The sequence below is a fragment of the Macaca nemestrina genome, chromosome 17 (assembly GCF_043159975.1).
Source record: "Macaca nemestrina isolate mMacNem1 chromosome 17, mMacNem.hap1, whole genome shotgun sequence".
NCBI lineage: Eukaryota > Metazoa > Chordata > Mammalia > Primates > Cercopithecidae > Macaca > Macaca nemestrina.
In genome coordinates, this window is record NC_092141.1 from 24,834,572 (window position 1) to 24,906,660 (window position 72,089).

The following is a 72,089-nucleotide window of genomic DNA, read 5'->3' on the forward strand; positions in this document are numbered from 1 at the left end:
TTGTGAATGCCTGAAAGATAAAGAAAATATGGAGAAAAGGGCTGAAATTATTTCTTTAATGTTGATTTTGTTGCCAAGAGTTTCAGTTATTACACAAATAAAATGCAATAGATGTAATGAATTTAGTAATTGCTAAATTTTTAGTACATTGCCTCAAGTCATCTTACTGAAGATTTAATTCAAATTGCCTTGAAAATGAACAGCATCACCTCATAGAATCTGTAAGCTTGGCTGACAGAAGATAAACTAAGAATGCTGATCAAATCAAGGTACGTGGAGTGACTAAAACTGTTAGAGATGCAAAAAGCAAAATGTGGCTTATTTTTCCTTGTAAATTTATTATCTTCTTACTATATGATATTCACTGGGGTGATAGTTCTACTTCTTTTAATAAGAATGACTTGGAAAAGGAAGTAATATGCACACTAGCTGTAAGTAGATCCAGTGGCAATCTCCTGTTGTGGCTGATAATGAAGTTCATAAAAAGTAAGCAAACAGCGCATGCATTTGCAGACAAGAGTAGAAAAGAAAAATCACCTTCAAAACGGCATGTAGATTTTATCAGGATAAATATTAATCCTCATGTGAGATGTGCCAAGAAATGTTAGGAGTGGAATTGACATAGGCTGTCCTATGGGCATATGCAGGAAAATCAAATGTATTTTTCAATTCAAAATTAGCTGCATGCAAGTGTATTTGAATTGGCTTAGGAAGTTAAAAATCAGGGCCGCACCAAGATATTTTTTTTTTAATTTAAGTTCCAGGGTACATGTGCATAACGTGCAGGTTTGTTACATATGTATACTTGTGCCATGTTGCTGTGCTGCACCCATCAACTCGTCAGCACCCATCAACTCATCATTTACATCAGGTATAACTCCCAGTGCAATCCCTCCCCCCTCCCCCCTCCCCATGATAGGCCCCGGTGTGTGATGTTCCCCTTCCCAAGTCCAAGTGATCTCATTGTTCAGTTCCCACCTATGAGTGAGAACATGTGGTGTTTGGTTTTCTGTTCTTGTGATAGTTTGCTGAGAATGATGGTTTCCAGCTGCATCTATGTCCCTACAAAGGACACAAACTCATCCTTTTTTGTGGCTGCATAGTATTCCATGGTGTATATGTGCCACATTTTCTTAATTCTGTCTGTCACTGATGGATATTTGGGTTGATTCCAAGTCTTTGCTATTGTGAATAGTGCCGCAATAAACATACGTGTGCATGTGTCTTTATAGCAGCATGATTTATAATCCTTTCGGTATATACCCAGTAATAGGATGGCTGGGTCATATGATACTTCTAGTTCTAGATCCTTGAGGAATTGCCATACTGTTTTCCATAATGGTTGAACTAGTTCACAATCCCACCAACAGTGTAAAAGTGTTCCTATTTCTCTACATCCTCTCCAGCACCTGTTGTTTCCTGACTTTTTAATGATTGCCATTCTAACTGGTGTGAAATGGTATCTCATTATGGTTTTGATTTGCATTTCTCCTATGACAAGTGATGATGAGCATTTTTTCATGTGTCTGTTGGCTGTATGAATGTCTTCTTTTGAGAAGTGTCTGTTCATATCCTTTGCCCACTTTTTGATGGGGTTGTTTGCTTTTTTCTTGTAAATTTGTTTGAGTTCTTTGTAGGTTGTGGATATTAGCCCTTTGTCAGATGAATACATTGCAAAAATTTTCTCCCATTCTGTAGGTTGCCTGTTCACTCTCATGGTAGTTTCTTTTGCTGTGCAGAAGCTCTTTCATTTAATTCGATCCCATTTGTCAATTTTGGCTTTTGTTGCCATTGCTTTTGGTGTTTTAGACATGAAGTCCTTGCCCATGCCTATGTCCTGAATGGTATTACCTAGGTTTTCTTCTAGGATTTTTATGGTATTAGGTCTAACATTTAAGTCTGTAATCCATCTTGAATTAATTTTCATATAAGGAGTAAGGAGAGGATCCAGTTTCAGCTTTCTACTTATGGCTAGCCAATTTTCCCAGCACCATTTATTAAATAGGGAATCCTTTCCCCATTTCTTGTTTCTCTCAAGTTTGTCAAAGATCAGATGGCTGTAGAAGTGTGGTATTATTTCTGAGGGCTCTGTTCTGTTCCATTGGTCTATATCTCTGTTTTGGTACCAGTACCATGCTGTTTGGTTACCGTAGCCTTGCAGTATAGTTTGAAGTCAGGTAGAGTGATGCGCCCAGCTTTGTTCTTTTGACTTAGGATTGTCTTGGCAATGCGGGCTCTTTTTTGGTTCCATATGAACTTTAAGCAGTTTTTTCCAATTCTGTGAAGAAACTCATTGGTAGCTTGATGGGGATGGCATTGAATCTATAAATTACCTTGGGCAGTATGGCCATTTTCACGATATTGATTCTTCCTATCCATGAGCATGGTGTGTTCTTCCATTTGTTTGTGTCCTCTTTTATTTCACTGAGCAGTAGTTTGTAGTTCTCCTTGAAGAGGTCCTTTACATCCCTTGTAAGTTGGATTCCTAGGTATTTTATTCTCTTTGAAGCTATTGTGAATGGAAGTTCATTCCTGGTTTGGCTCTCTGTTTGTCTTTTACTGGTGTGTAAGAACGCTTGTGATTTTTGCACATTAATTTTGTATCCTGAGACTTTGCTGAAGTTTCTTATCAGCTTAAGGAGATTTTGGGCTGAGACAATGGGGTTTTCTAAATATACAATCATGTCATCTGCAAACAGGGACAATTTGACTTCTTCTTTTCCTAACTGAATACCCTTTATTTCTTTCTCTGGCCTGATTGCCCTAGCCAGAACTTCCAACAATATGTTGAATAGGAGTGGTGAGAGATTTAAATGCAAGGAGAAGTCTGTTAATATTGAATGCACAGAGGAAAGAAGAAATTTGTCAAGGAGGAGGGGGGAAGGAGTGACATCAGTGCTGTTGATTGCAAAGCCTTTCCTGATTGAAGTAGCATCATGTTGCATGAACATTCATGCTCTCAATCTCTAAACCCTTTTGCCTTCTTGTAACCAAGTTGCCTACAGAAAGGAAAGCTTATTTCTGTTCAAGGCAGGCTGCTGGGAGGGTATTAAAAAGAATATTGCAAAGGAGCCAAATAAGAAATAAATTCCTGATGACAATTTGGGAAGGCTTAATAAGGGCAAAAAATAAATTATGGTCCACAGTTAAATCTCCCTAAAAAGGGCTTTCAACACCACTTTATGTATCTTTTCAATACTATAAAAGTAAATGAGAGAATACAAAAGGCTCTACATATAGTAATTCTCACTCTGTTAGGTCATCAATAATAATTTCTTAATCTAACTCCTATTTTTTCCATCTGGACTTAAGGTAGGCCAGGTCATGCCTGTTGCCTGGGGCAACCTTTGCTATTACCTGGGTCACCTGGTGCCTGTGTACCTGTGCAATTTACTCTGCTTTATTGCCCCAGAATTGTGGAAAGGTAGAATTTCTCTTAACACTGATTCCTGTTACTCACCCACCTAGGAGCTTTCATACAGTGACTGTTCAATTATTTACCACCTTGTCAACAACTGCAAACTCTGTAAAATCATAACAATAACATCATTTATTTTCACAGCATTGGGGCAAAATTCCTCTACAATGTTGTTTTATGTGCTCTATGTGCACCATGAACGTTTCCATGAAATACACATTAAAATATAAAAGTGGGCCTCCAAATATCAAAAGTGGGAGGGAAACAAACAGCAGCAAACCCCACATTACGGTCAGACATAGACCAACAGCTGCAGCGGGGACTTCCCAGGTGGGTGGCACCCTCTCCCCTCTGCTCATTGCTGATGAGGGCAATGAAAGCTACTGGGGGTCTCAGGACCCCTGCCTGCCTCGCCTTGGCTCTGCCAAGAGTTTGTGTCCATCAGGGAGGTTGTGCTCCCAGCCCCATGTCCACCCTCATGGGGAGCCATGCTCAGTGTCTGAGGATGAGGACCCAGAGTCCACATGCTTGGGGTCCTGTCCAGCCTCTGCACATGACTGCCACCCAGGCCCCCAACCACTGGCACCCCCAGCCCAGTCACTCCCAGCCAAGGGCCCACATCATGGTGTGACCATGTCACACAGCTCAGAGGCCCCCCAGGACACATTCACCCACAGGCTCCTTCCTCAAAGCCTCAAGTCCTCATGTAAGGCAGAACTGTGAGAGGACAACAATGGCTTTGAACTGTTGTCCTGCCTCTGAACTGGGCAAGTTCCCTGTACTCCACATATATCACCTCATCAAATGGCAGCCCCACTGTGGAGGTAGGCACAGAAAGGTTAAGCAACTTGCCCAATGTTATATAGTCAGGAAGTGAGGCAGTTGGGATTTGAAACTGAGCCTTCGTGTTCTGGAAACCTAAGGTCCCTGAGAACTCTGTTACGGCATAGGTGTGGCACCTCCTGGGACCCAGCTCTCACTCCATCAGGCTCTGCTGGCCTCTCAACCACCCCTAAGGTTGGATGCTCGCACTGACTCCAAGGACTGAACCCACCCTTTGTCAATGCCCCCTCCAGTCTGGGTCCAGTTTTCTCAGCCCAGGGCTCAGGACTTTGGAAACTCCATCTGGCTATTCAGGAGGCTCCAGAAACTGAAACCGTCCAGGTCCAGAGTACCCATGATAGCCCGAAACCTGCTTGTTCTTGTGATCTTGCTCAGTTTGATTCAGGGGAATCTGTCTAACCCAAGGGAAGCCCCCATGCCCACCAGCCCTGAGAGGTCCTCCCCTGGTTCCCACCTCCACTTTGAGCCACTCTTCCCCATTTCCACTATCCTCTTGTCCTCAAGGTTGCAGAATTTCCTGTCTCTTCCTAGTCCTGGTTTGTGGCTGGAGGGTCCCAACCCCTGACTGCAAGATCATCCCTCACTGTCTCTGCTTTGTGTTCTTGCCCTCTCCACAGGACCCTTCCCTGCAGGGTTTTACGGAAGCAGCACCTGCAAAGCAAGCTCACTGTAGACACAGGTCACACGTTTATTTTTGGGGAGGAGCTGCTGGAGGACAGCACTGAAGCCCCCACCCTGGCCTAACCCACTGCTGGGCTCATCTTGGGCCTCAAAGCGCTGAGATTGGTGTTCATGCTGGATCTCAAGGGGAGAGCAGGTGGAGTCTGGCATCAAATGCTGCTGGCCCAGTGCTGTGTCTTGGTCAGAGATGGGGAGACCCACAGGCATGGCCAGAGGCAGGGGATACCCACAAGACATGCTGGATGTCACCACAACTTTCCTGGAGTGAAACACTAAATATCCCTTAGAAGTAGAAATAGAATAGAATGAAAAGTGGAGGTCCCGCCACCACCCAGTTATCTAGGTGCCGGGTGTTAGTGGACAACTTTTGTCCCTTAACCTTCACAGCTGAGAGACCTATACCCTGGGCTTTGAGGGTGACCTCACCCAAATCTCATCTTGAATGGTAGTGCCCATAATCCCCATGTTTCATGGGAGGGAACTCATGGGAAGTGATTAGATTATGGGGGAAGTTGCTCCGTGCTGTTCTCATGATACTGAGTGAGTTCTCATGAAATCGGATGGTTTTATAAGGGGCTTCCCCCTTCACTTGGCACTCATTCTCTCCCATGCCACGCTGTGAAGAGGTGCCTTCTACCAGGATTATAAGTTGCCTGAGGCCTCCACAGCCATGCTGAACTGTGAGACAATTAAACCTCTTTCCTTTATAAGTTACCCAGTCTTGGGATTGTCTTTATTAGCTGTGTGAGAACAGACTAATACAATAAACTGGTACCATAGACAGTGGGGTGCTGCTATAAAGATACCCGAAAGTATGGAACTGGGTAATAGGAAGAGGTCGGAACAGTTTGTGGGGCACAGAAGAAGACAGAAAAATGTGGGAAAGTTTGGAACTTCCTAGAGACTTGGAGGGCTCAGAAGACAGGAAGATGTGGGAAAGTTTGGAACATGCTAGAAACTTGTTGAATGCCTTTGACCAACATGCTGATAGTGATATGGATGATGAAGTCCAGGCTGAGGCGGTCTCAGATGGAGATGAGGAACTTGTTGGGAAATGGATTAAAGGTCATTCTTGCTATCCAAGGAGACTGGCAGATTTTTCCCCTGCCCTAAAGATCTGTGGAAGTTTGAACTTGAGAGAGATGATTTAAGGTATTTAGCAAAAGAAATTTCTGAGTGGCAAAGCATTAAAGAAGAAGCAGAGCAGAAAAGTTGGAAAATATGCAGCCTGATAATCTGATAGAGAAAAAAAACCCATTTTCTGGGAGAGAAATTGAGGCCTGCTGCAGAACTTTGCATAAGGAACCAGAAGCCAAATGTCAATCACCAAGATATTGAGGGAAATATCTCTAGGTTATGTCAGAGACCTTCACAGCAGCCCCTCCCTTTGCAGGCCCAGAGATCTACGAAGGAAAAATGGTTTCCTGGGCTGTGTCCAGGGCTGCCGCCCAACCTGCTGTGTGCAGCCTTCGGACTTGGTGCCCTGAGTTCCAGCTGCTCTAGCCATGGCTAAAAGGGGCCAAGGTACAGCTCAGGCCATTGCTTCAGGGGGTGCAAACCCCAAGCCTTGGCAGCTTCCACGTGCTGTTAGTGTTGCAGGCACACAGAAGACGACAATTCAGATTTGGGAAACTCCATCTAGGTTTCTGAGGATGTATGAAAATGCCTGCATGTTCAGGCAGGAGTCTGCTGCAGGGGTGGAGCCCTCATGGAGAACCTCTGCTAGGGCAGTGTGGAAGGGAAATGTGGGGTTGGAGCCCCCACACAGAGTCCCCACTGGGACACTGCCTAGTGGAGCTGTGAGAAGAGGGCCGCCATCCTCCAGACCCCAGAATGGCCGATTCAATGACATCTTGCATCATGCACCTGAAAAAAACCACAGGCACTCAATGCCAGCCTGTGAAAACAGCCAGGAGTGGGGCTATACCCTGCAAAGCCACAGGGATGGAGCTGCCTAAGGCCATGGGAGCCCACTTCTTGCATCAGCATAACCTGAATGTGAGACATGGAGTCAAAGGAGATCATATTGGAACTTTAAGATTTAATGATTGCCCTATTGGGTTTTGGACTTGCATGGGACCTGTGGCTCCTTTGTTTGGGCCAATTTTTCCCATTTGAAGTGGGTGTATTTAACCAATGCCTGTACCCCCATTGGATTTAGGAAGTAACTAACATGCTTTTGATTTTACAGGCTCATAGGTGGAAGGGACTTGGCTTGTCTCAGATGAGACTTTGGACTTGGACTTTTGAGTTAATTCTGGAATGAGTTAAGGCTTTGGGGGACCTGTTGGGAAGGTATGATTGTATTTTGAAATGTGAGGATATGAGATTTGGGAGGGACCAGTGGCAGAATGACATGTTTTGGCTGTGTTCTCACCACATCTCATCTTGAATTGTAGTTCCCATAATCTCCATGTTTCGTGGGAGGGACCTCGTGGGGGGTAATTAGATTAGGAGGGTGGTTCCTCCATGCTATCTTCAAGATAGTGAGTCAATTCTCACAAGATCTGATGGTTTTATCAAGGGCATAACCCTTTGCTTGGCACACATTCTCTCTCCTGCCACTTTGTAAAGAGGTGTCATCCACCAGGATTGTAAGTTGCCTGAAGCTCCCTCAGCCATGCTGAACTGTGAGTCAATTAAACCTCTTTCCTTTACAAATTAACCAGTTTCAGGTATGTCTTTATTAGCAGCATGACACCGCCCCGCTGCATCTTTGCTGATTTGGAGCTCTCAGTTGCAGAGCCTTGGAAAAACATGTGGAAGAACAGCCAGCTCTACACCTGGAGGGTGCTGGCCTTCTGCCCTGTCCCAGGTCTCTGAGGGCCCAGCTGAGCCCCAGGAAGCTTCAGCACCCAAAGTCTCTTGGTGGTGTGTCCACTCCTGCAGCCACCACCTCTGTCTTGGGCATGGCCACCAGCCCAGTTCCTTCCCCCACCTCCCTCTGAAGTCCTGCAATCTCTGAGACTGGGGCCTTGGTAGTGTGCCACCTGGGGTCCAGGCAAGGAGGCCCTAATGAGCATCTAAAAATCCAGGGTGCCCAGTTAAATTTGAATTCAGATGAACAAAGAATGTTTGGGTCTTAGTATGTCTCATGCAATATTTAGGACATATACACCCTAACAATTTAATCACTGTTGGTGTGTGAAATTCAGAAATAAATGGGCATCCTGTATTTTATCTGGTAAGCTTAGCAGACAATGTGTGTGGAAAAAAATAAAAGAAGGCGCCTGGGAACCAGCACAGGAGACTGATGGGCAGGAGCTGAGGATGGGTTTCACTCTGTGGGGCTGCAGCAGCCAGGAGGCCTGGGCTGCCCACAGGGTCTTCCCTCAGAGCTCAGCATAAAAACAGCTTTAATGATCTATGATTCACATACAGTACAGCTAACCCACTTGAAAGTTAAAATTCAATTTTTTTTAAGCAAATTCATAGATACGTGCAGCCATAATCACAGTTTTAGAACACTTTCATCATCTCAAAAAATAAAATCCTATATCCTTTCATTATCACCCACATCCCTCCCATCCATCCACCCCTGGTCACCACTGAGTGTCCCATCCCTCAGCCCCTGGCTCCACACTCTCTATGGATCTGCCAGTTCAGGACATTTGACATCAATTGCATCACACTCTATGTGGCCTTTTGGGCCTGGCTTTGCTCCCACCACATCATGTTTTCAAGGTCCAGCCCCATCGAAGTGGGTGTCGGTGCTTCATTCTGTGAAAGGAAAATAAATCTTGGGACACTAAAGTCACAGCCAAGGGAAAAGTCAAGCTGGGAACTATGTCAAGCTAACCCGCCTCCCATTTAATTCTTAAATAAGATAGCTACAAAGATTTTTGAAATGCTGTGTACATCATTTAAAAAAAAAAACATCTTTAAATAATTAAGGTTATTACATCTGTGAAATTTTCTACGTGTTCTTTCAAAGTACTTGTGCCATTAAGTTACAGGGCTTTGACTCATGGGCCTAAAAATAACACAAGATTCTGCTAAATATTAAATACTGACAGTAGTTAAGTCCTCACCTTCAGACCTGGTAGAAGATGCCAACCAAAATAAAGTGCATTCGTGAGACACAGGGCCAGAAATTAAAACTTTTCAGCTCCTCAGTTCCCAGGCACCATTACAGAAGAGTGGGCGCGTGAGAGTGTAAGGGCTGATTTTGAGAAATAAATAAGTTTATAAATTAACCACTAGTGTTGAAGGCACACTGAACAGCATATGAGCTCCTGGGTCAAATTAAATTAACATGCTTTTCTTGGGACATTAATCCACTTGTTTTGTTTTGTTTAAACTTGTAAGTTCAGGGGGTACATGTTCAGGTTTGTTACATAGGTAAACCTGTGTCATGGTGGTTTGTGGTACAGATTGTTTTGTCACCCAGGAATTAAGCCTCGGACCCAGTAGTTATTTTCCCTCATCTTCTCCTTCCTCCCACCCTCCACCCCCTGATAGGCCCCAGTGTCTGACATTCCCCTCTATGTGTCCTTTGATACATTATAATATTCTGTGAAAAGAGGTGCTTATTTTATTTACTCTCCTGTCTTCTACAATATGTAACACAAGTTCTGTCTAGAATAAATGCTAAAATTATAAATGAAAATCTGACCTTGTGCCAAAAAATGTTATAACCTCACTATTTGTTTTCTCATATTATTCTACGTCTTGCCTTTTTCAAGTATTCTGTATTTCATTTATTATAGCTTTGCCATCACTTAAAACCACACATATCTAATACAGAGAGGGACAATGGCACTGTAAGTTACTTCAGAGTACAAGCAACAATTTCCTCATTTTTATGTCAGTAAATATTAAGACTAATTTGATAATAGAGTTAAATGTTATATCATCAATAATACAGTTTTTAATAGATCCACCCTGTAGCTTGTAGTGTAAAAAAGAAGAATCTATATATGATTTCATTCTTAGAAAGATATGCAGGTAGACTCTTATGGTATTAACTGATGCTTTCAACAATCATTACATTAATAATTATTGTAATTATTATTATTATTACTATAATAATAATCTTTGAAATGAATACTTCTCAGTTAAAAGAAGACAAATGACCTGACAATAAGGGCAGGTCCCTCAGCTGCTGATGATAAACACATCGTGGCATGCTCATAGGATGGAATATTTCTCAGCAATAACAAGCCAACAGAAGTATGACTGAGCATATATTGGGTGGCTAAAATCAGGGACTTCCCAGCATCCCAGATCTAGACCAAAAGTGATTCTTTCATTGTGTCTTTATGAGATTTTTAAAATTTGAGTATTTCCAAATCTAAGAAACCAGAGACTTTACCTACATGATCTTTAGGTGATCCAGTGTGGTGTGTGAAGAAACTGCCAATGGATTACTCATTGGTTCAGACATGGTTATTAGAAAAGTATGTAATTAATCCCCTTCCTGAACTGTCATTATTATGCCCCCTAGAAAGACAGGGAAAGATCTGTCTTGGAGTGTGAGGAAGAGGGAAGTTTTTCTAATTTCATTTTTGGGAAATACCACAGTGGAAACAGTTGTGTACAAAACTTTTCTACTGGTTATCCACATTTTCTTTGTCTACCTCAGGTTGAGGTACAGAGTGTTCCACATGTGATGAAGAACAGAAAGAAAAGACTCAACCACAAATGATAGTGTAGGTGAAACGTCATTTCTGCCTGCCTAAATGGTCCCTCTTGTTCAAGACATCCTTGGTTGTCTTATATGAGTTCACAGAGGGCTTTTTTCCCTTCTTCACATTTTATGACATTCTTGCTCCTTCTCTCCTTACTTGGGACACATGGTTCGATGTTTCTAAAGTGGCATGGTCTTCTACTTTCAAGCTGCTGGTTTTCATGGGAATGTCCCAAAACCCAGGGTGTCAGTTGACACCGGCATTTTTAGAACATCACCACCCTGGAAACTTGTCGCCTGTTCTGGAGTGGATCAAAGGACAATCTGAAGGACACATACACCAGCTTTGTTTCAATGATCCCTTTGTTCTTGATAGCATACATGTGCTTTCTGAGCATTGCTGTTTGGTGGGAGCCATTTTCTGGGGTAAGAGGTGACATGGCTCCCAGACAATGAAGAGTTTTAGTTGATGTTGCCAGCTTATGCCTTGATTGTGTCCATTCATTGCAACTGGAGAGACTGTTTAGCTAAGATCCCTTGGTTCATTCCATTGCCCTTGTGATCTGAGTCATGTATGAGACACAGGGTTGTCAGGTTCTTTTCTTTCATTGGTTCACCCATTCAACAGATCTTTTCAGGTTGTATTATGTTTCAGGCATTGTTCTAGCCTCCAGGAATAATAATTCTGTGGTATCATAGAAACACTTCTGCACTCATGGAGTCTATCTACATCTTTCATGGTGAATATGGTCCAGATACAAAGAAGACTGTATAACATTTACAGTTTTTATAAATAGTAATGGATAAAGTGTATCAGTAGGCAGGAGTGGTTGTAGATAGTGTGGACAGGCGATCCTCCACTGGGAGGGGAACATTTCAGTAAAAATAGATATACAGGAGCAAGTTGTGTGGCTATGTATATTTAGACCAAAAAAGCTTCCTAACTATATTATAATTTATTCATTCTACTTTTGACAAACATTTGGGTACATTCCCTGTTTTAGCCATTTAAATAAAGTTGCCATAATTATAAGGATACACTTATATGGTATATATATTTACAGGAACATTGCTTAGTCACAGGGAGAGCATCTGTTTGGCTTAAATAAATACTTAAATACAGTTTTTTCTAAATGAATGCAGACATTCACTATGTTTTGAGCATGCTCCAATTGCCCCACACATTCTTCCATAGCATAATTTGAAATAATTTTGTTGAGGTTCAATTTACATTATTTAAAATTCATCAAGTGTAAACGAATAATTTGTAAAATTTTACACATTATTATTTCAAAATATGTTACATGTGACTGTATAATCACTGCCACAGAAATGAAGTAGAGCATTTCCATTACCACGAAAAGTTCAGTCTGGTCCTTTTCATTTAAATCTCTCCTTGTACATGATGCTGTGACAAAATTATTCTATTTCAGTTACTATGTTTGCCTTTTGAAAAATTTTACATAATTGTGATGTTAACATTTATGTGGTCTTTTGTGTCTTATTCTACTAACTCATAATAATTCCTTTGGAATCATCCAAATTGTACATGTCGGTAATTTCTTACTTGTTATTTGCAGAGAAATAGTCCATCGTATGGGCACGCCACAATGTGTTTATGCATCAGCAGCTAATGGACCCTGCACATTAATGTTTGTCAGGTCATTTGTCTTCTTTTAACTGAGTTGTAGGAATTATGTATATACAAATCTGAATACCAACATTTATCAAATATATCTATTTCAATATTTCTCTCAGGCTATCGCTGTCAATTTATTTGTTAACAGTGTCTTATGAAGACTAGATTTATACATTTTATTTTATGTTTTCTGCATGTGTATCCTATCTAAGAAACTACTTCCTATCTCAGGATCACAATAAATTTCTCCTACGCTTTTTTCATACAAAATATGTAATTGTGTCTATTCCATTTAGATCTCAAATTCATTTGAAGTTAACTTTTTAGATGTACTTTGATGCATTAGTATTCATATATTTACATATGGGTATTCAATTTCTCCAAGAATATTTATGTAAGTATCCATTCTTTCCTTTGAATTGTCTTCATACATTCCTTGATAAAAAATTATATACGTATGTAAATATATTTATCTACATACACACATAACTTTGCATTTATATATGTGTGTGTGTGTATATATATATGCCTGAGCTTTCTATATTATTACAATTATTTATAATTATTTCCTTAGGTAATAACACACTGTTGTAAATACTGTAGCTTTATAGTATTTATTTCAGATAATATGTCTGTAAATGTGACGGTTTTTCATTATTGTTTTCACTAATTTAGATTCTTTATATTTTCGAAGTACTTTAAAATTTGGCTTATCAAGTTTTACAAAGCTCTTTGCTGAAATTTTACTGAATTGTGTTGATGCTGTATATTGGGGAAAATTTACATATTAATTATATTGAATACTCTGATATATGAACATGATGGCTCTATATTTGGGTATTCTGTAATTTTCCTCAGTACTTCCTTGAGGTTTTTCAGGGTAACATTCAATTTTCATTGCCGGTCTATAAAAATACACATTGACTTTTCATACATTTGGATTATATACTGTGGCTTCACTCAACTCATCTATTTAGTTTTGGTAATGATTTCTAGACATGTTTGGATTTTCCTGTTTTACAAATTATTGAGAGATTGAGAGATGGAAGGGGTTGGGGGTAGAGGGAGTCTGGTAAGATGGTGGAATAGTAGGTTCCTAGCCCTGATTCCCTCAAAGAAACATCTATTTGGCAACTACCCACAGGGAAGAATGCTTTTGTGAGAACTCCAAATACCAGTGTGAGATTGCAACACCCAAAAAGAGCTCAAAAGCAAACACAGACTCGTTAAAGAGGATAAGAGGAATGATTTTACTTTGTTTGCTTTACCATTTCCATATCCAGGACAATACTGTACTGAGAAGGATACCCTCAGTCCATTATTTTTCCACTGGGAGAAAAGTAGATCAAAGTGGATACTCAGCATCTACTTGGGGAGTACTTCCTGATGGGCACACTTCTGCTTTGCCTCAAAGTGAACATTGGAAGAATTTTAATACTTAGAGCTCTTGAAGATAACTGGGACCAAAGAAAGGGGGTGAAACACTCAGTGACTGATGCATGCAAATCTCAATGAGCCCCACAATGCTTCAAGTGACCTCACCCAGCAAAGCTACCAAATCAAGGGGAGTAAAACCAGCAGACGTTTCTGACCATGAAGCACAGCCAGTTGGCCAAATCCATCAACAGGCTCAACCACCTGACCGAACAAGAACACGAGGCCACACTTAATGGTGAAGGACTTTACCTGCTGAAGCCAACTGTAAAGACTAGAAAAAGTGACCACCTTCTCAAAAATATATATACCAGCCCAAGGATACAAGAATCATGAAGAATCAGGAAAACATGACACAATTTAAATAAACCAATAAAGCTTCAGTAATGGACCCTAAAGAAATAGGAATTGACAAAGTGCCTTTAAAAATTGGAAGTAATTATTTTAGACAATAAGCTCAGTGAACTATATGAGAACACACAGAGACAACTGAACAAAATTAGGAAAGCTATACATAAACAAAATCAGAAGTTATGCAAATAAATAGAAACCATAAAAATAAACACAGAAATGTTAATGCTGAAGAATATAATGACTAAACTGAAAAATTTAATAGAGTGTTTTAACAGCAGATTCAGTCATGAAGAGGAAATAGCAAAGTTGCAAATAGGTATCTTGAAAGTATCCAGTCAGAGGTGCAAAAAACAAAAAAAATAGCAAAAGATAGAGTAAAAAAAATCTGTGAGGCTTATGAAACATTATCAAATAAAGCAATATATGCATTATGTGGAAACAAGAGATAAAACAGAGGCAGGACTAGAACGCCTACTGAGAAATACTGATTGTGAACTTGCTGAATTTGAGGTGGGAGGTGGACATCCAGTTTCATGAAGTTCAAGAGTCCTTAAGTAGGTTGAACGTGAAAAACTTCACAGCAAGATATATTCTAATAACATGGCCAAAAGTCAAAGAAAAACAGTGAATTTTAAAAGCAGCAACAGCAAATCAACTCATCACATAACTATTAGCGCAACTCTCAGAAGAAAGCTTTCACGCCAGGGCAGAGTGGGATAATATATTCAAAGTATTGAAAGAAAAACTGCTATTTAAGAACACTTATATTTGCTAAAACTCCCCTTCAAAATAAAGGAAAGACAAAAATTTTCCTTTATCTTTCCTTTGACTTCAATTTATACTGCAAGGATACAGTAACCAAAACAGCATTTTGCTGGTATAAAAACAAACACATAGTCCAACAGAATAGAGAATCTAGAAATACAGCTGAACAATAACAACCTTTGACAAATCAGACAAAAACATACACACGTATAACAAATGGTGCTGGGAAAATTGGGTGGCCACATGTAGAAGAATGAAACTGTGTATCTCTCACCATATCTAAAGAGTAACTCCCAGTGGATTAGAGACTAAATCTAAGACCTGAAATTGTAAAATTCCGGAAGAAAAACCTAGTAAAAACAATAAACCACAAAGGAAACAGACATTATACAGAATGGGGAAAAGAATCCAAATTGTATTTATGATTAAGCAGTAATATGCAGACTCTGCATGGAACCCAAAAAAATCAGCAAGAAAAAGAAATCTTATTAAAAAATGGGGAAACTGCCCTTTAACTTTGGCTTTTATTAAGAGGAAAGACTGAAAAGACATATTTTTATCAGTATTTAGATAAGGAAGAGATACAATTTTAATAAAAATCAATGCAAAATAATATATTTGAAGAATGCTGTGTCTACATATGCTTGTATACATACATGTATGTAGATACATACATACATAAACACATACAGTGGAATAATATTTAGTCACACAACAGAATAAAATACTGTCATTACTGTCAACACGGATGATCCTGGAGGGTATTATATTAAGTGAGATAAGCCAGGCACAGAAAGAAAAATACTACATTATCTTATTCATATGAGGGATCTAAACAAATTGGTCTCATAGAAGTAGAGAGCAGAATGGCGGTTACCAGAGGTTGGTGTTGTTAGAGAGGGGAACAGGATGTGGAGATGTTGGTCAGAGGACACATAATTACCATTAGATAGATAAGATAAATTTCAAGAAATCTATTGTCTAGCAAGGTGGCTATAGTTACTGATGATACATTGCATTCTAGAAAATTGCAACGAGAGTGGATAAGTGTTCTCACAACAAAAATGATAACTACGTTAGATAATGCGTTTGTTATTAGCTAGATTTAGGCTTAACCATTCAACAATCTACATGTGGAATGTTCAAAACATCATGGTATATGTAATAAAATCATCCAATGTCATCTTAAATTTTAAAAATTCAAAAAGCATGCTTAGAAAAATTATTATTCAAGCTAGCATTGAATATATAGCTAAATATCTTTAGGTGGTAAATACAATAAAAATAATTTCAAAAGTAATAACAGAGATTTGATTACCAATAGTAGCTACGTAAGAGTACACTTCAAGAAGAAAAAGTATTTTCCTGTGTGAGGGTAAAATGAGAACAAAGGAGTGAGAGACATGCCTTGGGAATATCAAATCCTGGTGGACACTGAACTGAAGCAACCGCATAGTTTTTGCACCAGCGCAGAAGTGTGACATGATCTGACCTAGTATTGAGTTGCAATGAGACGTCAGGAGTCAAGGATGGAACCAGGTAGGGGGAGAGAGAGGATGGGGATTCAGATCAGGTGATGCGCAGCCATGGGGGGTGAGAAGCAGCTGAATTCTTGTTTCTTAAATGTGGGGTCCACAGGATGTGGGTGTGAGAGGGTGAGGGTGGTAGCTTGGATAGCTAACTGGAAGGATGGAGGTGCTGTGGGCAGAGCAAGTCCAGGGAGAAGGATGCAATGTGAACAGTCTGTGTGCAACACTTAGAGCTTCCCCTCCAGCCCTGTGTCAGGAGGAGCTTGCCTCTATGCCTTTGCACATGCCAGCCTTGGGGCCCAGAAGGCTTCTCCTGCCCCGGCAGAAAAACTCCAACTGCCTTCTCAAGGGTCCCAGCTGTGACTCTGTCCCTGTACTCCCACCCCTATCTATCCCTCTTTGCTTCGTGCACATGCTGGACCTTATACATGTTGCACAGCCTTTACCTTATTGTGTCCCAGGAGGCGCCCCAGAAGTCAGGATGGAGTGCCATGAGTTCCTCAACCCGGTGTTCATCAGAATGCCTGCACCTCAGTGATCCCCACATGACAGGGGCTCACCCAGTGACTGGCTGGGGACCTGCTGGACCCCTAGCTCTGCTATTCACAGGTCCTGCCACCTTAGGCCACTCACCCCGCCCCCACGGACCTCAGTCTCTGCACCTGTCAAATGGGTGTGCTGTTTCTCCTCCCCACCTCTGAGGGTCCTGTGGGGACGGCTCCACGCCTAGGATCCCGAAAACCGCGAGCAGTGCGCCCTCTGCTGGGAGGTGACAGGGTCTTTGCCCACACCCTTTCCGGGCGCCAGTTGGCTTGGGGGAGGCAAAGCCAGAGGGAGGCTGAGGGGCTGCCGGCGTTTGTCCACTTCCTGGGTAGTGGACTCATTTTCCTGTTAATGGTCACTTTAACTATGGAAGAGGCCAGGGTAGACCATTTCACTGAGCACCTGCTAGTTTCTTGTTACTGATGTGTTACCCGCTATCACCCGTATTTGTTCAAGAGAAATAAGCGACTCAGGGCGCGGGGTGTGGGTCCTGGAGAGGAAAGGAAATGTGGGCCGGGCATGTACCGGTGAGGTAAGTAAGCGGGGGGGGGTCTCAGGAATGGTTGAAGTCCTGACTGCCTACACTGCATACACTGTGGCTGGGGTTGAATTTGGCTCCGTCTCCGCTCAGTTGGGAAGGATCTTGACCAGACAGTGCCACCCGAGGGTTTTGATTCCTGGTCTATGAATGGGGGTGGCACCCCCAGCCCTCCCGTTGCTGGGCTGAAGGGCCCCCGCCTGTGGGGTGTGACAGCTTCTGCCCGCGGCCACCAGGGGGCGCGCCAGGCTGCCTCTGGCCGCAACACGGAGCCGCATTCCGGCAGCCCAGGCTCCAGCACCAGACAGGTTGAGATTTCTGTGGGTCTCCGTCGCCTTTTCGCGGGGCAGGGGTGAGCGGAACCTTGCCCGCCAGGCTCAGAAGCCACAGGAGCTGGAGCCTGAGGAGGTGCTGGGACCCTGTCCAGCGCTGACCGGCCTGGCAGCGGGTCCCAGTGCGACCCGTGAGGGGAGGGTGCTTGGGCTCCTGGTGGTCAGTGGCACCTGCTTCCTGGGCCACTGATTCTGGCGAGTGCTGGGGGCGCCGCGGGGAGGCGTCGCGGAGCTGCCAGGACCCGGGGTGGGGAGGGCCCTGCTGGTCGCTGAGGGATCTCAGGCGCCCAAGTGGATCTCCTGCAAGCTTCGACTCTGCCACCCGCCACTTGCACTCCCGGGTTTTCTTTCCAGAGCTGGAGGAATTGATCCCAGCTCTGTTAAACTCCGAGACGGTTCTTCTTCGTGATACGGAAAAACCAGGAAAAGGGGAATTGGGTGTGCAACAGACTCCGAGTGAATTCGAATCCTTTCACTCCGGATTCTGTTGGGGACATGGGGATGATTCTTCTGGTGAAGACATGGAAGCCAATGCTCAGGAGCTGGGAGACGAAACGTGGCCTGCTGAAAGTACTGCAGTGACTGAGAGCAACGCGAGGTTTCGGCGCACAGCGGTTTCAGGAGCTGCAGAAAATTGCTCTGGAGGCTTTGGTTCTGTGTTTACTGTGTGAAGAGGCAGGTTGGATACATTAGGTGATCAGAAAAGCCTTAGGCCCACTCTGCAGTGCGCAAAGCGCTCAGAGGAGCACAGGCTCTACTGCAGTACCTGGACGGCTTCCTCACGCAGTTCTGTATTTCTCTGCCTGGGCAGAAGACGATGCTATGCTTACACAGGATGAATATTGTCATGCTGGGAGTTTAGCTGATGCTGAAGTGAAAACTGCAGAATCATGAGTTAACTTTAAAGAAGCAAAGTTGAAGGGTCTTCTTCTGCAAGGCACCTTGGGCTTGAGCTACATTCATTCAATGTCTTTGGTTCCCAGGTATACAAAATCTAGTAGTGTTTTTATATCTGGAGTCTCAATCCCAGATGCTGCCTCTGAAGAAGATGAAGATGACCGGGGATCCAACAAAATGATGGTAAACACAGGCGATCTTGGACATGTAAGAAGGATCTCTAGTCCACAGGTTGAAGAGGGCGACAGTCGCTTTCTTGCAAATGAAGTTTTACAGGAGGATTACACCGAAAGAGATATTTTTTCGCTTGCCCTCACAGTGGTATGTGCTGCTGGTGCTGAACCTCCTCCCAGAAATGGAGATCAGTGCATGAATTCACACAGGCTAGGTTACCTTGATACCACAAGTGTGTAAAATACAGTGTGTAAAAGAAATCTTTGCAAATGGAATCGTTTGGAATACTGAGCCTGTGCTACCATGGAATTCTGAATGTATCTGTATGACGTCTTTCGAGGCCTAAAACCTGAATCTTTTTAGGGTAAATCCCTTCAAATGCATGCAGGCTGCAAATCAAAAGCAAGCAGTAGCTTCAAGCATGGGCGAGTTGGTAAGACTTTCCCCGGATGCATAAAGCGCAGAGGCCAGGAGGGGTTGGGACTGCGTTGGAAAGCATGTCAAGTTAAGGGCTGGAAAGAATTCTCTGGGCAGTGAGGAGTCTGCAGTCACATTGATCAGGCGGGGTCACCAGGGGTGGCAAGAAGAAGGGCTCAGAAGAGGCGGTTCCAGTGGGAGGCACACAAGGTGGCTGGCAGGCGGCGTGGTAGACACAGAAACATTGACGAGGTGGGCCCTGCAGAACTCAGGGTCTGGCATCACTCTCTGGGCTCAGGGTGAGAGGAGGGGAGGAAGCACCTCGATCCCAGGCCCGCATTCCAGCCCAGTTAAGATCTGCAGTCTTGTTTCCTGCCTCTGAGCATAATCTGACACTGTTTGCGGAGGGCGAGGCCAAACTGATTCTCTGGAATGAGGGCTCCCTTGATGCTTAACCAGAGAAGGTCTGATCCGGCTCGGGTAATCTCTGGGTCCCAGGTATCAAGCCCCCACCCTCTAGAAGGCTTCCTCCGCAGCACTCAGGTGCACAGGGCTGCAGATGAACACCGCTGCTGAGCTCAGGGTCTGAGCCTGGAGGAGTGAACAAATAGTGAGACAGCCCAAGCAGGGACACGCTGCCGCAGTGCACAACCTCCAGCTGGAAGCCCGGGCCCCCCTTTGTGCCCTTATCTTCCGTGTACATAGGTTCCTCCACACCTCAAGGCACTGACTCAGCAGACAGCACGGCCCTGGGTCTCTGGCCAGGACTGCAACCTGCCCTCTCGCCCCGACGCTGGTGCTGCTGCTCCTCCATCCCTGGGTGGCCCACGCACAGGAGGACCAGGGCAGCAACACCAGGGAGCTGTTTCTCTCTTTCACTTCCAAGGAGGATGGCCCGGCCGACATGGCCTAGCATGTGGCTACCTCCATCTTCCAGCGTTGCACCACGGTTCGGGGAGAACTGAGATGACCTTCCTTTGGGGGTCGCCCTGGGGCTTGCGGTTGCACTGTGCAGTGGGAAGATTAGTGGGGGTGGGAGACTGGGAGGCACAGGCTGGGTGAGCAGAGCGCGCTGGTATTGCCAGGTCCTGTTTCAGACGATTGGCACCACCTCGGCACAATGGATGAGAAAATCAATAGCTGGAGCGCACTCAGGCGCCAGAGAGGTTGGCTCTTACTGTGTCTTCTGACTTGTTGAGGAAATCTGGGCAGTGGATGGTGTGTGGTGGGGTCCTGGAGAGATGGCACCACCTGAGACGGGTGGGATGGGAGGGATGCAGACATCAGAGACGGGAGGCCATTCCTTCACACCACAGAATTCACACTCTAGTGCTTCATCTTTCTGAGTAGAAGAAAATAATGAACTAATGGGGAAGGGGCCGAGTTATTCTCCAGGCCCAGTGGTGTCCTCTGGGGCTCCATCGGGTTGGGGAGCTTGCTGCTCCAGAACAGAGGATGGCCTGCCTGTTAGCGAGAACCCCAGAAGCTGTGCCGGGCTCCACAACCCACTTGGCGCTGCTGAGGGTGCTGGTTAGGGTTTCCTAAGTAACTCACAAGCTCCTGGCCCTGGGGTGGCGGGAGTTCCTGCCTGGGGTTGGGGATAGGGAGGTGGGCACTGGTTTCCTCCAACTCTAACCTGCCCAGGGCTTGGCTGAGGTTTCCCTTGCCTGGGCTTGGAGTGGGACCTGGGGTGAATCCTGGCTTTACCTCACTAAGCTGTGTGGTGCCTGGCAAGTCACTTATCCTCAAGTCTCCATTTCTTTAGCTTTAAAACAGAGGGAAGAATCTTCCTGAAATGTTGTTGTGAAGACTCCATGGCAGTGCATGGGGGCACGAAGGGAAAGGGGTTTTGTTGACCACCTGAGTCATCTCACTATATAAGCCCAGGAAGAGATCACTGGCAGGAGGGAGTTATGTCACCGCCTACAGTGTGCCCTGCTGGTGGCACTCTCTTTGCTCCAAATGGCAGCTCCTGGGGCAGAGGGGAGAATCCTGCTGCTCACAGCTGCCCACCTGCCCTACTGCTGCTGTGCACTGGGGCTGCAGGGTGTCAGGCCCTTACTCAGCTCAGAGCACCCCTGTTCCTTGTTTCCTGAGCCCTTTGCCTTCTAGAGGGATGTTGTGGGGTTGTGGGGTTGTGGTCAGGATAAGACGGGGCATGTCGAATCACCACTGCCCTGAAACAACTGTCCTGGAAGTAGCATGTGTGCCATCCGGAGATGTGAGTAAGCAGAGACTGCACCATCACCTGAACCAAGGGCTTCGGACTACTTCTTCCCTGGTTTAAGTTTGGAACAGAAACCTCCTTAGTGCGTTTATTCATTAATTTAATGGATATATTGTGAGAATCAAACTCAGAATGAAATTACTTTTGGCAAGCAGAAAAGGATTTTAAACTAATCCTTCTATTTTAATTGTGAGGAACTGGGGGCCAGAGAGAGGAGTTGCACCTCTGGGACATTAGAAATAGGCTCCCAAAACTCTCATTGCACTGCAGAGAGTACCCTCCCAATTCGCCAGGTTTTCTTTGAGTAGAGGTATCTTAGATGGGTGTTTGAAGCATAGGTGGGAGTTCAGCAAATGAAGGTGCCACAGGAATTTTACTGTAGGAGTAGAGGGTAGCATGAACAAAGGTACAGAGCTGGGGAAGCCAGAGGTGGAGAGAAAGGAATACATGTCTGCAATTCCTCATCTATCTTCTGAAATGCAAAATGCTCTGAAAACCCAGAGGGTTTTGCAATTTTCATGATGGTTGCACCTGACCTGAACTGCCATGAGGTTATATCTGATCTTTGTTGATTCCATGCATGTGACTATGGATGTTCATATGTTATGCTGCATGGATTACAGTGAGCATCCCCGGACTCCTCTGAGAAGACCCCCTGATTGCCCATTCCTAGCTTTCTAGTCTCTAAACCAGTTTTCAGTTTCAAAACTGACTTTGCCCTAAGGTTTTGGGTAAAGGGTGTAGACCCTATTGTGCTCTGCTGGGAGTCCAAGGCATGCACATGCAGAGATGTGGGAAAGGAGGATGCAGAGGTGAGTGGAGGTGGGGCCACAGAGAAGCATGGAGTCTGGACTTGATCCGTTAGGATGTGGGGAGCCTCTGAAGTTTTTGAGCAGGTGTGTCTGCTTGAAAACAGTTGGAACAGATAAGAGCCAGGACTGAACCAGTCAGCTGTAGACAGTGGCTGCTGTAGTTAGGTTTGTTTACCCCTGCAAATCACATGTTGAAATGTGATCCCCGTTGTTGGTGGTGTGGCCTAATGGGAGGTTTGAGGGCCATAGGGGTGGATCCTTCATGAATGGCTTGGTGCCCTCCTAGCACTAAGGAATGAATTCTCACTCTGCTGCTTCCTGTGAGAACTGGAAACAAGAGTATGTCTCTGTTGTTAAAAAGAGCCTCGCACTTCCCTCCCCTCTCTCTTGCTTTCCCTCCTGCCCAGTGATCTCTGCACACACCACCTCTCCTTGGCCTTCTGCCAAGGTTGTTCAAGCTACTGAACAAGCTACTGCTTGTCAAGTCCTATGGGACCATGACAGGGATTGAGAGGATCCCAACCCTTGGGAGCCTTTGGTCTAGAAGGGGAGGCTGATTAGTCTATGCCTTCCATCAGTCTGCTCAACACCCACTGAACATGTGCCTACTGTGAGGTGAAGCTGTGGCAGCCCCGGAACTTTCCTCTGAGTCCACAGTGACGGTCAACATGGTTGAGTTAGTCGGAGGCAGCATGCTTGGCACACTGGGGGAGACACTGAGCAAGTGCCTGCATAGTGTCAGATACAGACAGGAGCCCCACAGGCCAGGGCAGCTTCTCAGCAGAAGCAGCCTGTGGCCCTTGCTAGAAGCAGGTATTGGCACCATGCTTCCTGTGTGGTCTGCAGAATCATGAGCTGAATAAAACCTCTTTTCTTCATAAATCTCCCAGCCTCAGATATTCTTTAATTGCAACACAAAAGGGCTAAGACATTTGTGTCACTTAGAAGGTCAAGTCAAAGTGGGCTTGACTCTTCTTCCTGCTTGATAAGTGTTGCCATTGCTCACTCAATCATACCCTCTGCCTGCATTTCAGAGCATCCAGGTGAGAGTTTTACACAACCACTTCTCTCAGCCTTCCCAGCATACCTGTTCCATGGGTATTATGGTCCCCACAATACAGAGGAGATATTCGAGGTTCAGAGGAGTTCAGTAACTTACTCATGACTACACAACCAGCAAATATTGAAGCTGGGATTCGGGTCCACATTTTTTTGGCTCCAAAGCCTGTGAATTTTCTGCTCTGCACTGCCTTTGGAGGGGGACCATGGAGGGCCTAGAATGGGAAGGAAGTGACTTAATCTGATTAGGGGAGGTGAAGGGGTGTTTTCTGGGCAAGGCCTCCAAGGGCGACCAGGCCTGGGATGGGCCAATTGAGAGCAAGTTACAGGTGCAGAGGAGAGCCTGTTGTTTAGTAAATCCCACAGCTCAAGTTTTGCCTGACTGCCAAATTTGGAAGTGCTGGATAAACTATGTAGATGCTAATAGTTCACCTACATGTAGTTTTTTGTTTGTTTGTTTGTTTGTTTGTTTTGGTCTGCATTTGGCAGCTTTTCTTCATAGTCTACTATATTGTGTCGTGTGTCTTTTGTTATAATTCTTATTTGTAAATAAAGGTGAGATAAAGTATGCATAGAGTTTGTTGGGTCTTATTTATGTCATCATGTTCCTCCTTGCTTGGAGCCTGTGTGGCGGTGTTGAAGGAGCAGACCCACCACCCGGGGATGGAGTGTATGCCCACCACCTGCAGGACCGAGCTGCATGCTGGGGCTGCTTCCCCAGTCCTGCATGTCTTTCGTGACTCCCTTCCAGGTTTCCTGGTGATGATGAGGAGTGACCTGCTGGGCCAGGTGAGCCACCCTCTCTGGACATGGCACTTCCCGACAGGACTGGGCACCCACATATATGCTGGGGACTGTCCTTAGTGTGCTTATTTCTAAAAATCAGGAGACATCAAACATGCGTTGAACACTTTTCAGGTACTATGTATAGTGACTACTGGCTTTCTGTAGAGAATTCCCTTTACCCCTGGCTATGCCCCAAAGGTACATCCACCTTCATATGAAAAATGAGAAGATTGAGGTTCAGAAGAGAACACACAGACAGCTAAGGGTGGATCTGAGGCCAGAACCAGGGTTCTGCCTGCCAGCCATTCTTGTGCTTAGGCATCTGCTGCCCATAGGAGCCTACAGGGACAAGGCCCTAGGTCATCCAGTGGAGCCTGAGTCATTTTACAAAAGCATGACTGAAGGTCTGAAATTCTTTTGAAGCTGCAGTTATCCAGAGTAAGATCTCTCCTGTAGGATGGTGTGGCGCTTCTCTCTCCTGGATGCCAGTCACATCTTTGGTGGAGGGGCAGAATGATGACTGCATAGTTTAGGACTTCTGGCCTCCCTTCTCCTCACCCTAGACCTAGTACTTCAAATGCAAACATTAAAAACCGTCCTTGTTTTTGCTTCTGCCCCCTCTTTCAGCCCCTTCCCTCTCCTCCAACTTGATGAGAACACACAGTTATCATTTTCACACTGATTCTCTACATGACAGGGGTTCTTTTCAGTCTCCTGCAGATAATGAGGCCCAGTGTGGTACAGGTTCTTGATCGAGGTCACACAGCATGTAACTGGCAGAGTCAGGGTTTCACCCAGGTCTCCTAGCCCCACTGTACTGCTGTCCCATAGGTGAATCAGCTCAGCATCTAGGGGCTGAACAGCTATTGCTTGCCAAGTCCTGTGGGGCCATCACAGGGATTGATAGGGGCCTTGCCCTTGGGAGCCCTTGGTCTAGTAGGGGTGATTGACAAGTCAATGCCTTTCATCAGTGTGCTCAACACACACTGGACAAGTGCCTACTGTGTGCTGCAGAGGTGAAGATGCAGCAACCTTAGACCCTTCCCCTGAGCTCACAGTGACTGCTGGCCCAGTTGCCTGTGGGGCAGTATGCTTGGAACAGTGCAGGAGACACTGAGAAGGTGCCAGCATTGTACCAGATACAGGTATGATTGGTGCGTTTTAACAGTGTGCTGATTGGTGCACTGTCACGTCATAATTTGGGCAAGGAGTCAAGAGCCCAAGTTTCACTCCTTGTCCAACCTGCCCAGAGCCTTGGCACTGCCTGGCTCCCCAGATGAGATTGTCAAGTTCAGCATCCTTCTTAAAACAATATTCTGTGAAGAGATCTGAAAGTTCTGGGCTCCCGTCCTGATCAAGGTGTCAGGAAACCCTGTGTCCTAGTCTGTCATCCAGGGCACCAAGAGGGAATCTGCCAGGCCAAGGTGGGAGGAAGCTGGGCTGGCATGTCAGGACAGGTCTGATCAGGTTGGGCTGAAGCTCTGGTGGTGTTTGCTGCTCTGCTGGAAAATGGCTTAATAAGAGTCTCCCAGGCTCTCTGGTTTCTGTAGGCCATGAGGTTGCCCCACGACATGTACAGAAAGTAGATTTAGCTCAGATGCTGAGGGGCAGGGGATGGCTGGGGTCGTACTAGGGTTGTTATGCATCTGCCCGGTACCATGCAGGGACCATCTGCTGCAGGGATCATCCACTGCAGGTTCCATGGGATTCTCTGAGCAACGACTCCTCTGTGCTCTGCCCCTCGCCATCTGAGCTAAATTCACTTGCTCTGTCCTGGCCTCTCCTCTCTGTCTTGGTCCATACCTCTCAGTTCTAAAGAACTCAGCATACTCTACTGACCACTTCTTTTCTGCCCCATCTCCACGCCCTATAGCCCTGCTCCCTGCCTTCTTGTGGCCTCATGAATGAGGAGTCCTTCCTTAAATTATCTACTCTTCCACTTTTTAAAAGTCCTTGTTTGCCTCTTCCCTCCATTTGGAAGGGTCCAGGGGCTGCACTTGCTCTTGGGAAAGCAGACATCTCTCTGGGGCAGAGGGACCCCAGGTATCCGTGATTACCAGTGCTCTGCAGACGGGAATGGATTCCTTAATGGACAAACATAGCCCCGCCTGGGCTCCCTCCCTACATGACTCCATCTTTGTCGCTCTTGCCTTATTCAGCCCAGTATCTGGTCACATCTTATGTCACTCAGGGGCCAAGGGGGCATGGCCTAAGACCTTATCCAATCACTGTCGCCGGGTTGGGAGCTGTCCAATCAGGCACGCAGGTGGAGAGGACCTAGCGGCTTCAGGCACATGCTGGGGCCTTCGCCTCTCGCTGTGCCGCAATCTCCAGGTTCCGTTCTTTACTGCTGTCTCTCTGCTCCTTCAGGCCCAGCCTAGGTGGCCCTGTGACCTGCAGGTATTGAGGGATCCATGCTTAAGATGCCAGGGCCTCCTGAAAGCCTAGAAATGGTGAGTGTGCGGGACCTGGTGTCCTGAGAAGCTGCGGGATGTCTGGAAGTGGCTGGAACCGCCTGTGGCGGGACGCGGGCTCCCTCAGGCCTCAAGATGGCGGCTGGGTCCACCTTGGGACCCGCATCCTGTCCCAACCTTGCACGGTGACCTCGCCCTGTCTACAGCCCTCCGTCGCCTGGATGGTGAGGGTGGGCAGGAGGGTCCTAGGGAGACCTCCGATTGGGGGTGTGGGGCTTGTGCGAGGAGCTATCGTCCGGGGTCGCCTGTCCCTTCTTTCTCCTGTTAAACCTTAAAGGGCATCACTGCAAAAATGTTAAAGAATTTATTGGAGCAAAGAGCAGTTCAAGAATTGTCCAGCACGGAGCCATGGTTTCTGGTCCACAGGAGGGGCTTGAAGGAGTAGCTTTTATAAGGTGCATGAGGATGGAAACACAGTTCAGTAAATGATTGGGGACAGTTATGTAGTTGTCTTATCTATACAATCGAGGTGGAAATTTTCTAGTTATGTGATCAGAGGTTAATTGGCAGTTTTTGGTGGGTTAAGCCTGAATTTTGTTTCCCTCTGAGGAAGTAATTTACAAGAAGAGTTAGATTATTTTTTTAGCATAGGAACACAGGGCACTAGAGCTATCTCAGTCTAATTGCCTGCTGTTTAATTATTATAACACTCTCCAGGGGAATGGTTTTCCCTTGCATTTTCCAAATGTGTCTCAAGCAGGGTATCAAGTCCAACCCCCTGTTCCCCCAGTCTAACTCTGGATTGCAGTAAAATACTAAATTTCCGGTCGGGTGCAGTGGCTCATACCTGTAATTCCAGCACTTTTGGGAAGCTGAGGCGGGTGGATCACGAGGTCAGGCATTGGATACCAGCGTGGCCAACATAGTGAAACCCCCGTCTCTACTACAAATACAAAAAAAAAATAGCCGGGTGTGGTGGCGGGCACATGTAATCCCAGCTACTCGGGAGGCTGAGGCAGGAAAATCGCTTGAACCTGGAAGGCGGAGGTTGCAGTGACCTGAGATCATGCCACTGCACCCAGCCAGGGCGACAGTGTGAGACTGTGTCTCAAAAAAAGAAAAAAAAAAAGGAAAAAAAAAACAAAAACACCTAAATTTCCAGTTCCTTCTGACATGCCCAAATGCTAATTTTCCCTCCATAATTCATAAGATTATCAACTATTTGTCCTTTATTGTACATCTCAGACACAATATTGTAATTATTTTTTCACAAAGCATTGGATGGCACTTTATAAGATATTTGTTCTCTGTAAACTTTTCATAGGAAAGCAGAGAACAATTCCCTGATACTGCTCTGAAAAAATCTCTGTGCCTCTCTTCCTTTTATTTTCCATAAGCACAGACTTCTTCTCAGAATGTCTTTGGCTTGAGGTTTCTCTTTAGAAACTTTACAAGTTGATGTGTCCTTAGCCACCTCCTGTCTTTTCCTGATTCTGGGCTTCAGTACTATCTGGAGATGGCCTAAGATACTCATCATGGCTGTGTCTGCCGGAGTGCGTAATGCGTATCAGCCCCGGGGTTATTTCCTCACAGAGAACAACCTGAGAGGTATGGAGTGCAGTCTCTCCAGGGAGCAAGTGGAGGACCTGGAACTGAGAGGAGTCTCCTGGCATATATATGGTGCCTCTAAAAAGCTAACCCCTTGGGACATTTAGTTTGTCTTCACTTTACCCAGCTTCCGTTTCTTGAGACATATTTTGTTGGTCAGCCAATCAGATGCTGATTTTGAGGAGAAAAGAGAAAAATGATTCCTGCCCTCTGGATTCTCTCAGATTTCTGAAAGGAAAAAAAAAAAAAAGTATCTCAAAGGACAAGGAAAACCCATCCGAAAGAGATGGTGCAAGAACCTGCAAAGTAAAATGCACCTGAGTCATTCACCCACTGGTGCACAGTGCCGCGTGTCCTGGGAGGGTGGTCACTGAACACTTTAGTGAGCAGGATGGGAGGATCTCTGTTACTGGATGGCTTGACCTCATATGAGACACACATGTCTGTGTTGCACTCAACACTGCCACTACCTGGTGTTGCCACCTTGAAAGAATTTGCTCACTTATTTAAACTTCAGTTTTTAAACTGTAAATTTGTTTTATCGGTAGAACTAGAAAGATAAGACAACATTTACAAAGGGCATGAAAGAGGTGGATTTGAGAAAAAATTAGATATCTAGTCAGGAATTCCAATTGTTAAAAATATTGGATTTACCTTTTTTGTTTTCCAGAGGGAGTGTAGGAAGTTTCTCAGTCTGTTCTTGTTTAGGGGGTGATTTCAAATAGAATCCCAGGGCTTAGCTGTGGGAACGATATCAAGGAAAAGAATAGTGAAAATGTCTTCCACTAAGACTGTATGACTTGAATACCTTTCCATAAGAAAATGTGGTAGATTAATTGGTGAATTGCATAGATTCATTAAAACATCAGTTCCTCTTTTTGCAGGGTGAATTTGTGACAGTAGATAGCTCTGTCCTGTGTCTGTTATCTTGATTTCTGAGTTTAATGCTGAATTTCATGAGATGGACTTGACACCCCCTAAAAGTGTTCTTGTGTAACAAATTGTTTACTAAATGAGTTGTTGTGGAAAAATTGTGTGTTTATTGTCTGAAAGGGATAAGTGCTTCTGCTTTTCTTGTTGAAGTATGAAATGTAAGCACATTAAAATGTCCTTCCCTTACATATAAACACTGTGTTTGAGAAATATTGCTGAATTTTTCAAAGACTGGTGTTTTGTCATTTAAAACTAAGTGAATAACCCTAACTGGGAAGTTGAAGCCTGAGCCCAGTGATCCCAAGCTAAGGCCAATATTGAGTCTGCAAAAGGAGTTCACTGGAGGTCCAGTTAATTCCTCCTGGGGAGTCGCCCCTGCAGGTGTCCCAGTCTGGTCACTCCAACCATGGAAGAAGGTTTTAAACTGAGAGAAGCTACAGAGCTCTGGAAAACTAGGTATCCACAGGCAGATGCAGTTGGGTTTAGAGTGGAAGGGGATTGAAAGGGTCGTTCTGAGGATGGAATTGTTGTTTTCCTAGGGCTGTTTCTAGAGTTTGCCCAACAAAACAAAGTCGGATTTAGGGAAGAAGTTAGTTTCAAAGGAGTATTGCAACACGGGGAAGTGCCAAGTATAAGATCTTTGAAGATCCCAAAAGTTAGGCAGACAAGGGCTTTCTTTCATAGGGAGGAACAGACAAGATTAGAATGAAGATTGGAGGAGAAGGTCAGGATGGAGGATGACAAAACAGATTCCAGATCAGAGAATGTTTCATCCTGAAGTCAGTGTGTTCTTAGGAGGTACATACAGTGAGGTTGTATGTTGACTCAGACTAAGGACAGGACAAAGTTCAGGGACCTGGGAGAGGGAGAGGAACTTAAGTAATGTTTATATAAGAAGTATTTTGTTTTGGGCCAGGTGCAATGGTCACGCCTGTAATCCCAACACTTTGGGAGTCTGAGGGACGGATCACCTGAGGTCAGGAGTTTGAGACCAGCATGGCCAACATGGTGAAACCCCGTCTCTACCAAAAGTACAAAAATTAGCCAGGTGGAGTGGCACATGCCTCTAATCGCAGCTATTCAGGAGGCTGAGGCAGGAGAATTGCTTGAAACCTGGAGATGGAGGTTGCAGTGAGCCGACATTGTGCCACTGCACTCAGGCTGGATGACAAAGTGAGACTCCGTTTCAAAAAAAAAAAAAAAAGAAGCATTTTGTTTTGACCACTGAAGACAAAATTGTTCAGCCTATTCTTCATGAGAGAAAGATGGAAATTTTCAGAGTGCATGTGTGTGGCTATGTGATAGGCAAAAAGGGAGCATCATCTAAGTCATAACGGGAAGAGTGTTTTGTTTCTTTTTATTAAGCTGTTCCTGGAGGACACAAAGGATGGCAATGTCATTAATCATAGCTATTGACCAGGATTACCTAGGAGTCGCGTCTTTCCCCACCACTTTTCTTTGTCCTGTACATCTTTTCCATTTATCTCTTCTGAATCGAATCTGTTAACATAAACTGGTAAACATTAAGGGCAGTGTTTTTCTGAGTTCTGTGAGAAGTTCTGTCAAATTAGTGGACTTGAAAGGGGATTATGGGAGTTGTCAGTTTAGAGGCAGTAGCTCAGATGTGTAGACAGGTCCCCGGGGATTGTGACTGGCGTCTACAGTAAGGGCAATGGTGTGGGACTGGGCCCTGAACTTGTGGGGCCTGTGCTGACTCTGGATATTGTCAGAATTGAAATTTAGGCAACAAGCTGGTGTTGGGGAATTGCTTAGTGTTCAGCAAACTCCATAGATTTGGTGTTAGAGGAGCATCACAGGGGCCTGGGTTTGAGACTCCAGGTGTCCGGGGAAGGTCAGCTCTGCTCTCCTGCACACAGCCTTTCACACTGCACATTATCCTGTATTTGTGGGTCTCTTATTAGGGAGAGAGGGGACTGAGAACTTAGAAGAAAGGAGTGCTGAGAACAAGCCCTCTCCTTTCACAGCTGCAGTCACATGATTCTCACCCACTAGGGAACATACCCACTAGGCATTCATGTGACCACACTTCTCCCAGGGCTAGGCCCCATCCTCAGGAATTGCACTATGGCACTTTTGCTCCTTAAGTTGCTTGTCAGAAACCCACAAAAGTACTTAGAGGACTCCTGGTGCATCTCCACCCTGACACCAAATTTGTAGCAGCAACTGATTAGCTCTGCCAAACTGGAGTTCTGGACAACCCAATTATAATCTCATCCACCACATGGACACAGGAGTAAATCAGAATATAGTCCCACCTGGGCCAGTGTGTATAGCACAAACCAGTCTTTCCACCTACCTTGCACTCTCCCCAACCTGTGGATTTCTGATAGCATCTTTCTCTCTTCTGCTTCCCCTCTCACAAACCATCTTTCATGTGTATATTGTGTACCCAGGACCACCCCTTATATGCCTGAATCCAGTGTCTACCAAATTTCAGATATCCAGGAGCCATGTCCCTGGACCTGGCCATTGACGGTGAAAATGTGAGTTAGAAATAAGAGGATTAATCTTTGAAAGTAAGGGAAGAGATTTTGTTCTTTTTCCTTTTCTTAACGCATTTATATGTATTTTTTCTGCTTTTTTAAATATGTGAAAATTATTTTAACAGCTAAATCAACCTTTTGTCATTCTTTCTGACTCAGGATTTTCTTTAGGACCTGAAAACCATGGCTTTATTCTATTTCTGATTTGGCAAAGCTCATTTTATTTTTATTTTTCTATTTTCTACCTTTTAAAGTAGACATGGATTTGTTTAGGATAAACTCATTTTAAAAGCACACAAAACTTGAGCACAAAGAATAGGATTAAATTCAGCAATACAGAGTGATGAAGAGTAAAAGCCACTGAGTATCTTTCCTTTGACAGAAAACTGATCATCTAAGGTGATGACTTAGTATTTGGAGACTGTAGTACTTACATTGCAAAAGCAAGAAGAGTTTAGTGTATGAATCGAACAGTGGAATGCATAGCTGTACCTTTGTTTCTGTTTATTACATAAGATCAGTTTGCACAGTTTTGTGTAGTCTTTAGTAGACAACTGCACCCATGTAAATTAAATAGTATTTCATACAATAGTGTGAATATAAGGTCACAATATTTATTTTGGACAAACCCCTGATATTAAAATTATAGTAATTTTAATATTATTATTGCTTATTGTTTTGAAACATAAAGCATTTTAACTTAAGGTTACAGATAATTTTAGAAAATACAGCATAGATTAAGACTAGTCTGTTAAATATTTATAGTTATTTATATCTATTGTCTAAAGAAAATTCACTACCTCATTGTTACAGTAGATATTAGTCTGACATACTGCTTAATTGATCCCATAGGTATAATTATATGTCAGCAAGATTTTGGAGTCTATTCTTCTATTTTACTAAAGTAAGAATGCAGCTATTACAGAACAAATAGACACAGGTGATGCAGCCACCCACGGATCATAACAGCTCCGTCAGCTGGCATTGTTGCAAGCTCAGATCTACTCATCTAGATGAACAAAGTCGGCTTCCAGTTCTTCATCAGAAAGTGCTGGTGGGGGTTGTCAGATGTGTTTCAATGTAGATTCCCAATCCAATGGCCAGCAGATGAGAGATCAGCATAGATGGAAGAAAAACTTTAAGACATTCTGCTGAGAATAATTTCCCTTTGTTCATAACACTAGTTTCTCATGCTGAGAGCAGCTGTGCACTTGGGGTGTTTAAAGGGGAACTGCTTCAGGGAATATTTTCTGGCCAACGTGACTAATCTCATATCTAACCTAAGTTTTTTTTTAAGATGCTTTCAACTTCTTTCTTTTCTCAATACAATCTTCCTCAGACTGAGAGCTGTTTTTCTCTCCAATCCTTTGGGTATCTTTTTCAGAAGACCTCTTAGTGTCTCTTGGTGCCTTTAAGAGGTGGACTGTCACAGTGACAACCCTTGGAGCTGCTCTATCCAGACTCATGCTGGGAATCCAGCAGTTTTTTCCTTTGTCAGCCGTATAAACAGAAACCGAGGCTGAAACTCTTCTGTTTCCATTATTGAGAAAATATAATTCTGCCCAGGAGCCCTTCAGCCTCTTCTCCTGCAGCTCAGGGACCCCACTCTATGATGTAGCACTGGGGTGCAGCTGTGACAGTTGGGGTTCACATGGGATATGGGCTGCCTGCTGTGGGCTGTGGGCTGTGCCTCAGCGGCAGATAATAGAGGTCAAGAGAGGACACAGGCTGCCAGGAGCGGGCAAGCAGGAGTACTGCAGGCCAGCGCTCACAGAGTAGGGACCCATTGCTTTGATGTGTAAATAGCCAAGAAGATAGCAAACTGTTCAATAGCACCTGTAGCAGAGTGGGAGGCTACCTTCTGCAGGCATCAGGCTCCAAGTTGCAAAACTACTTCCTGTCATAATGATGAAGTTTATTATTTTTTGAATATGGCCAACTAGCATACACAGATACCCACCCCCCATTACCAGGTAAATTTAGGGTGAACTATGTATGACAAATGGTGCTGTCAGGTCCTCCACTTGTGGACTAATGATGGTGACCTTGTTTCTATTTTTGCACTCTCCTAAGCAGATTGCCTGTCAATGAGCCGGTCACATTCCGTTTTAACTGTGTGATACAATAGCTTTTTTTCTGTTCTATTATTGTGGAGCTTTTCTGGGGTTTCCCCAATTTTGCTTTTAATTATATTCTCCAAACACTGTCCAGAATAGCCAGACATGATATAAACATATAAAGTTCCCACCATACTTCTCACTGGAGGGGCCTTTCCCTGTCAGGCTTCCAGCCAATCCACAACTGTGCTACAAAGTGCATGCTGCCGCCACAGTACGCAGGCAGAATGGTGTCTCTGCCTATTTGGGATCTATAGTCCTCTAAAGTCACTTCTAGATAGTTTTTAGACCATATTTCTACAAACTCCACAGGGCAGTGATCAACCATTTCACCTCTTTCAGTGACCCCAGTATCATCAGACCTGAAACGGATCCAGAGACCACAGGGCCCAGAAACAGTCAGGATAACCCATGTGCATTGAGTAGATATGAGAAAAATCTCAACTTTCTCCTTCCTCTTCTTGTCCAAATGTCCACACATGTGCAAATAACACCTGCTGCTTTTCTACCCAAGACCTAAAACTATGCTCTGAATTCTGATTCCAGACCTTGAGATTTGAGAAAAGAGAAAAACTTTTATTTGAGGAATTCAAATTTTAGGCCCAGAGAGATGCTAAGATGAGGCCACAATCATGTCGTACTGCCTTGAGCTATGCATTCATCTCTTGAAACTGGTTGCTATTGCCATACCTAGCTGTACATTAACCTAATAATCCCACACTGGACACTACACCCCACACCCTATAGCTTAACAATATGTAGCCAATCAGTAATGTTATTTCTGTAAATCAGTAAGAATTCCTCACAAACAACTCTGTATCAGCCCACTACTTGTCCTTTACTTTTGCCTTTACAAATCCACTTGTAACTGCTGCTAATTGAAGTGTGTATTGAGGGCAGCTTGAATCTATGCTCCCAGGTTGCAATCCTCAAGCTTGACCCAAAACTCTACTTCTATGAATGTTGCCTCAGTTTTTTCTTCTTTTCTTTCTTCCTTTCTTCCTTTCCTCCTTTTCTTCTTTCCTCCTTTCTTCCTTTCCTCCTTTCTTCCTTCCTTCCTTCCTCTCTCTCTCTCTCTCTCTCTCTCTCTCTCTCCTTTTTTTTCTTTTTGAGGTGGAGTTTTGCTCTGGTGCCCAGGCTGGAGTGCAGTGGCACGATCTTGGCTCACTGCAACCTCTGCCTCCCAGGTTCAAGTGATTCTCTTGCCTCAGCCTCCTGAGTAGCTGGGACTACAGGCGTGTGCCACCATGCCTGGTTAATTTTTTGTATTTTTAGTAGAGATGGGGTTTCACCGTGTTAGTCAGGATGGTCTCGATCTCCTGACCTCATGATCTGCCTGCCTCTGCCTCCCAAAGTGCTAGGATTATAGGTGTGAGCCACCGCGCCTGGCTGCTTTTTTCCTTTTCAGTCAACATACTATTTAGAGGGTGCAGTCTCTTTGAGTGGATCTCTCCTTTGGTTTTACTCTGCTTGCTGTAACACCCAAGAATGCAGAGACAGGTGGATCCCACCTAGAACCTGCATGTAAGAACTGGCCACCATCTGGGATTTACAAAACAGGGCTAGACTAAAGATTGAGAATGTACAGAAAACCCACAGGAGACATTTTCTTCATAGTGAGGTCAACATTGACATCTTAAAGTCCCCCTTTCAGAATGTGTCCCTTTGAGCTTTCCAGATCTTGTCCAGTGACTTGCTGCAGATAAGCGAGGGGCTTCTCATGTATATAGAATCTGATGGCAGAATCTGTCAGTATAAACAAGCATCGTTAAACCAAAATTAAAATTCTGAGGCCTTCCCAACCATCTGAATGGACCCTTCCTCTTGGCCAGGGCATTCCAAAGTGAACGTGAAAGATTAGCTCAGGCTATGACAGGAATTGGGGGTTAGACATGCTTCGTTATGACCCCTTCCCTTTGGAATTTGGGAAAAGCCAACCAAAGTTAACATCAACACAGACCTTTAGTCTGATAAGAAACATTTGTACTCTATTAGTTTTGAAGCCTGTGACCTGGAGGCTTCATCTGCATTATAAATCTGTGGTCTACACAACCCCTTATCACAACCCAGACATTCCTTTATATTGATAATAACTCTTTCAACCAATTGCCAATCAGAAAACTGTTAAATCTACCTGTAACATGAAAGCTCCAGTTTTGAGTTCTCCTGTGCTTATGGGCTGGCCCAATGTATATCTTATATGTATTTGATTAATGTCTCATGTCTCTCCAAAATATGCAAAACCAAGCTTCACCAAGACAACCTTGGGCACATGTTCTCCAGGTCTCCTGAGGGCTGTGTCGTGGGCCATGGTCACTCTAATTTTGCTCAGAGTAAATCTATTCAAATGTTTTCCAGAGTTTGACTCTTTTTTTCCATCACATCTTAGCAGTAAGAGGTCAATGCCATATAATAATTAGAGCTATGACCACAACTACATCTACCTGTAAAATGTGATACTAGAGTACAGTATTCTTGTCCTTCCTCTTTCCTAAGAACTAGCTAATTAGGATGGGTGATACCACATCTGGATCCAAGTTCTGGAGCTCCACCAGGACAATTCGATTTTCTATTTAGAGTCAGGTTAAGTCTCTCTTGTCTGAATCACCATGTGGCCGTAATCCCAGGGTCACTAGGAACCGTCTCACAATGACCTGTGTGTCTGTGAGACATTTGAGGATGTTCTGTGCAGACTCGGACCAGGCTGACAAGAGTGTCTAATTCTGGTTCCATCCCAGAGTAAGATAAATGAGGCACCCAGTGTTTGTTTCTCTCCTCATGGAAGGAAGCTCCTTGGTTGGTATCCGGAGGAGAGTTTCTCCAGTTTCTTGGTATTTGGGTGAAAAACAAGGAGGAGGTCTGGAGACTCAAACTGATAAACCAATTGCCTCCACCTCATATGCCATGAGAAAAATAGGTGAAGCAGTTATGGTCCCTACCATCTAGGAACTTTCAGTCTGGAGCAACCAGATAAATGGTAGAATTCAGCACCATGTGGTCAGTACAATGAAGGGAGGTGTGCAGGGGACTTGGGCTTCATTGGCACCACATCCCTTATGCTGTTGTGACTTCTGATGTCACCACCTGAAGGGCTATTCATACACGGAAGAGTTGTGATGGTTGTTGTTGCTATTTCTAGTGTTTTTACCTTGCTAAGAACACATATTTAGCTTTTAATAAAATTGTCCTAGAGAACCCTAAGGGCTTTGGTTAAATTTCTTGGTATTATATGTTATAAAATAGACAAAGAGGTAGCTAAAATAGATTAAAATTACACAAACTCTTAGGCTTAGGAAAGAGAACTGGAAATACCCCAGGAGCTTTGAGAACATAATTCTACATAGGACCCTCTCCTTGCCCCAGCCCTGTCCAGATTCACCCTCTTCTGGGCCTCATCTAGTTCTGGAATCTCTCCTTTTGGGTGGTGGCTCCTGCTGCCTCTCCAGAACTTGTGCTCAAAGTTTCCTGAAACTCAAAAGTAGATAAATGGAATCAATTTACTGTATATTTTGGAGCCTTAATTTCTTTCTTTTTCATTGAAGCCAGGGCTTGTAGAGACATCCTACCCAGCAACCTATGTTCTATTTCTGCAGATCCAGTAATTGCTCCACAAGTCACAAGAAAGTAAACACAAACATAACAATGAGAAATCTCTCTGAACTACACTTTACCCTTCCTTTCTATATTCCTATGGTCTATATTTATCTTTCATTCTATATATTTTCTTTCAAAATCAATGATGAAGAAACAGAAGAAGAAATTAAAATGCTGGTTCCTTCATCTAAATCCTGGGAATTATTGAACACTTAGTACCTAACTCCCAGGCTATTATGAGGATTAAGTCACATAATGTGAGATTCCCAGAACAGTGCTCCTTAACATACTTCTGAGCACATATCATCTGCTTAATAAACATTGCATTAGTGAATCTGTACGTGTTATTTTCCAAATGCAGACTGGCTCAGACATTGCTGTTTTTGCCTCCATCTGTGAACCTTAAAATGCCATCAAAGAATGTGATCTTTCACGATGGAGATTTGTTGTCTTCATTTGGATCATATGTACTTGTGACAACAGTGCTGGGTATAAAGGTCTCTGTGCTGTGCCTACTCTTTCTTCAGCTGAGTGTTGCTAATAGGTCCAGGGGGAACAACATCAGCATTGACAGGGGACCGTTCATAGACCCTTTCAAAACCTGCAGAATCACATCACGTATGGTAGGGCTAAGATTACCAAATGATTTATATGCACAGTGAAGCTGGAAAGACAATGCTTGGCAAAGTGGTTCTCAGCCCAAGCTTCTAATTAGGATCACACGGCCAGTTTGAAGAAACCTCTTGCCTTGTGCCCTCCCTCAGAGGCTGTCTTTTGGTCTGGGTGGAAGCATCCATGTTGTTTTAATTAAATGCCTCATGTAATTGTGAGGTGAGGCCAGGGTCAAGCACAAGGGTTTCAAGATACATCATGAGAGTTGATTTCAACTTTTGCTCCAGAAAGAGGTCACAGGGCCTGCTCTCCTTGGGTTTGGTAGGGTCAAGTCAGTGCAGCACATATTCCCATTGCTGCAGCAGAAATTTCTGGCATCTGTGCTAGGTGAAGACACCTGAGGGCAAGAAAAGAGAAACTGACATTTTGATATTTGAGGAGGACCTCATTGTTCTCAAATCTCATGTGTTATAAAAGACAGAAGGGGTGGGCTTTTTCTGAACATCTAGGTCCTTCTGCCTGTTGTGGTGACAGCAGGTGAGTGGATTGTGCTGATGCTTTTAAAGTCATAGTCTCAAGATTCAGGTGTGAGTTTTCCGAAGAAACCTGTGAGGGAATCCCAGAGGAAGAAGAAGAAGAAATGGCTTGTTCTCTGGTGAATGTGTCTTAGATTGAGCTGCGTCTACTCTGCTTCCTGGAATTCCATGTGTTTAGAACTAGCAAACCTTTACTCCTCTATTTGTGCTGTTCCTCCTTAATGAATTTGTTTCATCTATTTTTTTTCTCTTTTCTTCTAATAGTCAGGGGCTTCTGGAAATTTTCTTTGCTATATACCAGAGCCTTCTCCACATTCTCTTTATCTCGCCTTCTTACAAGCCATGTAGAATTCTCACCATGAATTTATGACCTGTAATATTTAAAATGTTCCCTTTATGGCTGTTGAACATGAGAAGGTGTGGATAATCAAGATTCCTATTGGGGAAGTGCTGGAGTCCTTGTATATTAGTGAAGAAGGAGAACATGTACTGTTTAGGTTCCATCTGTGTATCTCATCAGCTCTGTGCAGAAGAGGATTAAGAAAATACACATTTGAACAGAATGGCATTTATTGCCCAGATTAATTCAGAAAGTTCTCAGAAAAATAAGTTGGAGATACTTGCTCTCTAGGATGCTAAGTAAAGACTATTTAAATACACTATTAGAGATTACAGAACACGGGAGCTATCTGTTGCTTGGACTTTTCATATACTCGACGTCTTTTGATGATTAGATTGAGATTATAGCTTACCTTTTGGGGGGGTCAGTATCACAGCAGTGGTGATGTGTCCTCTGCCTCAGCACACAATAAAAACTTGTCCTGTTATAGTTGGTGTTAATTTCATTCACTTGGAGAAAGAGATCTCTGACAGATTTTTCTGCTATAGAATTAATTGCCTTTCCCTTTATTATTTAGTACCTTGGGGCACTTACCAGCTGATGTGCATAAACCATCACATTTAATTTGGAAGCTCCTGTGTCTTCTTTGATTCTCTTTACAAGTATCTTTCTTTGAAAAATGAAGGATCTCATTGTTTACCTGTCAGAAAAACTGGGATAAGCCCAGGCTCTGCCACTGACTGGGTGTTTAACACAACATTCTTTGTAGGCCAGAAACGTTAGCATCACTGGTGAGCTTGTTAGAAATTCAGAAACTCAGGCTTTATCCCAGATCTCCTGAAACAAAATCTGCATAATCAGATCTTCAGTTTATTGTTGTGCATATTAAAATTTGAGCAGTACCCTCTATTTAGCCATGACTTTTTCATCTGAAAAATACATACAACTTACTCTGTACGATGTAAATATAGTCCTCAAAAATGTATGTCTGTGTTCATGCTCTTAATGTTATATCTTATTATATGGAAAAGCATACGCTGATACACTGGTGTTAGAGATCTTATTCCATCCTCTTTCCTCCAGGAGATAATATTTCTGTGTTGAAAAGTATTTTATTAGGTGACTCTAGGCAATCATACAAGTCGCAATCAGTCCTCTTCACTCTTTTCATCCTGAGTCAAATTAAGAATTATGCCTATGGCCACTTGATCAACATGTGTTTGTGTACATTTTTTTGTGTTTGTTTTTTTCAGAGACTGTTGACATTCAGGGATGTGGCCATAGAATTCTCTGTGGAGGAGTGGCAATGTCTGGACACTGCTCAGCAGGATTTGTATAGGAATGTGATGTTAGAGAACTACAGAAACCTGGTCTCCCTGGGTGAGGATAATTTCAATAAATTTTTCCTAATATACCACAAGGGTTTCATTTCCGTCCTTTGTAGAATGTTTTTTGTAGTTTCTGCTTTCCATGAATGTATTTTAGATTCCTTCTTTCAAGACCATCTTGGAGATTCGTTGTTGTAGAAAAGAAATTCTTGAAGATGTTCTATTTTTACCTGAACTTTCCCCTTTCCTGAGCTGATCTGTGTTTTTAATTATAGATAAGTGGTAATTCCAGAAGTTTGGTGGCTTAAAATATTGTTGCCCACACCTGAAAATCCTATTGCCCCCACTAATTTTTGATTCAGTAATACTGGGTAGTGGAGCTAAAGACCCAGAAATTTCAAATGTGTCCTAAATATTCTGGAGGTTCTGTCATGAAACAGTATTTGGGGATTTTCTAGACTTCTATTATGTCTTCTTTTCCCTACTAAAGATAGTACTAGGTTGATAATTGGAAAATCACAGCAACAATTACTTTTTAAAATAAAACAGGTATTGCTGTCTCTAAGCCAGAGCTGATCACCTGTCTGGAAGAAAGGAAAGAGCCTTGGAATGTGAAGAGACATGAGACAGTAGCAAAACACCCAGGTAAGTGAGAGTGAATGAAGCAGATGGCACAGCAGATGACAGATGAGAGGTCCAAGGTCAATGAGGAAGCCAGACCTTAAAATGTGATTTGGGAGGCCTGCCTTTCAATGGAAATAGTTTGTGAGAAGCCTGGGTTTCTTTCTCTTTCTCTCATACAGGGGCATCTTCTGTCTCATGCCCTTAAATGCTCTATGGATTCTACTTTCCCTTTAGTGATCCTCCTTCATGTTTACATTGAGAGGCAAAGTCCTTTTCATGGCATATGAGGGACTGCATGATCTGACTGCTTTTCTGTTGCCTTTAGGGACACACAAATATATATTTTTAGAAACCATGGCAAGCCATTTTTAAGTTCCCCTTTTGAATCATGGCTGAAATTTGTGAGAGTAGTGGTGATATTGGGATTTGTTTCAGAAATTCCAGGAACACCAGGGACAGGTGTTATGAGTTTTCTGCTTTAAAATTTTCTTCACCTATGAGGTTTCAAATGTGTTTCTACAGAAATTCATACTCGGTAATTTCATCAGAATACTAAGCATATGCCCAAACTAAAAAAAAAATCTAATATGATTTTACTTCACTTTTTTTAGTATGAACTGAGTTGGTCATTTAAGGTCTACATGCCCTAATTCCTTAACTGTAAGATAGTTTAATTTATCTACTCTGTACATTGCTCAAATATACTATGCCATTAGGGAGCTTACAACGTTGCTGAGCACATATTAAAGTCCCATTTGTGACCTTATTTTTAATAACTATTATTTTATAATTTTATCTTGTTTAATATGAAGCTTACCTGGACTGTGTCATTCATGTGCCTCTGTATATATGTATGTGCATATATATTGCGGATTTTTTACAAATTACTTTTGTATAACTACATATTTTTTGTGTATAATTTAATGACTTGCTATGTGTATACCCTGTGAAATAATTAGTACGATCACATTAACAGACATGTCTACTCTTAGTACCTTTTTTTGTAGTGAGAACACCTGTTTACTGCCTTAGCAAATTTTAAGCATACAAAACATTGTTAACAGTAGTCATGAAGCTATGTATTATATCCTTAAAACTTATTCATCTTATAACTGAAAGTTTGTATCCTTCATTTTCCTCACCTCCAGTCCCTGGCAACTAACACTGGACTCTGAGTTTATAAGTTCAGCCTTTTCATATTTCTTGTATAAGTGAAAACAATCAGTATTTCTCTTAATGTGCATTTCTTATTTCATGTAGTACAATGTCCTTCAGGTTCATCCATGTTGTTGAAATGGCAAGATTCCATTATGTTTTATGGCTGAATAATATTCTGTTGTCTATTTGGTCCATAATTACTTTATCCATTTGGCATTCACAAACATGTAGGGTTTTTTATATATTTGAAATTGTGAATAATGCAGTGAACTTGGGAGTGCAAATGTTTCTTGGAAATATTTGCTTTATTTCCTTTGATTATATACCCAAAAGTGGGATTGCTAGATTGCCTGACACTTCTGTTTTTCAGATAACATTCATATTGGTTTTTATATTGACTCTACCAATTTAAAACTCTCCAGGAGTGTATAGAATTTTTTTTCACATTCTTATCAATAATCGTTACATTTATTTACATATATATGTAAAGATGTGTGTGTATGTGTGTATATGTATATAGCTCATATAGAGATGGATATATCTATACAACTCTATTCCATCCTAACAGATGTGAGGTGATAGCTCATCATGGTTTTGATTTGCAGTTGCCTGATGATTGGTGATGTTTTGTAACTTTTCATATATTTGTTGGCCATTTGTGTCTTCATTTTAAAATATGAATTCAGTCTTTTGCCTATTTTTCAATTGGGTTATTTTTATTATTGTTTTGGCTTTGGATTTGCTTAGTTCCTTATTTTTCATATATTATTCTCTTACATGTATAGTTTGCAAGTATTTTCTCCCATTTCATAAATTCATTTTATTCTATTTTCTGTGCAAAAGCTTTATAGTTTGATGCAATTCAGCTTGTTTATATCTCCTTTTGCTGCTGTACTTTTGGTGTTGAGGCAAAAAGAATATATTGCTAGGACTATCAAGATTTCTTCCTATTTTTTAGGAGTTTTCAGGATTCATGTCTTGTATTTAAGTCTTCAATCAAGGTAATTTTTCATATGGTGTAAGAAAAAGAATCTAATTTTAATGTTTTGCTTGTGGGTATCCAGTTTCCCCAGATCTGAGTACTGAAGACACTATACATTTTTCACTGTGTGTTTTTGGTGCACTTGTTTAGGGTTGACCTTATATGCATGGGTTTATTTCCGGGCTCTCTATTCTGTTCTGTTGGTTTTTGTGTCCATTTTTTTCCATGCTTATCATCCCATTTTTCTTAGTGTAGTCTTTAAATATAGTTTGAAATCATAAAGTATGATGTCTCTTTGCTTTGTATTTTTTCCTCAAGATTACTCTGGCTATTCAGATCTATTGTACTTTCATATACATTTTAGGATTGTATTTTGTATTACTGTGCAAAAAGCCACTGGAATTGTGATAGGGACTTCACTGAATCTATAGATGACTTTGGATAATATGGTACTTTAACAATATTTATTCTTCCAATCTATAAATGTGGGATAAATTTATGTTTCTTGTATCTTCTTCAGTTTCTTTCATCAATACCTATATCTTTCAGTATAAAGATCTTTTACCTCCTTGGTTAGATTTGTTCCTTAGAAATTTATCACTTTAATGTTATTTTAAATGAGATTGTTTTCTGCTTTTTTAAATCAGGTAGTTTGATGTTCGTGCATGAAACCATAACTGATATTTGTATGTTAATTTTATATTTTACTAATATATGGAGTGCATTTATTAGCTTAGACAGATTTTGGCTTACTGTTTATAGTTTTCTGTATATAGCATCATGTCATCTACAAACAGCAACATTTTTTCTTGTCTTCAACTTGAATAACTTTTCAAATAATTTTACTTGACAAATTTTGTCACATACTTTCAGTGCTATGTTAAAATAAAAGCATTGATGGTGGGTACAATGTGGCCTTGCATTGGTGCCTGTGAATCTGAAGAAGTAAACACCTTTTCAAGTTTTTATAATCTGGTTCCAAGAGGTAAAGATCTTCTCTTGTTGGTTCCCCCAGGGGATGGGATGCCCTCAGGGTTTGTAGTGAATAGGGGTTGTAGCTGGGTCACAAGGCTGCTGGGTCTGCCTTCGGTTGTCTTGTTACCAGGGTCTTGGGTGATTGTGATCCCTGTCTTATTCCTGGGCAGACTGGATTTCCTTCAGAACTTGGGTCCATAGGGCAGAAACAAGGACAGATGTCTGTAGTTAAGTCTATATATGGTGGGTCTTATTATCAGGGTGTGGATGAGTGTGTGGCTCCCAGTGAGCACCTGGGCGGGTTTTCCCAGGTCACTGTGTGGCTTGCTAAATGGACAGGACTGGCCATGAGCTGTGACAAAGGAAGCTAGAACTGAGTCACTGAACTGTTTCAGGGACCACAGTAAAGGCCAAGGTCTGCAGGCCTTGGGTGTCTCTTCCAAGGTCTCTGGACAGACAGGACGATTCCCAGACTGTGCCTGAGTTTCAAATGGGTATAGAGTCTGTTCAGTATTCTCAGTCGAGTTGGGTAGACCATTTCTTGCTGTGTAGCCAAAACCAGGAGTCGTCTAGTTTGCCACCTGAATGAGGGCCTGCCTTCTACAATGGATGCTTCTCAATCTCGAGCTTTAGCAGGGTTTCACAACTTCCCCCCTGGATCCCAAATGTTTTTTAAAGGTACGCTTTTTGACATGGGACCTTGCTATATTTCCAGGCTGATGTGGAACTTCTGGCCTGAAGCAACCTTCCTGTATCATTTAGTTGTGATTACAGGTGTGAGCCATGCTCACTCTCTCATAAAGACACTTTTATCAGGGATAACCTACACTTTTTGTGGCTATGGGATCATACAGAAGCCAGGCACCATCTATTCTAACAGTGTACTGATGTAAGTTTCTTGTATGCTTTGTTTCTATTTTCTATTTCAGAGTTGTAATTTTATATTCAGACATTCAGAACAATATGCCAGAATTTACATGTGATGTCTGAAGCATATCAGATAATCAGTAGGCACCTCGTATTTACCAGTCACTTGTAAAATTTTTACTGCAGGCAAAAAGGAATCATAGGATTTCCACCCACTTTCTTCAGTCTACATCTAAATGATAATATGATTTATTTCCAAATACTTATTTTATATATCAGTGACTCTCACTTTATTTTACAAAACATATATAGTTTTTTCTATTTAGAAATGTAACACTATTATATGCTTCTAAAGGTTAAATTACAACAGTATTATTTTGTGTAAGAATAGCATCAATATATTAAAACATACTAAAAATTACCTTTCATGTCTTTTAAATGCTTACTCATTAAAATATTTTTATTAGAACCTTTTATTTATGGTATAGTGCAGTTTCTATGAAATTTTAATGCCATACACTCCATATCAATGATTTAAAATACCTGCTTTCCATGAGTGCACATGGTTGATAATTTTAGTTATTTGGACAAATACTTTTTAAATGGTACATCAATGTTGCATTTCACATTTTATGGGTAAATATTTATCTTACTAAATTTTGAAATTTCATTTTTTGTATAGAATTTTGACATCAGTTTACTGTTTTTTTGTTTCATTTATGTGTTACAATTTTAGACAATGTGCAACTTCGAATGTACATTTTATGTCAGTATGGGGTTTAATTAAAAGATGAATCAGCCATATGTCTATCATAGTTAAGTTATATGTATGTGATTTTACCTATAAATATGACTCTAGTTTTGTTATGGCTTATCTACTATATTTGTTTTCTTGGTTGACTTATCCTGTCCAGGTGACTGGTAGTCATTTAAATTATTTTTCACTTATTTTCACCATGTGTTTAATGAATATTTTTTTTTGTACAAGAGAAACACTTTTGTGATTTGAAGGTAATTTTTGGAAAGTTTTATTTCTGTATGACTTTTTAGTTATCCTTTGAAAAAAGTTTAATTGTCATGAAAATACAAAACATAAAATTTGCCATTTTAATTGTTTTTAAGTGTACACTTTATGGCCAGGTATGGTGGCTCATGCCTGTAATCCTAGCACTTTGGGAGGCTGAGGAAGGAGCATTGCTTGAACCCACGAGTGTGAGACCAGCCTGAGCAACATATGGAGACCCGATATCTACAACAAATTAGAAAACTTAGCTGGGTATGGTGGCATGTGCTTCTAATTTCAGATACCTGGGAGGCTGAGGTGGGAGGATCACTTGAGCCTGAGAGTTGGAGATGGCAGTAAGCTGTGGTCACATCACTGCACTCTAACCCAGGCAACAGATTGAGACCCAGTCTTTAAAAAGTGTAAATTTCAGTCATGATAACTATATTGTTATGCAAAAGGCCTCTAGAACTTTTACATCTTGCAAAACTAAAACTCAATACACGTTAAGTAACAACTGCCCATTTTACCCTCTCTCCAGCCCTGGACAAACACCCTTCCACTTTCTGTTTCTGAGTTTGACTACTAAAGATATCTCATATAAGTGAAATCAGATAGTATAATGACTCTGTTACTGGCTTATTTCAATTGACAGAATATTTTCAAAGTTTATTTTGAAATGTGACAAGATATCCTTTAATAATATTCCCTTGTGTGTATACAGCACTTTTAAAAATGTGTTTGTCCAGGGACATAAAGATTGTTTCTGCCTTTTGGTTTTTGTGAATAATGATACAACAAACATGGATATTCAAATATTTTCCAGGTCAGGTGTTGAATATTTTGGATGTAGATTCAGAAGTGGGATTGCTGGATTATAGGATGCTTTCCTTTTTAATATTTTGAGGAGCATTTATAATATTTTTTAGCTACATTTTTTCACTTGGGTTTTAATTTCTTCACATCCTCAACAAACTTGATATTTCTTTTTAAAGTTGTAATGGCCAGTCTAATGGTTGTGAGGTGATTTTGTTGCATTTATCTACAAATTAGTAATTTTAAGCGTCCTTTCAAATGCTTTTTGCCATTTTTATGTATTTTTGGAGAAATGTCAGTTCAGTCTTTTGTCTATTTTTAAATCAAGTTATTCAACTTTTGTTGATTTTTAAGAATTATTTATGCTACATATTAACTCCCATCACATGTGGTTTGCAAATATTTTCACCCATTTCTTAAGTGACATTGTTACTCCACCAAATGTTTCCTTCGATGTGCAGAAATTTTGAAGTATAATGTAATTCAATTTTTCTGTTCTGTGTTGCTCATGAATTTGATGTCATATCCAAGAAATCAGTACCAAGACCAATGTCATATCTTACCCCTGTTTTTTCTTCTAAGAGTTATATTACTTATATATTTTGAAGTTTAGCTATTTTGTTAAAAACTTCTTTTGTATATGGTACAAGGAAAGAATCCAACTTAAGTTTTTCAGTGTAGATATTCAGTTTTCAGCATCATTTATCTGTCTTTGTTTCAGTAGCACATTGCTTTTCTTCTTGTAGCTTCATTCTTGTAGTTTCATTCCATTTTGGTCAGAAGACATACATTGTATGATTTTGGTCTTCCTAAGTTTAATAAGACTTGTTATGTGTCTTACCAGAATGAAGAATATGGTGTATTCTGTTGTTTTTGACTGGAGAGTTCCGTACATGTCTGTTACGTCTAATTGGTCTATGGTAAGGTTTGGATGTTTGTCCTCTCCATATTTGGGTTGAAATGTGATCCCCAGTGTTAGAGGTGGGGTCTGGTGTGAGGTGTTCGGGTCATGGGAGAGAATCCCTCATGAATGAACTGGCACCATCCCCTTGGTGATGAGTGAGTTCTCACTCTTTTAGTTCCCACGAGAGCTAGTTGTTTAAGGGCATTCGGCACATCTGCCTTGCACATGCTCCCTCTTTCACCATGTGAAATGTTTGGTCCTCCTTTGCCTTCTGTCATGATTCTAAGGTTACTGAGACCCTCACCAAAAGCAGATGCTGTCACCATGCTTCTTTTGTAGACTGCAGAACCATGAGTCAAATAAACCTCTTTATAAATTACTCCATCTCAGGTATTCATTCATAGTAATGTAAAATGGACTAATAGAATCTGTAATGTTATCCAGGTTTTCTTTTGTTTATCTTCTTTTTTTTTTATTTCTCATTTATTTATTTACCTTACAAGTTGAGACTCTTCAATTAAAACTATTGTCTATGATTGGAGTAACCTCACACAGTAGAGTAGTCTATTGTAGTAAATGCCTACTCTGTTCTTGCCATGTTTTATCACTTTAATGTATAAGGCAACCATATGTGATGGGCACTATCATCATAGAAAACAAGTGGCAGACCTGGGACTTAAATCTATAAAGTGTTGCAGACACAAATCTTTTCAGACGTGGCTAATATAAATGACAAAATTAGGCCAAGAGTGAGGCAGTACGAACTGGTGAGGACTATTACTTTTCCTTTTTGTTTTTATAGATTTAAATTATGTTTAACAAGGGCAAATAAAACTTAAGAAACATAGTAATTTATGTTAGCAAAACAATCATTGAAATACTCAAACGTAAGAAAATAATGAATGGATTTTAAAATTTCAGAGAATTTAAGAAGGAACTTAGAAAAATACCTTTGATGTTCAGAATCACTTATAGGAAGAGTCAGAAAAGTAGAGAAAATGAAGACACATTTATGTCATAAAGAATACAGAGTGGACAATACAAGATTAGAAGTCAAGTTTTGGGAAGTACCACTAAAAGGTGTTTATTTTATTCCCTGATAAAACTATCTCCTTGGTGACATTACTTGAAACATAGGCTTTTCACACACAAAGACAGGGTATTTTGAGAGGTAAAGAAATAGGCTTTCCTATCAGACAAAGAAATGGAATATGGAAGAAATGTACTGAAAAGAGAATGCTTTTGTTTATCTTCTACCTGATCAGCATTTCTCTCCTTTAGTTATATTTTCTGATCAAATTTTAAAATAAATTTTAAAATAAATTTCTACAAAACAATGTAACATTGGGATTTTGATAGAGATTATTTTGAATTTGTTCACCACTGTGGGTTATACTGACATGTTAACAAAATTAAATTATTTGACCCTTGAGCAAGAGTATGTTGTAGAGTGTGTTTAGTTTTATACTTTCTATTCTGGTTTTTCTATTCATTACTGAAAATGGGATCTTGGTGTCTGCAGTTACTATGTTGTACATTTCTTTCTTCATATCTGTCAATATTTGCTTCATATATTTGGGAGCCTGATTTTATAGTTACATATACATATAGATAGTTATAACAGTTACAAATTCCTAGTAAGTAGACTTATTTTACCATTATATAATATCAGTCTTTTCCTCTCGTTCTGGTTTTTGACTTAAAGTGTGTTTTCTCTAATATAATTATGACCACATGATCCATTCATGGTTACTATTTGCATGGATTTTTAAAATTCTGCTTCCAGCCTGTTTGACTGTTTAAAGTGAGTCTCTTGTAGATTGTGTATTTTATAATATTGTTTGTTTAGCCATTGTATTTCTTTAAGTAGTTTACACTGTTTTTATTGAAACAATTTCTTAAAGAAATGAATGTACTACTACTATTTTGGTTCTTAATGTTTTCTCTTTTTCTTGTAGATAGGTTTTCCCTCATCTCCTGTTTGACTGCCTTCATTTTTGTTCTGTTGTTTTTTAGTGACATGTTTTGATTATTTTCTCATTTTATTTTGCATACTTTCTATGAATATTTTCTTTGCGAGCACCTTGAATAATGGAGATTACATAAAACATCTTAATGTTATAACAATGTATTTTGATCTCATAAGAACTTCAATCAAATATGAAAACTGTAGCTCTTTACATCCTTTAGTTTGTTATTAAATTCACAAGTTATTTTTTATTGTATATCTAGTAACAGATTTATACAAATTTATATATTTTTTCAAACTCTATAGCAGAATTTTAGTTTTATGCACCATCATTACGATAGTAAACAATTCTATATCTGTTTATATATTTACATTTAATGAAGAGCTTTATATTTTGAATATGGATTTATGATATTGTGTGGCATTACTTTGATTTTCAACATAGTGGATTCTTTCTAGCATTTTTTAAAGGCAAGGTCTCATTATGTTGCCCAGACTGGTCACGAACTCCTGGCCTCAAGCAATCCTCCTATATTGTCCTTCCAAATTTCTGGGATTATAGGCATGAGCTGCTAGTTGTGGCACAGTTTTGCATTTCTTGTGGGAGTGTACTAGCAGTGATGAACACCCTTACATTTTGTTTATTTTGGAAAGTCTTTATTTTTCCCTTATTTTTGAAGTAACTTTCTAGATCAAGTATTCTTGGTTGATAGTGTTTTTATTTTCATCACATTCAAATACGAGAAACTCTTGGCCCCTTTCTTCTTCAAATAACCTTTGTATTTTTTTTTTTCCTATGTTACCCTTCTAGGAGTTTTTTCATGAAAGTATTTTTCTACTTGCTGGTATCTGATAAGTTTCAAATTTCATGTTTTAATTTTCTTTTGAAATTTTGTATTTCTGTGTTTTGTGTTTTACAGTATGCTTCTTGACATCAGGTAATTCTTTTAGTTTTTATTTTATAATTTTTTTTGAGATGGAGTCTCTCTCTGTCACCCAGGCTGCAGTGCTTTGATGTGATCTCAGCTCACTGCAAAATCTGCCTCCTGGGTTCAAGTGATTCTCCTGCCTCATTTTCCCAAGGAGCTGGTATTTCAGGTGTGCACCACTGTGCCCAGCTAATTTTTTTTTTTCTTTTTGAGAAGGAGTTTCACTCTTGTTGCCCCGTCTAGCATGCAATGGTGTGATCTCAGCTCACCACAACCTCCGCCTCCCGGATTTAAGTGATTCTCCTGCCTCAGCCTCCTGTGTAGCTGGGATTACAGGCACCTGCCACCACACCTGGCTAATTTTGTATTTTTTGTAGAGACAAGGTTGGTCAGGTTGGTCTCGAACACATGACTTCAGATGATCAGCCTGCCTTGGCCTCCCAAAGTGCTAGGATTACAGGCATGAGTCACGACACCTGGCCAATTTTTATATTTTTAGTAGAGATGGCGTTTCACCACTTTGGCCAGGCTGGTCTTGAACTTCTGACCTCAGGGGATCCTCCCATCTAGGCCTCCCAAAGTGCTGGGATTATAGGCATGAGCCATTGTGTCCGGCCATTTTATATTGTCATTTTGTAAGGCAATATTCAGCTCTACACTTTTAAGACAGTGTGGGGCAAAAGTCAAATATGAGTCAGCCATATGTCTGTTCCCAATATAATTATCTCTGTGTTTATTTGCTTGTGTAAATATTCCCCCTGTAGTGTCTATGACTTTTATATTCTGTTGTTTGGTTTTCAGTGGTGGTTTTATGCTGCTCAGATGAGTAATCATAGAAATTATCTTAATTTCAATATCTATTGGTCAACTTACATTATTTTTGTGTGGGAGAAACACCTGTGATTTGAAGATAATTTTTAAAAAGCATCATAGCTCTGTATCTCCTTTAGGTATTATTATTTATTTTTAATTATCAAAAACACATAACTTGAAATTTACAATCTGAAATATTTTTAAGCATTCAGTTAATCATGCCAAGTATATTCATATTGTTATGCAACATATCTCTAGAATGTTTTCGTCTTGCAAAACTAAATCGCAATACACGTTAAAGTGCTACCAATTTCCCCCACTGCCTGGTCCTCTACAAATACTACTGCTTTCTCTGCGTTTAAGTCCTTTAGATACCTCATATAAATGGATTAATACAGTCTCTGTCTATTTGTGGTGGTCTTATTTCCTTTTGCATAATGCTGTCAAGATGTATCTTTGTTATAGCTGTTAGAATATTTTCTACTTTTTGAAAACTGAGTAATATCCCATTATTTTTATATTCTATATTATATTTATCCATTCATTTGCTGAGGGAACTTTGGGTTGCTCTCATCTATTGGCATTCATTAATAAATAACACTTCATGTGACTGTATGTGTGACAGTTTATATTTGTGCTGTATTATATTTTATTGGTCTAGTTATTCATTCACCTTTATGCCCATACTAAACTGTTTTAATTACTATAGCTTTATAATGTCTTTTGAAATCAAGAACTGTGATACCGCCAACACAGTTCCTGCTTTTAAAGATGGTTGGTCACTTCACTGTGCCTTGAAATTCTATATGACTTTTTGGTTGCTGTCTCTATTTCTGCAAAAATGAAATTAGAATTTTAGAAGGAATTGCATTGAACCTGTAGATCACATTGGGCAGTGTGGGCATTTTCACAATATTAATTATACCAACTTTTGAAGAAGAGAATGCTTAAGCGAGTGTTTCCGTGTATTTGTGAATTTTTCACTTTTCTTCCAGTTATTGACTTACACTTTCAGTCCATTTTGGTTATTCATCTGTAAAATTTCAATTAAAAAAAAAACTTTTGACTTCTTTTGTGGCCTAACAAGTGCTCTGTTCAAGATAATTTTTATGAGCTGTTGAGAAGGGCATGTAACCTGATGTCATTGAGGTATGATTTCTATACTCCGTAAGGCATACTTTTCTTCATCTGCTCTGGAGTCCTCTGCCCTCCTATCAATTTTTATTCATATTTTATTATTCATTACTGAAAGTGAGATATTGAAATATTCTTTTACCTATCTATTGCTTCAATTCTGTTAATATTTGCTTTATATGTAACCATGTGAGACAGACACACACCCAACCCCCTGTACACAAATACATGTATACATACATTTGTCATAGGTTCCCAGTGAATGAACCCCTTTCTTATTGTTTAATGTCCTTTTTTGTCTCTTGTGACTTTTAACCTAAAGTATATTTTATAAAATATGATAATTTTTGACTTAAGGTATATTTCATGTAATATAATCTTGACCTCTCCTGATCTCATTTGGTCAATATTTACAGAGGATAACTACTTCCATCCTGCCAGTTTTAGTCACTTTTCACCATTAGATATAAAGTGACTCTTGTAGACAAACAAAATTGGTTTTGGCTTCTGAATTATTATTATTATTATTATTATTATTATTATTATTATTTTGAGATGGAGTCTCACTCTGTCACCAAGCTGGAGTACAGTGGCACGATGTTGGCTCACTGCAAGTTCTGCCTTCCGGATTCAAGCAATTTTTCTGCCTCAGCCTCCCTAATAGCTGGGACTAGGATACGCACCACCACACGCAGCTAATTTTTGTATTTTTCATAGAGATGGGGTTTCACCATGTTGGCCAGGATGGGATCAATCTCTTGACCTCGTGATCCGCCTGCCTCAGCTTCCCAAAGTGTTGGGTTTATAGATGTGAGCCATCATGCCAGGCCTCTAAATAATTTTCATAAACCTTTTCATTTGGTGTATGCCTTTTGATTTGGAACTTTATTTAATTACTATTTCAACAGATTTATGAAAAGGAAGTACTTACTATTGCCATTTTATTGTTTTGGTTTCTTTAGCTTTTTCTTCTCTCTTTCTGTTTTCCTTTTTGTCTTTTTGATATTCATGTTGATATGCTTTCACTGCTTTATTATTTTCTTTTGTGTATTTATATAGGCATTTTCTCTGTGGACCCCTTGGTGATTATATAAAACTCAAAGATACAACAGAATATTTTAATCTGGTAAAAACATAACTTGAGTTGTGTGCAAAAATTTTTCCTTATTATATTTGTCCTCAACTTTATGTTACAGATATCAATTTTATCTTATGTTAAATACACACTGACAGATATTTATGATTATTTTTATGCTTTTATCTTTAAAATTTTAGAGAATAATTAAAACGGTTTACAACATCATTATGCTAATGCTACAGAATTTTATTTTTGTGTACGTGCACATATTTTCTAGATAATTACATGTTTTTATGTAATTATGTGTTGTTTTCTAGCATCATTTTTTTAAATGAAAGTGATTCCTTTCATTAGTTCTTATGAGGCAAGTATAGTGCTGATATACTTTGCAGCATTTGGTTTTATAGGAAGGTTATTATATTTTTCATTTGGTAAAAAAGTTTTGAAAGTTATGTTAGCATTGCTTGAAAGCTTTTTTGTCAGCAGTTTGACCATATGTCACAATTCCCTTCTGGTCTGCAGGGTTTTCATGGATAAATTCAATGGTCATAGGAGCACACTTACAAATGACACATCACTTTTCACTTGCTCTCAATAGTCTCAGCTTGTCTGACTTTTAAAATCTTCTCTTATATATGTGTCTTGTTATGAATTTCTTTGTGTGTACTCTAGTTGGAGTTTGTTGAGCTTGATTTTTTACATCCCTTTTTCTTAAATTTGAGAATTTCCCAGTCATTATTTCTTCTTGTAATTTTCACCTCCACAATTTGTTTCTTTGCTATTTTAACTTTTGTTGATAATCTCATTTCCCTGATTTTTGAGCATTATTCAGTTTATTTTGAATTTTTAAAATTATTTTATACATCTCCATGTTTTATGGTTGCTTTCTGTAATTTTTAATTTTTTTATTGGACCACGTTATCCTGATATTTTGTACACATTGTATTCCTTGGTTGATTTTTTTTTTTTAACAATAAAAAAAAAAGCTACATGTCACAATCTTTATAATGTGGTTTCATCCTGACAGTCTGAAACCTATTGTCTGTGCTAGACATTCTGAGAGCCTCTCAAATCTGTGGTTAGGATATGTCTGGAATGGTGTGATTATTTTTCAGTTAAATTCTGTGTTTCTTCTTAAAAGGCTGTAATCATTTCCTACACATTTGAACCGTCTGTAGTAGTGCAGTCTCTCTGTTGCTGTAACAATCATTTACCACTGATCACAGCATACCCAAGCTGTCTTTCAGGTTTATCCCACCATTCTTTTCAGTAGCCTGTTTCACAGGAGACCAAAACCCATCTTTTGAAACATCTAAGCCAGAAGTAAGCATACGTTTGTGAAAATCATCTTTCTCTTTTGAGGAAGTGGCCAGGAGTTGGCAGTTTACTCCTAAAGGCACCATGCTGTATTGCAAAGGAGGAAAGGGTGCCTTGGGTAAATGTAACAAACTCCTTCCCCTTTTATGTGGCTTTTTGCATTGTCCTCAGCTGGGGGCCTGGAAACACTTAACTCATTTATAGAGTTCCCAAATAGGCATTTTAGTCAGTATGTTGTTACATATATATGTCTATGAAGCTATTAGGGCCTATGGTATTTTGTTTTGCCATCTTGCTAACGTACTTGATACAATTTTATATGTTAGAGTTATATAGTATATTTATCAAAGTCTAGTTTTGGGGTAATTTATTATTTTTATGTTTTGCAGCTATGTATTCTCAATACACTGAAGAGCTTTGGCCAGAGAAAGGCCCAAAATATTCATTGCGAGAAGCACTACTGAGAAGATACAGAATATGTGGACATGGGAATTTACAATGTAGGAAAGGCTGTAGAAGTGTAAGTAAGGTGCAGAAAGGATGTTATAACAGACTTAACCAATCTTTGTCAACTACACATAGTAAAATATTTCAATGTAATAAATGTGTGAAAGTCTTTAGTAAATTGTCAGATTTAAATAGACATAAGATAAGACATACTGGAGAGAAACCTTTCAGATGTAAAGCATGTGGCAGATTTTTTCACATGTTCTCACTCCTAACTCAACATCAGAGAATCCACACTAGAGAGAGTCCCTACAAATGTGAAGAATATGGCAAAGCCTTTAACTGGCCCTCAAACCTTGTTAAACATGAGAGAATTCATACTGGAGAGAAACCCCACAAATGTGATGAATGCGGCAAAGGCTTTTTACAGTCTGCAAACCTTATTATACACAAGAGAATTCATACTGGAGAGAAGCCCTACAAATGTGAGGATTGTGGCAAAGCCTTTAAATGGTTCTCAACTTTTAGTAGCCATAAGAGAATTCATACTGGAGAGAAACCTTACATTTGTAAAGAATGTGGCAAAGCCTTTAAAGAGGCCTCATACCTTAGTGGACATAAGAAAATTCATACTGGAGAGAAACCCTACAAATGTGAAGAATGTGGCAAAGCCTTTATGTGGGTCTCATGCCTTACTAGACATATGAGGACTCATACTGGAGAGAAACCCTATAATTGTGATGAATGTGGCAAAGCCTTTAAATACTCCTCAAACCTTAATGCACATAAGAAAACTCATACTGGAGAGAAAGCCTACAAATGTGGAGAATGTGGGAAAGCCTTTAAGTATCGCTCAACCCTTAGTAAACATAAGAGAATTCATTGTGGAGGGAAACCCTACAAATGTGATGAATGTAGCAAAGCATTTAAGTCCACCTCAGACCTGACAAAACATAAGATAATTCATACTGGAGAGAAACCCTACAAATGTGAGGATTGTGGCAAAGCCTTTAAACGGTTCTCAATCCTTACTAGACATAAGAGAATTCATACTGGAGAGAAACTTTACATTTGTAAAGGGTGTGGCAAAGCCTTTAAACAGGCCTCAGTCCTTAATGGACATAAGAAAGTTCATACTGGAGAGAAACCCCACAAATGTGAAGAGTGTGGCAAAGCCTTTAAGTGGTTGTCATGCCTTACTAGACATAAGAGGAGTCACACTGAAGAGAAACCCTGTACTTGTGACGAATGTGGCAAAGCCTTTAAATACTCTTCAAACCTCAATGAACATAAGAAAATTCATACTGTAGAGAAACCCTACAAATGTGAAGAATGTGGGAAAGCCTTTAAGTGTCACTCATCTGTTACTGATCATAAGAGAATTCATACTGGAGAGAGACCCTACAAATGTAAAGAATGTGACAAAATCTTTAACTGGGCCTCCAGCCTTCTAAAGCATAAGAGAATTCATACTGGAAGGATATCTTACAAATGTGAAGAATGTGGCAAAGCCTTTACATCTTGTTCAAGCCTTTCTAATCATAAGATACTTCATACTTGAGAGAAAGTCTAGAAACCTGAAAAATGTGACAGAGTTTTATCCAGAACTCAAACGCTTCTAAATATAAATCATAATGGAGAGAAACCCCAAAAATGTGAAGATTGTTACAAAGCCTTTAAATGTTTGTCACATATTACTGTACACTGTACATAGGAGCATTGATACTGGAGAGTGCCCCTACCAATACTAAGAAAGGGGTATTATATTTAGTCAGTGCTCACAGCTTATACTATATGAAAGCAATTATAGTTCAGAAATATTGTAAAAACACAAAGAATGTGGCAAAACATTTCTGTATAAATTCTACTCAACTTTAAATACTTCATACTTAATTAAAGCATTATACATGTAATTAAGACTTTTTAGAAAACATAAGCCTTTAAAGTGAACAAGAGTGTTGATTCTGAAGATAAATATTAAAACTGTAAAGACGGTGTAATCACCTCACTTTGATCACAGATATTTTTGTACACATATTTTATGCCAGAGGAAAACCCTGAAGACGCTTCGAAAACTTCATTAAACATCAGAAAATTTGTATTCAAGAGAAACACTATAAATATATTGAATGTGGAAGAACATTTTTTTCTTTGTCATTTATTATTTTTGTTGGGACAACATATATACATATGTACAAAATACCTACTGTCAGAATCCTCTTTTATAACTTCATTTGATTTATAAAAACGGGACAGCAAAATAACTTAGGTCACTAATACTGTACAAAAATAAAACTGATTAAACAATTCTAAAGATCAGCATCTTACAGTATTACAGATCATCTGTTGTGAAAGAACATCTCAGTCTATCCAGAGTACTGTGCTAAATCTATCTGAAACTGACAAACTAATCAGTTTCTGTAATACCAAATTCCACATAGAATTCTCAAAAGCAGCATGATGTGGAGCTAAACTTTAGACTTTAAAACTTTAAGCCAGGGCATCATTCCACAATGGTGAAAGGCTATTTTATTGCCTAACCAAGGAGTGGAGATATATTAACTCTAAAACTATTAAATTTTCCAGAATATGACAACTACTTACAGTATTAGATAAAACAGCTTTTCTTTCTTGTTAAACACCTGCAATAGTCTTTCATAAATTCAGCTAGGTTAAAAAAGTAAAGAAAAATTACTATCCTGCATTTGAATTTTCATAAGTTATATCCATGGTCTTTTTAATATAAAAAGTAATTGTTTCATAGTTTTAGTGTTCAATGAACTCAGTAGTCCTATTTGAACCGTATCTTTATATAGTAAATCTAATTTGAATGCTGTTTCCTGTTTTGTGATGTTTTAAAACAGAATTTAATTACAAAGAATAAAAAGTCTTGAGTTCATATGTTACATAACTATAACATATAAGAGCATATCAAATGTATGTTTGTCAATAACTTGAAAAGGCAAATAACAACGTTTTGGGGAAGCAAATTGTGCATTTTTTAAAAACAAGTTGATGCATTTATATCCATCTAAGTGCTGGACAAAGCCACATATAGATTTACTCCTGAAACTATATAGACTGTCTTTCACTGACTTTGCTTTGCTTTATTTCATTTCTTTGAGGGAAAGATGACTTTACAAGTTCAACCCCAAACTCTTCACTCACTAAAAGGCAGCATGCAGAATTTCATAAGCAGAACCATTCTGTGAGCTGAGTAAGAAATAGGCAGCCTAACCTATTTCGTATGAAAGAACAGATGCCCTTAAAACTTATTTTGGACACAAAAATTAAAATTTGGTTTAAAAATAAGTGTTTCTAAAATCTGAAACAGAGGTAGAAAGTGTTCGTTAGTGGAAACACATTTGTTTAAAAACCACAGCTTAGATGAAATCAGACAGACAAAATGTCTGCATTTAGGCATTTGACAGAATCAGTGTTGAATATAGAAAAGAAAACAAAGCTAAAATTATTACATAAATTGTTTTTATGTAATTTTAAAAGGAGATTAATGTTGAAGAGGTGTATTTACATTCAAAGTGTACCTTTTTCCATCGAACTGTAGAATTCTCCATTGAATTTTAGACTTTTTGAAAAGCAAATGTTGATCCAATTCAAATTTTAAATACCTTCATGCTTTTCCTTGATACCTGTTGTTCATGTAATAGCACTGAGTCAACAACTGTTGCTGCATCAGAGCTATGAGGGTTTTTTTTTTTTTTGTATTAGATGGGCATCATTCATAAATTATTCCATGGATGAGTGAGGACAGTGAAATGCAAGATCTCTGATGAAAATATAAATGGAGAAGTTCTTTTTGGTTGAGTTAAGCCTGGTAAGAGATGCATGAGGTGGATGTTTAGAGTAATATTCATCTGCATTTTAATGAAAAGGAAACATTTTAAATGTTTGTAGTAAACAGTTTTACCAATTGCAGTTTTATGTAATAAAATGAAGTTAGTGTTGTAACACTTTTTTTTGAGATTATGTGTGAGCCTAATTTGTTTTAAATTCAAATTGTGTTTAATGTATTAAGACTATAATGCATGTAATGAAGTGTTATCTTGCCACCAACATTAAATTGTCCTCTTACTCAAGGATATAAAATATGGTAACAATATATTATTTGGTAACATAGTGAAATGACATATCCAGTAATCCCTGTTCCCAGTGACTTTACACATAACTTAAAGAACTTTGCTCCCATAGATTGTATTTTATTTTTATTTAAAGTTATTTAAAGTTATGTTTAATTTTTGTGAGTATGTAGATGTATATGTTTATGAGCATATATGGAATATTTTGATATAGTCATTACATGTGTAGTGATCTCATTAGAGTAAAGGAGATAGCTATTATCTCAAGCATGTACCCTTTGTGTTACAAATAATCTAATTATACTTCTTATTTTTAAAATGTACAACTAAATTTTTAAGGATTACATGATTATTATGATCACAATGAAAACTTGTAGGAGTTCAAATAAAATCTATATATTTTTGAGTCCTGAATGACTATTAACAAAATTTTGTCCTGTATTTTTATTTGAACATGTGTCCTCTTTCCCTACAAACATATAACATATACAGATTTTTAGTTTTGATTTACATAGAGTTAAATGTACAAAGCCCTTACTCTAAAGATAATCTTTAGATGTAAGGGAATTATGAGGCAAGTAATTGGGTTCGTGTGCGTGTGTGTGTACCTATTTTGAAAAGAAAAGAATATTGAAAGAAAACAATTTTTGTAGGGTTGGTAATTTACTAGAAAACTAATAGTGTGATTTGGCCATGTGTCCCCACCGAAACCTCATGTCGAATTGTAATCCCAAGTGTTGGAGGAGAGACCTGGAGGGAGGTGATTGAATCATGGGGACCTACATTCACCTTGCTGTTCTCATGATAGTGAGTGAGTTCTCATGAGATCTTTTTAAAAAGAGTGTGGCACTCTCACCTTGTCTTTCTCTTTTTCCTCCTCTGGCCATGTAAGTTGTGCCTCCTTCCCGTTTGCCGTCTGCCATGATTGTAAGTTTCCTGAGGCCTCCCCAGCCATGTGTTCTGTACAGCCTGCGGAACTATGAGTCAATTAAACCTCTTTTCTTTATAAATTACTCAATCTCAGGTAGTATTTTATAGCAATGTAAAAGTGGACTAGTACAACTAGCAACTTCACAGATTCTGAAAACAAATCTGTATTCTCTGATTTGTATTGAACTTATTTTTGTAAAATATTATGGCTCATGATTCAGAATCTCCCCATGCAAATTCTGTCTTTATTTGCCTGCCACTCATGCTAGAATCATAATTGTTTTGTTTCTTGTAATATTTTTGCTTCATGAAGTATTCTTTATATGAACTGGTCAGGGATTATAAAAATAATTTTTATGAAATTTAGAAGTGCACAGAAAATAATTTTTAGAGCAAGTAATACCACATTGATTATATTATTTTTCACTGTCTTATGAGCTACAGTGGGCCATGAAGATATCCATTAAAAACAAACATTAAAATATAAAATGTGGCCTAAAAGTATCAAAAGAAGAGAGGGAGAACCTCACAGCAAAGCCCACATTAGAGCTGGGTGTAGCCCAGCAGTTGTTGCTGGACTTTCCTGTGGGTGAAAGAAGCTTAGGGTGGGGCCCTCTACTGTTGTTCACTGCTGATGGGTGCAGGAAGAGCTGCTTGGTGTCTCAGGACTTTTGCCTACCTGGTCTTGGCTCTGCTAAGAGTTTCTTTCCAGTGGGGAAGTTGTGCCCCCAGCCCATGTCCACCCCTCATGGGGAGCCATGCTCAGTGTCTGGGGATGAGGACCGTCAGTCCACTAACTGGGGGTGCACCTGGCCTGTACACATGGCTGCCTCCCAGGCCCAGGCCCACAACCACTGGCAACCCTTGACCAGTCATTCTCAGCCAAGTCCCCACATCATGGTGTGCCCATGTCACAGGGCTCAGGAGTCCCCCAGGACACAATTGCTCACCCATAGAATCCTGCCTCAAAGTCTCAGGTTCTCATGTAAGGCAGGATGATGAGGGGGCAACCATGCCTTTGACTTGTCCTGCATCTGAACTGGGCACAGTTCTTTCTGCTCCATGTATGTTACCTCATCAAATAGCAGCCCCATGCTGGAGGTAGGCACAGGGAGGTTAAGCAACTTGCCCAAGGTCACACAGCCAGGAAATTGACCAGTTAGGATTTGAACATGGGTTGCCTGGCTCTAGAAACCTAAGGTCCCTGAGAACTCCGTTATGGTATAAGTGTGGCACCTCCCAGGCCCCCAGCTCTCACTCCGTCAGGCCCTGCTTGCCTCTCAAACACCCCTAAGACCAGATCACAGGGTTGACTCCAGGCATTGAACCAACACTGCACCCTACAGGCTGGGTCCACTGGTTTCTGCCCTGGGCTTGGGACTTAACCAGCTGCATGTAGCTGCTTGGAAGGCTCTGGCAACTGAAACCCTCCAGTTCCAGTGCACTCATCACCACCCCCAACCTGATTGTTCCTGTGACCTTGTTCAGCTTGACTCAGATGACGCCATCTAACACAAGGTAGCTCCCCATGCTGATCAGCCCCGAGAGGCCTTCCCCTGCTCCCCACCTCCACCATTGGTCTCTCTCCCCCAATATCTTCAAGTTCTCAAGGTTGCAAACTTTTCTGCCTCTTCCCAGTCCTAGCTGCTAGATGGCACGTCCCAGCACTTGTCTGTAATCATCCCTCACCTCTCTGACAGATTCTTGGGTTCATGTCCTCTCCAAGGACCCTTCCTTGCAGCATTTCTGGAAGCAACATTTGAACTGCAAGCTTGCTATAGACACAGGACAACAGGCAACCTCTCACTTCTCACCAACTCACTGATTTCTGCCTCACAATCAGCCATTTTCAGTTGTTGCAGATTTTTATCTGTATTTAACTTCAGATTTTAAAAGTACATAATTATAGCTTATATAAGCATATGTAGTGCCTTACATTTAAAGCTTTTCTATTGCATTTGTGCTGTTGGAAAATAGAGTTGTAACCCTCTTAACACACACACTTGGCAGTCTAGTTACTTCACAACAGGGTTTCTACAGTTATGAATGCATAAATAATGTTCACACCCCAGCCATGTGCAGAACTGTGGTTTCATTTTCTCTTAAGTAACCTTTTTTTGCCTGCATTAACAAATGTTTTGTTATTTTATTTGCAACAATTTCTAGGCAGCTGCCACTCATTAAGTTCTACCTATTGTAAAGAGACAAAATTTCTCTGAAAATGGGCTACTGGGTTCTGTTTCTTTCATTGGCTTATTTCTCTTGGATGCATTTTTGTGTTTTCTTCACTGTGTTCTGGTTGCTCTCTAGTTCTTATGCTAACCAGAACACGTTGGGGAGTGAGACGGACAGCTATTAATCATTCCACTGAGAAACAGGCAGGAATCAGGACTGTCAACCTACCTGTAGGCCACAGGGCAGTCAGTGGCTGTCTTGGGACTTGCTTTTGCCATCAACCAGGGGATTCTTGGGCCTTGCTTGGGTTTGCATTTCTTGTCCTGGTTTTTCCTTTTGTCCATGTCCTTTATTTCCTAGAGCACATCCTCTTGTAGCTTTCTGAGAAATGGTTCATGGGAGTTAAATTTTGAAACATTTTTATCTTTGAAATTGTCTGTGTGCAACAAACACTACTGATGGTGTGTTTGAACACTGGTGCCTAGATTGGAAATTCTTAATCCTCAGGATTTTGAAGGTGTTGGTTCATTGTCATCAATATTCTGGTTGCTGTTACGTGTAAAGCCATTTTTATTCCTGGTCCTGTGTATATGGTCTGCTTTGTTTTCCTCACTGGAAGCTTCTGAATGCATCTCTTTTCCTCAGTGTTATGACACATTATGGTGCTATGTCCTGGTGTGGGTTAATCCTCATTACTTGGGATGAGTATGTCTGTACTCTTTCTCAGTTTTTTTTGCTCTCTCTTTTTGGTCAGCTGCAGGACTCCTGCATCCATCTTCCAATTTTATCCCATTTTCCATCTCTCAGAAGAGGCTGAGCAGTGCATTTGGGGAGAGTGTGGGCTCCTGGGTTGGATTCCAGTTCTGCCAGTCACTCTGTGTAGGACCTTTGGAAAATCATTTCAACTGCTTTTGCCTCAGTTTTCTCATCTATAAAAGGAGATTCATAGACAGAAATAGAGTTATTTGAGATTAAATGGAATTGATTCATAATAATGATGATGAAGATGATGATGATGATTTTAAATGGGTCTCCTTTAAAGTAGTCTCTTAATAGGCATTTGGGTGTTACCAAGAACCCAAAAGAGAGAGGCTCTGGAGGGGGGCAGCTTGGCTCTGTCCTCAAATGTCACTGCCAGCAGCTGGGCCCATACAGAATGCCCACCTGGAGGTTCCTGTTCCTGCAGCAGCAGCCCAGGCTGATCCCCACTTCCCAGCCACCTAGCCATCCCCCTGTGATGCATCTCCCTTCCTGAGCAGCTGTGTTTGGCAGAGACTTACTCGTGGGCATGCTTCTGTCTGGGTGCTTTTGTTGGAATCACATACCCACGTATGTTAATGTAGGTGAAACACAGGGTCAGAGGCTAAGCGCTAGTCCTAGGGCTGCTGAATGACTTTGGATAGGTAACTTCCCAGCTGGCCTCAGTTTCCCACTCATAACAGAAGCCTGGCCTTGTTGACCCCAAAGTGTCTCTCACCTCCACATCTTGGATTAGGTGCACTTGAGACCATGTTCCCGGCCAACGGAACCTCTGTAACCAGTGGCCCCTCCAAGTGTTGACATTCCCATCCCCTGCACCACATTCCTTCATTATGAGCTTCTATCCCCAAGCTGACCACAAATTTTAATTGGAGACAAATCTAATATATTTCTCCCCTTAGTCCCACCATAACCCAGTCCAGAGCCATCCTGGACACAGGCTGTCATGGCTTCTGATGTGTTTGGCTCCTGTCTCTAACTTGGCAGGACACCATCCTTGAAAGCCCTTGCCTTATTATCTTTGAAATAATCTGTATTAGTCCATTTTCACAGTGCTGTAAAGAACTACTGGAGACTGGGAAATTGATAAGGAAAATAATTTTAATTGAGTCACAGTTCTACATGGCTGGGGAGGCCTCGGGAGACTTACACTCATGGCAGAAGGGGAAGCAGGCATGTCTTACATGGCAGCAGGTGGGAGAGAGTGAGTGTGTGTAGGAGGAACTGTGAAACACTTATAAAACCATCAGATCTCAAGAAAACTCACTCACTATCATGAAAACAGCATGGGGGAAAGTACACCCATTATCTGATCACATCCCACCAGGTCCTGCCCTTGACACATGGAGTTCTGGGGATTACAATTCAATATGAGATTTGGGTGGGGACATAGAGCCAAATCATATCACAGCCCATAGATGTAGACACTCATGCTGGCTGTGGCCAATTAAAACATGCAAGGGCACTGGCCCTCCTGGCTTGGCCCAGCCCGGCCTCCCTCCCTGGCTCTGAGGGACCATTGAACCTGGAGTTCAGAATTGGATCAATCACAAGTGCTGGATTGGTCATGGAGCAGAGTGTGTTGACCTGTTGGGCACCTTCTTGGGACCACTGGCCTCCAGGGGCCAGCAGGAGGGAGTGACCCAGGCCCTGGCAGGAGGAGCCCCAACAGTATGCAGCTCTATCACCAGTGAATGTCTGTCACCAGCAGGAGCTCGCTGGCCTTGATGTGGTCTTCGAGGGCCTCACTTTGTCCAGGATGTCCACCTCCACAACCCTGAGGACATCAGTGATGGGAACCACTTATTTCGATTTGGTGGCACAATTCCAACCTCAGGGAAAAATCTAATCATGTGGGGAGGGCTTGAGAATAAAATACACATCATGTGTGCATGCAAGTGTGTGATACCCTGCACAGTGTCTACAGGAAGCTCCGAGAATAACAGTATTTCCTGAGGGCTTGTGGTGGTTGCCACACCCTCTTTAGCCCTTCTACCCCCCATGGTGCTATGCAGCATCTCATGGCTGATGCTGGGCTCGGCTGGGCTTCTGGGCAGAGACCACCCATTACACAGGCACCTTGGGCTTCCCCACACTGTCTGGAGTTCCGGCAATCTTACTTTAAAAGATAAAAGTGACTCATTAAATAAAGAAATAACTGCTTGTTACTTAACAAAATCAATGCACCTTTTTATGAATAAATCCACACATCAGGACACTGTTCTTTGTCAAGCACATGTACCCTTTGGTTGCCAATGACCCCTGTACAGAGAGGTGAGCTGCGTGGGATTTGTTACCAGCACAGGGGCACCAAAAATTCACCACCAAGCTTGTCCAGTTCCCTCTTCATTCCTGTCTTTCAGGAGATACGGTCCCTCCTCCCTACTGACTTCAGAGGATATCTGGCTGCTGGGGCCCTCTGCTGAGGGGTGCTGTGGGGCTGTGGGGCTCCGCTTCAGTGCCTGAGGCCCACCTCCTTGCTCACTAGTATGACAGCCTCCAGGGGAATTTCCATCACAACCAGAAGAGGAGGCCCCCAGGCGGTCTTTCTAGGGAGTCCCCCTCAGATGCCCTGTCCTCCACTACCCCTTGGAAGAGACCCCAGGATGCAGGTTGTTCCTGGACAGGCTTCCCTCTGTCCTGCCCCAGGCTGGCTGCCTGCCCTGGATGGCATCCTAGGGAGCAGGGCCAGGTCAGAGTACCCAGGACTGCACACCCTGTCCCCAGCAACAAGAACAGCTGAGGGGCTCAGAGAGCTGGGGGACTGACAGCTGAACACAGGCTGAGCGCATCAGTGTGTATTACTATGTGTGCAGGTCTGTGTGTGTTTTAGTATTGGCATGCATGTCAGTGTATGTTAGTGAGTGCACACAGTTCTATGTGTGTGTTAGTGTGGGCATGCATCAGTGTATATTAGTGTGTGCACACGGTTCTGTGTGTTAGTGTGTGCATGTGGCACCGTGTGTATGTTAGTGTGTGCATGTGGTACTGTGTGTATGTTAGTGTGTGCACATGGTTCTGTGTGTGTGTTAGTGTGGGCATGCATCAGTATGTGTGTTCGTGTTTGCACACATGTGTCAGTCCATGTGGCATTTGGGATTTCCTGTGGGACCCCTCCTGGCACAGACTGGCTTTGGAGCTCTGCCCAGTGCTCCTTGCTGTGGCTTCTGTCAGAAGGAATATGAGTAAAAGCCATCACCAGAAGATGCCTGAAATCATAATCTGGCCCGACCGAAAATGTAATGGCCACATAAAAGCCTTTTTAATTTTTTGCTTAAGATTTGGCAAGTATTTTATTAGTAAAATGTGCTCATGCATTTTTGTAAACATACAGATAGGATTGGTCGTCCATGGCCTTCTAGTCACGGGCTCTCAGCTCCTATAGGCAGTGGGTCAGGGCAGGCCTGGGCTGTGGGGAGGCCCCAGGAGCCTTGTTGAGTCAGCTCCTCACATATCCTGCTCTTGCAGGACTGCTGCTTGTGTGCTGTGCTCCCGCTGGCATGGCGCACATGGTCAAAGCTTCCTAGTAGGAGCCACCCACTCACCCCCAAGGAGCCCCATGAAGAGCAGCTGGTCTCACATTAGGGAGTCTTTGTCCAGAGGGAGGGGAGTACCTAGTGTGCTGAGTGCTCCTACATTACCCAGGAGGAGAAACCACATTGATGGGGCATGGAGGGGGCAGATTTCAGCCCTGTCCATCACATCACACACACTAGGGCTCCTTCTGTATCCCAGAAAGAAGCACCTAGGTACTCACCCCGACTGTGTCACCAGCCCCAGCCCCCTGATCCCCAGCCCTGCCCTGTCACACTTTCAGATCTTCAGACACACACTCTCCAGCCTCACTGCAGGTTGGGATGGGGTGGGCCCCCTTTTCCTCCCTCCCCAGAGTCCTCATAGATGAGGCTGGATGGCCCCAGACAGGCCACCATATAGTCACCATGAAAGGGACAACTAGAAGGATAGGGGACACAGAATTCACATTGTGTGGCTGGCGGGCTGGAGCTCATTTTCCCGGGAAAGGTCTATTTTGCAAATCAGAGAGGGTGGACTGAATCCAAACCTGAGCACTTGTACCTCAGCATGGTGGGCAGCAAGCCACAGCTCCAGGCCTCACCCAGTCATCCCACTGCTCAGGCTCACCACGGGCTGTCCTGCTGCTGAGGGGCCAGCATGACCAAGGAATAGTGACAGAGCCCCTCACTCACCCCATCCTAAGACTCTAACCACAGAGAAATCCCCCTCCCTGCAGTGTTATAATTTTTTAAAAATTGAATTCATTAAGAATTTTCCTGCACATACAACAAAAAGGCCCCCAAACAACCAAAGTGAAATAAAGTTAAACAAGTGAAAACCACGACCACCACCCTAAAATAGTCTTGTGGAGTCCGCCAAGCACCTGGTGCCCCATCGCCCTATGTTTTTGTAATATTTTCAAAGTTAAGCTGTTTTCTACTCTTTGTCTTAAAGGGGGCCCTCAAATTGTACACAATGAAGGCCCACAAACCCTGGCCCTGCCCTGGTGAGGGGAATTCTCACTTGTCTTAGGTCCCCATGGCATGACTTAAGTAATCTGTTTCCTTGGCCAGTAGCAGGGAGAAATCAGAGGAACAGGGAAAGGTTCAGTTCCTGGGTGAGGCTGCAGCCTCAGGACCCCGGGTCCCCTGGCTGCAGGTCCCTCATCCTTGGAAATTAAAGTGGCATTCTGAGTAGAAAAGACACTGCCTGGTCTTCCCCCACCCACAGAGTCAGGAGCAGGTGACAAGGGTGCAGGGCCCTGGCCTCTGTTCCAGAGACCTGGTTTCATTGGTCAGGGGCACTGCTCACAGCCTCTGAGCAGCACCAGGCGGTGTGGGCGCCAGGGAGTTGCAGCTTCTGTTTCTGATAGAGGCCTGGGGACCAAGATTGAATGGATTAGCTAAGACGGTGTAAAAAAAAAATTGATCTGTGACCTATGATTTATGGCCTCTGCTCCCTCTGGCCTTTTGGCAGTGAGGGCTGGCCAGGAAATGGGACTGGACAGTTGCCTGCCCTCCTGTGTTGGAGAGTGGGTGGTAAACAGCTAGAGAAGTCCAGGCCTGCAGCTTACCCTTATATGAAAACAAGCACATCGCAAGACAGGATCATTAACATAAAACATTTACAAAATTAAGCTCATGTAGGGTCATCTATCAAGTTTCAAACACTTCCAAGGATTGAATTTATAAAGATAATGTGTTCTGATCATGTAGAATTAAGTTAAAAATTAAAACAAATAGATAACCAGAATAAAAATATTTCAAGTTTGGGAATTAGGAAAACTTTTTTAAATAAAATATATGTCGAAGAAAAGAGGCACACTGGAAATAAAAATATTTTAAATTTAATGACAATAAAAATATATTATACCAATATGTGTAATACGAAGTCAGACGTTTTTGAAGTAGACTTATACTACAAATGCGTGATAAAGAAGAAAGCCTGAAACTCACTTATCTGCAGTTTTCTCAAGAAGTTAATTTGAAAACCTCAAAGTAAGAAGAAAGTCATAAAGATAAGAAATTGATTAAATAGAAAACAATCCTATAACTGTTAAAAAAAATAATAACCGGGGAAGGTGATTTTGGTCTCAGGGTTTTTAAGCAGTCCCCCAGTTACGGAGGATTCAGGAACCACAGAAAAACAAAGGACACGACGCGACGCAGCCCAAGCAGAGCCACGGAGACAGGCGATCCAGAAGGTGGGGCGAGTCGAAAATGAAAGCGATGCAGTATGAGACCCACATTGTTTTCAGGAGACATCACTCACACACACACACACACACACACACACACACACACACACACGGCCACATACACACGGAAACATACATCACTTGCAACATTCCCATAGCAACACACAGCCCAGCAGCTTCTGAGACTGAGCGGTACTGCTCTGCCACGAAGCCCTACCAGGGAGAGCAGCCCCAGAAAACAGGTGGGCTGTACCTAGAAATGACAGGGGGAAACCCTCAAGGAGACTCACCCCCACACGGTCTAGGCAGGTCTGACGCCTCCCGCAGGTCCTTTAGGATCCTCAGGGATTTCATGCTGTTATTTCTGAAGCTCGGCTGGCTCGCCACTGCCATCTGCTAGGATTGTGGGACTATCACGTGGATCCTTCAAAGAAGACAGGCGAGAGTCCACCGCGGACGCACGTGCACAAACGTCTCCTCCGCCAAGCCACGGATACTTGTCGCCAGGCAGCAGTGGCAGTCACTGTGACGCGAGCCTTCCCTCACCACACGCACATGGGGCCCAGAGACTGGCGCATGCGCATTCGCGAGGCAGCCTCGGGAGCTGAACTGTCAGGGCTGTCAGCCTGCCTAAGCAGCGGAAAATGGGACAGGCCGAGCCAGCCTGGTCTTGGGGAAAAGGCTGCCTGCGACAACCACTGCGGGACCCTAAAAGTCTTGACCATAGGGCCTCCTCCGGCCATCTCCGTGGCCGGGTCCTGCTAAAGGGGGAGGAGTTTGAAGAATGTGAGGTGGGCGCTGGAAACCGCTCTTCGGGTTCCGTTGCCGAAAGAGGCTGTGTGCAGGAATTGGGTCCCATGGGGATGGGAATACAGTCTGGTGAGTTGATGAGGAGTCTCTGGGTGATTGAATCATCCCTGATACCCCTTAGGCGGGTGTCACTGACAGATAGCCGGGCCCTTGAGCTCATTGCCTCCCTTTATCCTGGGCCTCCCAGACGCTCGTGCTTCTCAGCACAACTTTTTTGGGAATGGCAGGGACCGCGACAAAAACAAGGGCAATCTGGTACCGGGTCTTTGAAGTGGAAATGGTAACCCACAAGAGCAAATGAAGATGAGAGAGTGTCTCAGAGGCCGTCTGGGGTTGATCGCAAGCCTGAGGAGCATGTCCAGGAGTGCCGGTGAGGGTCACCGTGGACCACCCACGGAAGATAAGGAAAATCAGTGCTCGCCTAAGAGAACCAGAGGCCCTGTGCCGGAGTCCAAGCCACATTCAAAGACTCCTACCAGAAGACCCAAGAGCCTCCTGCAACGTGAAAACCACCCCAGTCCCCACAACTAGACCACTACCCACAGCCAGGAGTGCAGCCAGCCACTCCAATGTCCCTTTTGTTCCCTAAAATCTCTGGCAGCCAGAGTTCCATGGGGAGAGTTAGGAGTCAACTAAAAGCATAATTACTAAGTCACAACAATTGTGGACAGCAAAAAGTTTTAGGATAGCCACTATTAATAAGCCAAAATTAAATAGAAATTTTTATTACTTCTGTTCCATACAAGAATTTTACAGAACAATTATAATTATGTATAATGTACACTAAGAAATATTACATTAAGCTTCCCATAACTTTGGAATATATAGTAATAACATATTTTTACAAATAGAGCACGAAAATTCTAACACCATTTCATATTTGACAATGCTTCCTCTATGATTTATATATTATATAAATTAAATATGTCATTTTTGGACTTTAGGAGAACTAATATCTAAAAGTTGAATCAGGTAAGAAAAAGAGACAATTTATAATATGACTACGGAAAGTTTGTCAAATATCAAAGGTTTAAATCATTTTATAAAATAGAATTCTAGGTTACCATAAGTCATCCATTTAGCCAAAACAACTCAAAACTTTTTAAAGGCAAAAACCTACACTCATTAATAGAGGGAAAACTTAGCTTTCTAAACAATCTGTTTCTTTTCTTTTCCTTATTTTTCTTATAACTTATTCAAAAGGCAAACAGAAACTTTTCCTCATTACTTAATATCACATAAAAATCTTGTTCTAGAGAGAGAGCCAAATTTCACCCTTGCATCAGGGTACTATTAATGTCAAACTCAATTCTTAATATAGCTTTACAGACAAATCTACCCAATTTTAATGTTTGACCATGAGGTAAGAGTGTCATTAAACTTTCCTATAACTCTTTACAATTTTCTGTTAAAGAGCAGATCAATGTTCCAAGAAAACCATGTTGTGCTTTTATTTTAAGGTTCAATTTATGAAAAATCTGAATACTTTTTTAACATTAGCCAATATGCACACACACAGAATTTCTTTTACAATATTAAATGTTTTACAAACTTTCCACAACTTACTCAAACCTTTGGCTTAAAACAATCCTGTAACCCTCTAAACAAACCTGCCCCCACCAAATTTGCCATATTATCTTTTGCCAAAATACCTTGGATGTAAACCTGTTTCTTAAGTAGTCTCAATTACATGGAACAATGCTAACTCTTAGCAACTTTTAGTTTTGGTGAAAAACTTGGCAAATGTAAACCAAATATGAAATTGTAAGACACCTCCCCCAATCATCTGAATGAACTCCTCCTCTTGGCCAAGAACATTTCAGAGTTAATCAGGAAATCTAGTTCTGGCATTGTGGAAGAAGGGATTAGACATGCCTCATTATATACCTCCAGCATTAACATTACCACAAACATTAAGTCTGATAAGAAACATTTACTATCTATTTCCTCTGAAGCCTGCTACCTGGAGGCTTCTTCTACACAATAAAACCTTGGTCTCCACAACCCTTCATCTTGACTCAGCCACTCCTTTCTACTGTTGATAACTCTTCTAACCAACTACCAATCATAATATGTTTCAATCTGGCAAGTGTGGTTGCTCACGCCTGTAATGCCAGCACTTTAGGATGCCGAGGAGGGTGGATCCCTTGAGCCCAGAAGTTCCAGACCAGTCTGGGCAACGTGGTGAAACCCAGCCTCCACCGAAAAAAAAAAAATAGAAAAAACTTGGCCAGGCATGGTGGCAGGCATCTGTGGTCCTATCTACTTGGGACACTGAAGAGGTAGGATCACTTGAGCTCAGTGGGCAGAGGTTGCAGTGAGCCAAGACCACACCACTGCACTCTAGCCTGGGTGACAGAGTGAGACCCCATATCAAAAATAAATTAATTAATTAAAAAGAACATGTTTAAATCTCCCTATGACCTGGAAGCCCTCACTTAAGTTGTCTTGCCCACTCAGATCAAACCAATGTAAATCTTACATGTATTGACTGATGCAGTATGTCTCCCAAAAATGCATAAAAAC

General features: G+C 41.5%; 1 protein-coding gene and 2 pseudogenes across 1 annotated transcript; 2 read left to right on the top strand and 1 right to left on the bottom strand.

Moving 5' to 3' along the window:
• The first annotated feature begins 13,803 nt into the window (after positions 1-13,803).
• LOC139359280 (wee1-like protein kinase pseudogene) lies at positions 13,804-19,548 on the top strand (annotated as a pseudogene).
• Positions 19,549-31,896: 12,348 nt separating this feature from the next.
• LOC139359389 (BCL2/adenovirus E1B 19 kDa protein-interacting protein 3-like) lies at positions 31,897-35,964 on the bottom strand (annotated as a pseudogene).
• A 3,961-nt stretch (positions 35,965-39,925) lies between these two features.
• On the top strand, positions 39,926-40,797 carry LOC139359350 (zinc finger protein 722-like). Its single transcript, XM_071081955.1, has 2 exons — positions 39,926-40,115; positions 40,613-40,797. The coding sequence occupies exons 1-2, from the start codon at positions 39,950-39,952 to the stop codon at positions 40,714-40,716; spliced, it is 270 nt and encodes an 89-aa protein (XP_070938056.1). The 5' UTR covers positions 39,926-39,949; the 3' UTR covers positions 40,717-40,797.
• The last annotated feature ends 31,292 nt before the right edge of the window (positions 40,798-72,089 follow it).

Excerpts from the sequence above, each read along its gene's own strand:
- LOC139359350 (XM_071081955.1), top strand. The coding sequence starts at position 39,950 with ATGTGTTTGTGTACATTTTTTTGTGTTTGTTTTTTTCAGAGACTGTTG. Across the intron at positions 40,116-40,612 it reads CAGAAACCTGGTCTCCCTGG|GTATTGCTGTCTCTAAGCCA; the intron begins GTGAGGATAATT and ends AAAATAAAACAG.